The sequence below is a fragment of the Mustela lutreola genome, chromosome 7 (genome assembly GCF_030435805.1).
Source record: "Mustela lutreola isolate mMusLut2 chromosome 7, mMusLut2.pri, whole genome shotgun sequence".
In the NCBI taxonomy this organism is placed as follows: domain Eukaryota; kingdom Metazoa; phylum Chordata; class Mammalia; order Carnivora; family Mustelidae; genus Mustela; species Mustela lutreola.
Genome location: NC_081296.1, coordinates 83,027,893 through 83,099,981, shown reverse-complemented (window position 1 = coordinate 83,099,981; position 72,089 = coordinate 83,027,893). Strand labels below are relative to the sequence as shown.

At 38.0% G+C, this 72,089-nt stretch overlaps 1 long non-coding RNA gene across 1 annotated transcript; it reads left to right on the top strand.

Annotated features, from left to right (window-relative positions):
- The first annotated feature begins 23,001 nt into the window (after positions 1–23,001).
- LOC131835331 (uncharacterized) lies at positions 23,002–58,622 on the top strand. The gene is made up of 4 exons (XR_009355131.1): positions 23,002–23,160; positions 39,766–39,860; positions 49,670–49,808; positions 58,444–58,622. It is a non-coding gene; the product is annotated as an uncharacterized LOC131835331 (long non-coding RNA).
- Positions 58,623–72,089: the final 13,467 nt, after the last annotated feature.

The window sequence follows — 72,089 nt, the reverse complement described above, 5'->3', positions numbered from 1 at the left end:
AAACGGTTGACCCTCCCTGCCCCATACCCTTCAATCCCTGCTCAGTTAGGAACCATCCTTTTGGGACTCTCCTTTATCTCCTTCACTTCCCCCATTCTGATTTTCTGATTATGTTTACCTCAAAACACCTAAAATGGGCTGCACATTTTGCAAAACAGGGATTGGCCTTCAGCCAAATAGCACAGGGCTGACACGGAAATGTCATTATCAAAGGGGAACCTTGCTGGATGGTCGGCTAGGGGCTTGGCCCCAACTCTGCAGAAGAGTTTGGCCAAATCACAACTGACCAAAACCCTATGTTTTTCAACATAAACCAAGAAGCTGAGTTAGACGATCTCCCAAGAATCGTCCTTGGAAGGGACATGGCTCATCCTTAGGAAGTGTCCTCTCCTGGGACACCAACTTCTCGGGATAGTTCCAAATGAGTCAAAAACATACACACACCTGCACTAAATAAAATGCCTCTTTCCAACATCCTCTTTGTCTTTTATGTGGTGATGTCTTCTGATTTTCAACTTTTATAACCTCTATGCTATTGATTCTACTTCCTTTTCTATTACTGCGCTTTCTGACAAATCCAATAAATGCTGGTGGCCCAGGAGTGATTGGCGTGAAGAAAACTCATATCCAGCTGAATGACATAGCTGCTCTCAAGGACCCATCTTGGGCAGGAAGTCTCTAGCCATTTCCACAGGGAGCTGCTCCCTTTGGATTCTGTATCATTCATAGGACAGGAGACCCTGCCATTCACGTAAGGGCCCCTTCAGACCGCTCTTTACAAATAAGTCAGTGAGCAGTGCTTCTGATCTCTATTGCCCTCGCGGATCTTCTTCAGTCAGCATCTTTCTCTGATCCAAACACTGGCTGCATTTTATATGTTGCTGCTGGTAAGAAAATCCTGTTCTGATCACGGTGCTTTCCCTCAGAGCCGTGCTTTCTAAAAACCACGGAGCAAGTGTGCTTTGACTGAAAGCCGGCGGAAGGTTGCTGAACATCAGCATAAGCTTCGGCATTGCCCCAAAAGTTCATCAAGGAAAGAGAGGGTGTTTTCACTTTCTCCTCCTTGCTTTCTCAGCTCTCCTTACAGTGGTGACATAAATCTATCCTGAAGGAACTGAGAGTATGGTATCTCTAAAATTAATGTTAAGTTAGCTTTTTGTGAAAAGGTATGGGGTGGAACAGCAAGCGGCTTTGGGGTGTCTGTTACTTTCCTTTTGTAGCCATGAGTGTAGGATGCCTGCCATTAAACATTCTCAGAAGAGAATGCCAAATTGCTGCTGACTGCAATGCATAAACTATGTTTCATCATTTACCTTGGATCTCTTTAAGACGATAATACCCTAGCCTATAAGAGAATCGATATGTTGCATTAAAACAGGATTTGAGGGGCGCCTGGGTGGCTCAGTGGGTTAAGCCGCTGCCTTCGGCTCAGGTCATGATCTCAGGGTCCTGGGATCGAGTCCCACATCGGGCTCTCTGCTCAGCGGGGAGCCTGCTTCCTCCTCTCTCTCTCTCTGCCTGCCTCTCTGCCTGCTTGTGATTTCTCTCTGTCAAATAAATAAATAAAATCTTTAAAAAAAAAATAAAAAAAAATAAAAAAGGAAAAAAAAATAAAACAGGATTTGATGTCGCATAATACAATATGTAAAAGTGCCATGGAGAAAGATTCTCTAAAGAACAGTTCAGCCCTGAGTAGAAATGGATAATGACTGATGTAATTTCCACTCTTCTGTTTTTAAAGAAGTGACCTACCTTTCTTTCTTTCTTTCTTTCTTTCTTTCTTTCTTTCTTTCTTTCTTTCTTTTTTTCTTTCTGAAAGGCATATTTTTGACAATATTCTGTTCTATCAAAAGCTGTAAAGTATATGAGGCCATTGAGTTTAAATGCTTGTAGATTAGTCTTTAAGTAACCATAGAATATGCCTCGGAGGCAGGACAGTATGATCATAATCTCCACTGTGGAGAAATGGAAGCTCAGGATGTCAGGAGGTGCCACACTGAAGCCACAAGTGAACGTCCCCAGTACTTGTTGATAGGATAGCCTTGTCAGGCTTCCTTACTCATTTTCTTCCTCCAGTGAAAATAGCAGGGTCTCTGGCTTGGAAGCAGGTTAAAAGGAGCAGCAGCAGTTCAGGAGGAGAGGATAGAAAAAAGGGGAGGAGAGTGCCGGCGGGGTCATCTCTCTGAGAACTTTTAGATGGTGAGTCAAATGGCTTTGGACCAAGAAAACTGGGGATGTGACAGAGCTCATTGGGGAAGTTTCTAAAGGAGGCACCTTCTCAGATCCTTCTAGGTCCTTCTCTGATAGAGGCAAGTATTCAGGTTTAGAAAAAAAAAAAAAAAAAGACTTCACTGGGATTTAGGCTTGGCCACTAACTTGCTGACTTTAAGGCTTCAGATCTTTTAAAATTGTATACAAAACCATTTCCTATCCCACAAGGACTTCCTGGTGTTAGTGAATCAATGACTCAGATGTGCTTTGAGCTCTTTGGCAGGGTTCAAATATCCCAAGGTGTTACTCTGTGCAAGATTTCCTGACTCCAGTTGGTTCGACAGCAGTTACATCTAATGCCAGTGTCTCTGAGCCGGGACAGGTAGAAGACTGGGATTTCCTTTGTTCAACTACCCCATGACCGAAGGCAGTCTGGCACAGAATGGTTTTGTGGATGGGTGAGCATCTGTTCTTATTTACAACAATGTGAGAGCGTACTGCCACGCTCACTTCCTACCTCCTGGGACTTTTGTGAGGTTTATCATGATTATGCCAGCGGTGCATGAGAGAAGACAAGAGCTTTGGAGGTATAAAATATATTTAGTGTTTGCAGGGACTAACAGCGCTTTCGGTTCGCTACGTCCTTTAAAGTTCTGATTTTCGTCATCATGGCGTTCATGACAAATGTGCTTAGGAGTTGAAAGTTGGTAAGGCAAAACATCTCAAAAGTATTTTGGTGATTCTTTTTAAAAAAATTTTATTATTGACTTGTAAGTGCACAAGGAGCTTGCATATACTATTGGTAGACACAGTTTTACTGGGCTTTTTCTCAGGTAGGATGCTGTCATGTCCCTGATTGCCACTGTCTGTTCTCTCTTCGTCTGCCTGGCCTGGGGTGATGTCAGCATCCACGGCCTGAGCTGAGCTGCACACAAGACTATATGCTGTGATGTCTAGAGGTGCTGATCAAAAAGCAAACTCTTATTTTCAAACTAGAATTTGTATTTCTTCTTCTAATCTTGGAAATTTGGAGTTACACTTAAGTCCTCTCTCTTTCACATCACCAACCTCCATTTAGTTATCCTGTTCTGATATTGTGTCAATTTAACATCATAGATATCCACTTTGTCCTCTCTATCCACAGTGCCACTAATGTCTGGGATATTGTAAAATCCCCCTGTCTCCTTTACTGATTCAGTCTCACTTACTTCTAATCCCTCAGTTTACTGACAGAGTGATCTTCTAATGCAAAATTCCCATCGTGCTTAAAATCCTTCAGTAATTCCCCATTGTTTTCATGCAGGATATGCTCAGCGTCTTCTGTCCATTTGCATCTCTTATAACCTCCCAATACTCACCTAATACTCACCTGCTCCTGGTGATGCCAAAGTACTTGTATTTTAAAACAGCCACATTCTCTCACCTCTGTCCTTGGGCCAATTATTCTCTACCTCTAGACTGAATTTCCAGCCACCTTGACTTTTTTTTTGTAAGCGTAACTGGCTGTTACTTGTCCTTCAACATTCACTTTAGTTGTTTCCTGGAGAATCAGAAGATCTCAAAACTCCCTGATCTGAGCTCTAATATCTTCTCCTTTGAGCTCCCACAGGACCCTGAACTCACCTCAATTGCAAGCAACTACCCCACACTGTTGTTTGACCATACTGGCTTACACATGTCTCTCACTATTCCGTGGACTCTCAGAGTCCTGGTTTTCACTTCTGTTTTTTAAACTCTTTATCCCTGAAGCCTTGCTTCATATCTGGCCCACAGTAAGAGATCAAACCAAGAAGAAACTCAGATTCTGAGGGGTAACCTTCCTTTCCCTTTGATGGAAAGAATATTTTTGTAAAGAATTGGTGAAGAATGACAAACTTTAAGCCCATTTAATAAAGATGCATAGGGATAGGATTGTGATTTCATGTTCTGGAGGACTGAATATATCATCAAGAAGATTTCTGCAGAACCTGGATAAAGCAGATCTGGTCATCTAAGCTAAGAAGTGGAATAGGACTGTCCATAAGACAGAAAATAGGAAAATGTTTGGAGGTCCAAATAGAATGTGGCAGAGAGAGGAGTGTTCACTCAGAATTCCATCAATTTTCCCGCATTTTCCAACACCCTTGCTATTAGATATGGCCATGTCAACAGTCTGGACTAATAAAATGTGATACGTGTCACTTTCGGAATAAGGCAGTGAAAAGCCCATGCGCAAGTCCTTTTCTCTTCTGATGTCAGGGCAATTGAAGAGCTGATGCTGTACACGTTGCATCTCTAAGAAGGTAGTGTTCTATCGGTTGGGTCTATAAGACTAATGTGAGAGATAAAATGCCTTATATTAAACCTCTGAAATTTGGGAAGGTGTTTGTTATTGCATCATAATCTAGATTATCCTAATATAGAGAGGATTTAGGAAAAAAAAAATGAGGGGCACCTGGGTGGCTCAGTGGGTTAAAGCCTCTGCCTTCAGCTCAGGTCATGATCTCAGCCTGCTTCCTCCTCTCTCTCTGTCTGCCTCTCTACCTACTCGTGATCTCTGTCTGTCAAATAAATAAAATAAAATCTTTAAAAAAAAACAATGAAATCGAAAAGTCCTTCTTAAAATTAAAGGACAGTAGTTTGATGCAGGTAAGTTGATGTCTTTTTCCAAGGACATGTAGACCTGAATTCTCTTATAGAATATTGTCTCTCGAAGTGGTGATGCAACATGGGGGCTTAAGTGGGTAGGAGAAGAATAAATGAAACAAGATGGGATTGGGAAGGAGACAAACCATAAGTGACTCTTAATCTCACAAAACAAACTGAGTGTTGCTGGGGGGAGGGGGTTTGGGAGAAGGGGGTGGGATTATGGACATTGGAGAGGGTATGTGCTTTGGTGAGTGCTGTGAAGTGTGTAAACCTGGTGATTCACAGACCTGTACCCCTGGGGATAAAAATATATGTTTATAAAAAATAAAAAATTAAAAAAAAAAAGAATATTGTCTCTCAATAGTATTGAGATACTGGATCTCCCATATGTCTGCATGTCTTATGATCAGAGGAACTGATTGGTTTCTTTCTGTACTCTCTTTTTAGGGGTGTTTGTACATCAAACATCCTTGGAAAATAGAAATAGTGTCTCTCTCTGGGGCAAAGGGTAGTGTTACTTTCAGCCTTGGAAGATAATAGATAATAGTATATCACTCTTCAACAATGGATAGCAACTCTATATTATATCCAGTATAAGAGTTTCAGGTCCCCTAACCTGAGAGTTCCTCTTCTGTAATACAACCCACTGCCTGTGCCCTGTGCAGGTGTTAACCTGGCCCTCTTCACGTTGCCCTGCGGGAATTGGGGCTTGGGGACCTGTGCAAGGAAATGCTGATACTTGGGCAACTGCTATTTTGTGAGTAATAAACATCTTTGTTTATGACCCAGAATTCTCATGTCTTCTGCCAGCATCCATGAAATTATGGCAGAGTGTTGTATTATTTTGCAAGTCAGGTGAAATCTCAGACCCTTCACAATTCTTGACAAATACGAGGGAAATCAAGGTCAATTTTGGGACCGGGCTTGACTTAATGGTGGTTATTTGTAAGATTATCTTCCGGGAGAGTCAAACAGATCATGGATAAGAGAGGGACTTTTCAGGGTCCCAGAGTTGCTCAGGTCTCTATCAGAATTACAAAAGGACCCATTTCAAAGAAAGTGTTTCAAGGCTTTTGTAGGAAAATGCCTTTCATATGTGGCATATAAAGCATTAGGAAAAACATTTTAAGGGTCAATGTAGCTTCGGAGTACAACTACAGGGCTGTGAATTCTAGACAACTACAGAGCTGTGAATTCTAGACCATGATGGTATTTTCCGGGTGCCTATGGAAGTAGAAGAGGAAAAGGTACACAAAGGAAGATATCATTGTAGAAGATATTTTAACAACTCCACTTCTAGATATATTTTCTACAGAAACAATTATACAAGTGCATCAGGAGATCACAAGAATATTCACAACAGCACTTTTTGTTATAACGAAATATTGGCAATAACCCAAATGACAAGTGACAGAAGACTATATAAATAGATTACATTATAGTCCTACAATAGAATATTATTTGGCAGTAAAAATAAATCAACACAAATGAAACCTAGACCATAAAGACCAAGTTAATAAAGAATATATACATACAGCATTTTTCAATTTTTATAAAGCCCAAAACAAACAGAATTAATAATGTAGTATTTAGGGCAGTATTTTTAAAACTATTTGAGGGGCGCCTAAGTGGCTCAGTGGGTTAAAGCCTCTGCCTTCAGCTCCAGTCAGGATCCCAGAGTCCTAGGATGGAACCCTGCCTCCCATCAGGCTCTCTGCTCAGCAGGGAGCCTGCCTCCCCCACCTCCCTGCCCCGCCCCGCCTGTTTCTCTGCCTACTTGTGATCTCTTGTCTGTCAAATAAATAAATAAAATCTTAAAAAAAAAAAAAAAGCAAACTATTTGAAATTGGCCAAAGGAAGAAATCCATTTTACACTACGATCCATGGACTGCTGTAGGAAATAACTGCACACACAAACAAACATACACAAACACACATATTACTTACCCTTACCATGTCCATTGTACTGTGGTAATTTCCATTCCATTGTATTACATATCAAGAAAACCAAATTCTGGTAGTGACCCATTATTTTGATTTCATAGTCATAACCTACAGTTGGAAAACCATTGATTTAGGACTATTTCTGTGTGTCATGAAACTATAAATAAAAACTATAAAACAATAAATACAAAATACATGATTGTGGTGAATGGCAGAAAATGGAATTATGGGTGGAAGAGCCCACAGGTAGTATTGTGAGACTGATAACATTCTACTTTTAATTATGATGTTGGGTTCATGAATATTTATTTCATTATTTTTCTTAATTATATATTTACATTGCATATATTATGCACATGTATCAATTGTAACAAAATATTTTTACAAAGAGAAAGGTTAAAGTGAATGAGGGAAAGGAAGTGGGTAGAAGAGAAGGAAAGGAGACAGATTCTAAAAGGGACTAAGGATCCCAGCCTCTGAGGTGTCATGATTTGAGCCAGGATTGTTTAAATCTAGAAATCTGTGTATGCTTGTGAACTATTCCAATGTTAACCTAGGCTTCTGTCTTTGACTGCATATTGAATTGAAGATGAATAGAAAGATTCTGGAGCTAATACTTCTTGTCAGAAATCACCTTTCTCTGAAGCCAACTGGAATCCCTGGGGCCCCATCAGAACTCAAGGAAAAAGAGCACAAGAAGAGCAACAGACCAGATAGAAGACAGGGAGCTCTAAAGAGAATGTACTGGAGACAACCATTCCTGTAGCGTCTTCTAGCCTGGGCCATTTCCTTATAAGGAAAAGGAATTTGCTCTTTAACCAGAATCATACTTCTAAGACCATGCAAAATGAAAAAGAGAAGGGGCAATTAATCTACAGTTAATCAATGAAGAAAATTAGTCCTGCTAAATTGCGATTACAATATGGATTTTAGAAGCTGCAATAGTATGAATCTGCATATTAATCATATTGATTGACTCACATTCATGTTTACTCTTCAACTTTCACTCTTTCAACACTAAATGAAACAAAAAATATCTGGGTCCTTGTGAGTTGTGGGTTAAATGCAGCAGACAGACAGTTTTGCCTATTCTCTCATATTTGAGACCAGCTCAAAATGTGAGGTTTCACATCTGACTTCTTTACCATTCTACAAAATATAAAGTCTGGGTCATAGGATGTGTGAAATACCAAAGTAAAGATGCCTACCAAGGTAGTACATTTTTTCTTTTTCCTAATGAGTTTTTGCACGGATTTATTCTAACCAACTGAGCCACCCAGGCGTCCCATGCACGGATTTATTCTAAAAGCAAGGCAATTCGAATGTGCTGTTCATTGTATGCAGAAATGCTAACTGGGTAATACATTTGCAGGGTGGTGAAAGAACTTAACTGAAGCCAATCCATCACCATCTTGCTTCCCTGTTTTATTCAGAGCTTCTTATCCATGGACATGATAATAGAATGATAAACACAAATGATTCTGAAAGATAGAGCCTAAGATCTTAGTCTATTAAAATTCATTTCTTTGACATATAGGAATTCTCCTAGGCACCAGGGTAGGACTTCCAGTGATTCAAAACTTCAGATTCCTCTTGGTCTGCTCTGGTACTCTGGCAGTCACCATTTGGTATTAGAGCTACTTTGTTGGCATGGGTGTTCAGATGCAAATAATATGCAGAGTCCGTGTAGATTGAGCAAGAAAGAAAACTTTGTTGTTTATGATGAGGTGCTTAACTCAGCATGATTTAACTTGCCATTACTATTTATAATAATTGTGTGTGTATGTATGTGTGTGTGTGTGCGTGTGTGTGTGTGTGTGTTTTCCACACATCCAACAATTCTCCAGATACCAGCTGGGTGTCCTACAATTCAACTCAATTCTGACACTACCTACCAGGAGATAGTATCAAATTCTGTGGATTCTGTGGGTTAAAGGCTCAATCCCACAAGATTGCCACCCAATTCAGATGCCAATCGCAAGGCCAGGTTGTCACTTGTGCTTCTCACCAACTGGCTACAGATTGGAGGTTCTCATGACACCTCCCTTTAAGTTCAATTAATTTGCTAGAGTGGCTCATAGAATTCAGATAAACAATTGATTTACCAGATTATTAGAAAGGATATGGAGGGATATGAATCAACAGCCAGGTGAAAATGTAAATAGGATGAGGTACATAGACAGGGCTTGGAGCTTCCATGCCCTCTCCAGGGCACCGGTCTACCCAAATCTCTGCATTTGCCAACCTGGAAGCTGTCCAAACACTGTCCTTTGGGTTTTTATGGAGGTTTCATTACATAGGCATAATTGATTAAATCATTGGCCACTGCTGGTTGAACTCAATCTCTAGCCCTTCTCCTCTCCTTTCTGTTAGGGACGGGGAGGCGAAGGTGGGAGGTGGGACTGAAACTTCCAACCCTCTAATCACCTGGTGGTTCTCCCAGCAGCAAGCCCTCCCTCTCCACCCCACAACCATCCTCAGGCTGCAGGCCAAAAGGCACCTCATTAACATAACAAAAAGTAACTTTATCACTCACGTCTCTTAACGAAATTTCAGGGGTTTTAGGAGCTCTGTCAAACGTATATTTCTTATTAAAAATTACAATATCACTTTCATTGGTCCAAGTCACTTTGGCAGTTATACACTAAGAATGCTGTAACTGTACTACATCACAGTCATGGTAAACATTTCTGAATGATCTCTGCACTTTCTCCTGTCAACTCCTGTCTTTGCCTTTTATCTTTTTCATTATTACAATATAGAGGACGAGTGTCAAAAATTCCTTCTATTTGAATGAAAGCAATATTTTTGTTTTCATGAAACCCTAAAAATACTTGTCATGGAAGGAGTACATAAGGAAATCCTTAAGGTAAAATTAGAGGGAATGGAATTTCTAGAACATCTAGAATATCTAGTTTCTAGAAGACTTTACCAGAAAAGGAGAGATTGATGAATTAATTGGAACAATGGTGGTGGCAACACAATTGGCTATTAGAAAGATTTGAGATCAACCTCAGTCTCACCAGGGTGATTGTGTACATTGAGTAAACTCATATAACATTTGCTTTTACATATGTTAAATAGAAAGAAAACAGAAATTCTGGGAGATAAAAAAAAAAATCTTGGGTACCTGGGTGGCTCAGTGGTTAAAGCCTCTCTGCCTTTGGCTCAGGTCATGATCCCAGGGTCCTGGGATCGAGTCTCACATCGGGCTCTCTGCTCAGCAGGGAGCCTGCCTCCTCCTCCTCTCTCTCTCTGCCTACTTGTGATCTGTCTGTCAAATAAATAAAAATCTAAAAAAAAAAAAAATCTTAAGAGAAGTGAGTAAGCCAAAAAATATTTATTTTCAAAACCTTTAACCACCCAGTGAAAGAGAATTTAGGGGAGCAAATGGGTCATAGAATTTTAGAGTTAGAAAGCATGTTAGACATCATCCGGGTCATTTTCCTGATTTCACAGATGAGGAAATTGAAGTCCCAAAAGGTTAACTGACTGGCTCAGAGTCCAGACAGTTATTTGATGAGAGAACTTGATTTAAATCTATTGCTACTTCCCCTCTATCATACAATTTCAAGGTTTTCATAAAGATGAGATTGCTGTCTTCTGATATTGCACCTAGACCAAAAGCCACCCAAATAGAAGTTCAATTATAAGTGACACAGAAAGCATCAAGAAAGAGTATGTCCTTGTACATGATGTATAGTACAGATATTACTCATTTTAGATGAACTTGAAAGATAGGAAATAACTATAATTTATTTTTTATTTCCTGATTTCCCAATATTAAAGACTTCATAGACTTCAGAGTAGAACCCCCCAGTGGGGGGTGACATTGTAGCCAAGCTTTAACTAGATACTCTAGGCATACAGACAAACATTAAATTGATATATTTTTTTCTGAGCTTTGAGTGGAATCAGAGAATCCCTTGGAATGAAAAAATGTTTCCTATCTTCAAAGCAATAGTGAATTGATGATGTCTCAGTCCTTCAGCAGCTATGTCTAATCAGTTTGAGAGTCCTGTTGGCTTTTCCTTTGAAGGCCTGGCTGTCTCTGCTTTAGTCTCCCTGGTTTGTTTGTTAAGCTCCAAATCCTCTATTTGTTGTTTGTGTTTCTCTATACTCCTGCTTCACCATAACTACCTCACACAGTCACAAAACAAATCACTTATCACAACATGATTCCCAATTTTGCTCAAACTTTCCTCATCTTTGAATAAACTTTCCCTCTTTTACATTCATAGAATCCTTTAAAGTTCTTTTCTAAAACCTTTTCTCACAGTCTTTTCAGACTCTTCTGGTTCATAGGAATCTCCTCTACTTCACTGAGTGCTGGTTGCATATAAGAATGCTGGGGAACTTTGATAAATGTTCCCACTTAATAAAAATATCAATGTATGAAACTACCTCACTCAATTAAATCATATATTCTTGCCATTATCATGGTTTAAAAGCTTTTCAGGTGGGTCTAAGCTAGAGTCAGCACCGAAAACCACTGTCCTGGAGAATTCACAAACCGTGTCATTGATACAGATGCTTACTCATAATATAATTACAAATTCAATGTCATAATAGTATCTTCATGTGTGTAAATTTTTGGCTTTCCAAGTGGGACAAATCTCATGTGTTTTGCATATTTTGAAGCCATGTGTAACTAGGTTCTGAGATGAGCACAAGTGAAACCTGGAAAGGTAAATTCTTATTAGTAATATGGCCACAGTCTCCCCCTGTTTATTTGTTTGTTTTGGCCTTTTCTATACTTCAAAGTTTTAACTTGAGAGGTAGATTTCTTTCTTTTGAAAAGAACCTGCTTCATAATAATATTTATTTGTAGTTAGGAGTAATTCAGCTATTTTTGGTTTAGTAACTTAGCTTATCTTGTTTTATACATTTTTGTAAAATCCTGTAAAACTCATCTGCATCAAAATTATCCTGCTGCTGCTCTTAGGATTTTTTTTTTTTTCATTGTTAATTTTAATGCTAAGACACCTACTTCAGTTAGCTGTGGCCTTGGAGAAATCAACAAAATAGTGGGGAATTAGAGATAATTTATATATAGGCCCCTTACATTTACCTTTTAGCCTATCATGATCAACAAAGCAAGATACGGTACCGAATCTGAGTCCAGTCTCTCAAAAGACCTTGTGGGTCCATGACATTATGAATGTCTGCCACACCCATAGCCTCCACCTTCTGAACTACACAACAGAGGAAACATTCCTTGCATATGCTTTGCTGTACTTTATACTGCCAGATTCTTTCACTGAGCATAACCAATTAGACCAGGGATCGGTACCTGAGTTTAAGACTATGAAGACGGTAGAGGGGGATCTGATGGGAGGCTTTGGATTAGAAACTCTGTCAAATGATGCATTATCTCCTACCAAAACAGAGCACACAAATGAAACGCAAAACCTAACTAAACTAATCATATTTTGTGGGATTTTCAAACAGCAGTGGAAACAAGTGGAAAGAGAAATGGGAGCTAGAGAACTCTGCTGTGTCTTGAGAAAAGGAGACTTCTAGATTGTGGCTCTCTTCCGAGTGAGGATTCAGGTCTTCATAAGCTCTGTTTTCTAAAGCTAGACATCTTCCTGAGCTACATTTCTTCCTTGTATTCCTGTAAGATTAACTCCTGCTATCCTTGGTAACTGGAGTGTTATTGCATCCTGAAGAGAAGCAGGCAAGCTCAAGTGTCTCTGTTGGGAATGAACTGTAATTTCCCCAGTCTCGCTCCCATAAGCAAAACACCAACAATAGCTCATAATATATGCTCACAGGATTCCTTTTCAAACTCCTTTGCAAATAATCTATAATACAACTGGGGATGGAGAATATTTATCTAGAAGGATAAGATATTAGATAGGTATGCTCTAATTGTGACTTTTGCACATAATTCAGAACTATTTGAGTCCTGAAATTAAGATTTGGGACTATTCTTACAGCTACTGTTGGCTCTCCCAAAGCCTCTTTCTTGTGATAATTGCTCACACAGGGTACTTAACTATGTTCCAGGCACTGTTCCAAACATCTGTTCTCTAGTAGCTCATTTAATCACCATAATACATTTATGAGAAAGGTGCTATTGTTAATATTACCAACTCTACATTTGAGAACACTAATACCTAGGCATGTTGCGTGGGTCACATAGCTAGGAAGGAACCTATATCCGAACCAAAGTGAGTCCTTTCCTTCCTTGAGTTGTTGCACAGAGAAAACTTTATTTGAAGCAAATAAGGAGATCGTAGGGAATAACTTCTAAGGCCACGAGTCCCAGAGCAAGAGTGGATGGATTCCTTTTATTTAGTTAGGAAAACTATTTAGATAGGGAAGCCTTATCTTCATATATAGAGGCAGGCATAAGATCACGTATGCCTTCAGACAATACACTTAGACACACATGGTATAGTATGTAAATAAGGCTTGTGCTTCTTCTGGGGCAGAGATTTTAGTCTTATAATGAGGTAAAGGTAGTTGTTGGTCATTCTAGAGGTCACTCCATGGTCCCTCTGTGCAGGTGAGAGTCAGGGGTTAACCTCAAACTGGTCTGGGGGGTCTGGGATGACTGGAGGTCTTGTGAGGGCAGCCACTATTACTCAAGAGGTGGCTTCACTTTCCATTTGCCTGAATTAAGAGATAATCTGGAAAGAAGAGTTGAATTAAAAATGGACAAAGGTGGGTGAGTACAGACACGGGGGCAGTAGAAGTCAGGTCTCGGGGTCTAGCTGGTGACAGACCCAGATTCAAACCCAGGGAGTTGATGTCAGGATTCATCACCTGGTCTCTTGGCATCACGTTGCAGTGATATACATCTCCAGGATACCCTCTGTCTTTCTTCAACTAAGGAGAAATTTAATGCTATTAAACCATCTCCAACAGTTGGAATTATCACATAACTGGCAAATAGGCGCATTTTCAATCAGGAATTGAAATATTAAACCATTGAACATAGTCAACAGCCTTTTGTTTACAGAGTTTGGGTTTAAATTTCATGTTTGCTGATTAGCTACTTGGGAGTAAAGAAGGGTAGAAAATAAATCCTCAAAAGACAATGAAGAACAGAGTATTGATTATTTTTGTTTTTATTTCTACTAAAGCTTAATGTGGGCCAAAAAGACACCTCTTTGTTTTTTCTCCAGATCCCGTGGATCTATAAATGTTTTAGGATTTCTTTTCTTTTAGTGCCCGTGGTTCTTGGTCCAGCCTTTTGAAGAATGAAGAGGTCGACCAGACAAAGAGTGGTAGGCAACAAAGCAAAGTTTATTGGGCCATAGTACAAAGCTCTCGAGGAGGGAGGGGACCCCAGAGGGTTGCCACAGGAGTTTCTAAGTCTAGGGGTTTTAATGAGAATGTTGGCGGGCTGTTTAAATCTGATTAACCCTCCACACACCTGTTCCCCAATCAAGTTTTTGTCTACCTGCTCATCTACCTATCAGGTAGTTGTTCATGTGGGAAAGGGTGAAGAGCTCCTTCCAAGGTGGTGTAGAATAACAGGATGGGGTCTTTTTTCCTTTTAAAGGTAGTTTCCTCTTAGGAAGGGGCCCCTTGCCCCTGTCTGCCTTTCTTCTGACTATCTTGCACTGTAAATAAGCATTATAAATGCAACATTTCCTCCTTGGTCTGTGATTGACTGCTGTCTCTAAGTGTTGCATGAGGGCATTCCTTTCCCTCACCATGTGTTTGTAGTTAAATGAATTAAATCTCTAACTGGAGTCCTTGATCCATCCCAGTTGCAATAATGCAGGCTTCCCCCTTTTCTATCCACTGATGAGCACCCACCCAGCTCACTTTCCTACCCTGGAGGATCGGGTGAATGAAAAGTGGCAGAAGGGCAGAAAGGAAAGAGCGTGATGGAGCCCAAAACTTCTGCTTAACATTATCCACATGGGCTGTTTAATCTATATGCAGACCACCTGTTTTGTAACACCAGCTAAGGGAAAGCTATAGCCAGACTAACAGGGAAACGGAAATTCAGCCATTGCAGGCATTTGTTCTTATCTATTATTTTTACAAAGAATAATAAGAGATCCCAGCAGATAAAATCAATGCTTCCTATGGAACCCAAATTCAAAGTTTGTGTAAGTGCATTTTTTTTTTCCAGAGCCACTACTGTTGTTGTGTTGATGCCCTACATTTCCACTCCCTCCCATGCCCAGGAGGGGAATTTAGAATTTGAATAGAACTTTGAGATCATGTAGCCTCACCCTCCCTCCTGTGCCCTCCTTCTCCTAATAAGGAAAATAAACCCTCAGGAGGTTAACTGACTTGCACAAGGTCAGATGAGCTCAATTGTCTCCCAAACTCCACACGGAACTTTTTTCATTTCCAGCTTTAAATTATTTATTCAGTTTTTTGCCATTTTCACTTCATTGAAATGAACTCTCTCTTCTTGCTATTATATCCTGGAAGCTATTTATCCAACCTGATTTAATTGCATTTTCATGCAATTGTATTACATTTTGAAATTGCTATTACATTTTATATTCTCTGTGTTTTTATGCCCTAGTGCCAACTGTTAGCATCCTCTGTGTCCTGCTTTATTATTAAATTACCCCAGGTGTTTCTTAGCCTAGGTTTACTTATATTGCAACACAGAGTTAAACATACTAACATAGGCAGAATGTTTCATATCCTAACTTAGGGTCTGTGAGGGGAGGAAATAGAAAGCGATGGGTTATTGTTGTGATTATTTCAGTGTTTACCACAAAACCAATACAATAAATTAGCATCCCTGGTCTCCATCTTTCCTAATTTCCCTCCAGTCCTCTCTCATTTTTATAGGACCATTCAGAGAAGAAGCTCTCTCCTGGAACCGCCCCTGTCTTCTGAAATTAGCTTTAGGAAGTCAATGCAGACATCGAACATTAAGTAAATGAACCCCAATTTAAAAAGGATTTAAGCAAATTAGACGGAAAAGCTCAAGGGACACCAAAGGGATCTTCGTAGGTCAAAAAGCCTGAGAAATTGAAAATATTCCTGTGTTTTTTCCAGTGGGCAAATCGGTAAACATAAACCGAGGCAAAGTTTGAGAGCTTGTTAGAGTGGAAGAAGATTTTGACTCAGAAAAAACAAAACACCTTCAAAAGTAAAGAGAAATTCATTATAGCAAAAGTCGATAAAATATGTAGCCAAGAAAATGTCTCTCTTAAAAAAAAAAAATAGTTCAGTAGAATAATAGTGCTTGCCAATTATGGGGGAGATATTTTGATGCCTGCTCAGGCTTGGGCTTTATTTAGATGGACTCCAATCCAATCCACTGTCAGCTGAATTATATGCACCGTGGACTTCAAAGGCTCTGTGCTCAATGGGAACGTCCAGGATAGAGTGCTGTGAGAAATAAATGATCGTGCTGCAGTATAGGCTGCCAAGCTGCGGCGATCACTTTTCAGTCACTGGAAAAATGCGGTTGTGCAAATGGACGTCACGCTGTGATAAGGAAAGTCCAAAAATACAGTTGCAACACAGTGAGCAAACTTAATGGAGGCAAATCTCTCACTTCCCTTGGTCAGCTATGCGCTGCAGGTGGTTTTACTGATGGGCACAGTGCTGTATGTGGATGTGTAAATAGGCATGCCTTGAACACCCCTTTCTTAAATAGGTATGTCCGAGTTACAGTCACAGCAAAACTTGCAAGAACTTGGGTGAAAGTCAAATTCTCTACAGGTATTTGCTTTGGCAGTTTACCATGAGTCCTGGGCAGGGTGAGATTATCCAAGGCACTACTTGTGGCTGCTTTTGGGGGAAAGGAATCCTCCTCTGTCTTCTCCTGTGAGTCCAGGTGCTGACACTGGAGGGATAAACGCTCAAGTGTGGCAGCTTTTCTCTACACAGCATACTTTGTCAATGGTAACCTGCCTTAGAATCTCCTGGAGGTCTCTTTAGAGTGGATTGTTGGGGGCTCCTGGGTGGCTCAGTCAGTGAAGCATGGGACTCTTGGTTTTGGCTCAGGTCACGATCTCAGGGACGTGGGATCGAGCCCCAAGTCGGGCTCTGCATTCAGTGGGGAGTCTGCTTGAGATTCCCTCCCTCTCCCTTCCCCATGTCCCTTTTCTCCCTTGTGTGTTCTATCTCTCAAATAAATAAATTAGTTCATTCATTAAAGTTAAAATTCAAAAATTAATTAATTAATTAAAAAGAGGATTGTTGGGACCTGCTCCCCAACCCCCTAAACTTCTGATTCTGAATGTCTAGGATGGGCCTCAAGAATTTGCATTTCTATGACGTTGCCTGGTAATGTATACACTGCCAGCCTGGGAACCCCAGTTTGAGTGCACTGATGCATGACCCGCCTGCACCCCCCGCCCCAGATCTGGATACTTGCGTGTATGTTGCAAACAGAACTTCACCTTAAACAAGCGAAGTCACCTCTTGCCATTTGCCCAGCTTCACATATTTTGTTGATGTCAAAGCACAGGATGAGAAATGAGGTAGTGCTATTGAGCTGGTGTGGTCTTGTGTCTCCTCACTGCCCCACTTTAGAAGGTGGGAAGGGGACAAAATTGATAATTATTGGAGAGCTTTAATAAGGGAGAAACTTTTATGCGGCATTATTCTCATTGTAAGGCTAAATATTAGACTCAATGAAAGAAGTCTCTTTTTCTTTCTTTCCCCAGCTATTCTCCAGGAACCCAGCCTTTACAGAACAGCTGGTTCCTGACTTGAAATCAGTATGTTCCAGGTGACACTTGATGCAGGACAGCTAGGTTCTTGTCTCATGGAGTCAAAGTATTTACCTCTTGTACAACAGAGAGTGAGTAAAACAATTGAAGTTTATTAACAAGGATACAGGAAAAGATTTCAGGAGTGAAAGGGGTCACGATAGTGTTGCCCATGAGGGCCTTTAGGGTTGGTCTTTTATAGAAAGCTAACCAGGGAACTTAAATCATTGTAACACCTCTCCTGATAACCATTGAGCAAGGACTAGTGATAACAACTTCAGTAGCTTACTTCCTTTTTAGGGTCTGGTTATTCTTTGCATGTCTAGGGCAGGGTGGTCCTAGGGCAGGATGGTCTGGTTTGTTCCCCTATCCCTGGTTTCCCCATTCCTACAGATTTGGGGGATTTCTGTGAGCTTGATCACATAGTCCCCTATCTAACACTTCCTACCTAGCCCCACATGTCCCTTACTCACACTGACTTAAAATAATAATTTGGAGGAAAGATCCTCACCAGTAAGAGGCTGTGGCTTTTTGTGGTTTCTGGAGAGCTTCCCTTCACTGTGATGTGGGCACCGGTCTAAGACTCTCCCATTCAGAACAAATGACCACGGATAGCTTGTGAGGCAAAGAAGCAGGGGTAAGGAATCTATTCTGATGAGGCTCCTGATAGAGGAGGCTCATTGTTCCTGCAGGGGTAACAGAGACAATGTTTCCAGAGGAGTCATAGGGCTCAGGCAGTCTCTGAGATGGCAGCTGAGGAAGTCCCAGTGGCCCCAAGCACCCAGCAGTGGTGTCCTGAGCAGAACAGCTTCACCCAGAAGTTTCAGAATGCCCCCTGTGGGGAGGCCTCTGTGCCTGGTGCTGAGGCCTCCTCAATTCTTCAAGTGTCTGTTTTACCTTCAAGTGTCATCTGTTTCAATCAGACAGATTTCTCTTGCTTACAACTGGGAACCTTGACTGGTACAAGATGCAGAATATTGACTATCATATGAAGGATATGTTTTTATACATGATTACAAAGTTTAAGATAGAAGGATATGCAAAAAGATAATAACGTGTTTACTTTTCATTTTGAACATACCTTCTGGATTCTGTTTTTTTTTTTTTTTTTTTTTTATTGCCATGTAGCAAGATGTTATGTAGTAAAATGAAATTTTAAACAACATACCATATAATCATATAATGGTACCCAGTGTCCCAATGTAGGAATTCTGAGTTATTTTATCCTATGTTTTTAACTCCCTGAGGCTCTTATTAACATCCTATGAACTCAGGTTTCCTTGGAATCCTGGTGGGTCGTAACTAGAGCTGGGCCATGGTGATGCCTTTGAGGTGTACTGAACAGCCTTGTCTGTGGAACATTTGTTTTCTGATGTTGATGGAGAAAGTCTTCCTGCAAGGCAGGAAGTCAGGCTGCAGGCCTGACTCTGTCTCTCCTACAATGTGGAGGCCTCACCTCAAAGAGTGAGACTCAGTGGTACTGGTTCCAATCTGGCTGGAAAATATGATTCAAATGACATGAAGAGGGCATTCACCTGCTGGGCTTCCCTGGATCCACCACAAATCCAACAGGGCTGAACAAAAATACAATCATCAGGACAACTTCTGGATAGATGGGTGAATTCCATGCCTAGAGAATAGAGCACAAATATCAGTCATCTGTTTTGTGGCAGATACCATGAGGGGTATATGCCCCTTGTCTGTGCTGTAAGGCAATTCATACAGGAGAAAGAGTGTGGGCTTTGTAGCCATGTTGCCCTGAGTTCGAATCTTGTTCTGCCCCATCTGGGTTACTTGATTTTAGAACTTCATCTGCAAAAAAATAATACTTAGCTCATAGAGTAGTTATGCAATTTGGACATAATACATGAAAAGTTTCTAACATAGGGCCTAGAACATAGTAGGGGCTCAATAAAGAGTAACCCTTATTCCCAATACCATCCTCAAAAAAACCTCTAAAGTTCTTAACAGAGTTAATAGGGAAATAGGCTCCAGATGGTAATTTTTTTTTTTTTTTTTTATGGAACACCACTACTTTATAATACACAGGATTCATCTTTGGAGACATGACAGATAATTTTTAGAGAATTGGAAAAAAGAGTAATTGTTTAGTCTAAATATCCTATACTATTACTCTTAAAACCATCTACAGTCTCTTTTCCCAAATATATTAAATGAATTCCTGAAATTTTGAAAGATTTAACCTTGACAATATAAGTTACTCATCATGTCCTCCCCAACCAAATAATTTTTCCCATCAGTTCTAATGTGAAATGCACAAAAGATCATAAACAACTTTTTTTCTCCAAAACTGTCTACCACCAAATATTTATCAAGCCTTAATGAAACTTTTATCAGGCCTATTAATAAAGCATTTTAATCAATAATTTGACATCCATTCTTACAAGTATCATAATCTCACAAATGGGTTTGAGGTAGATGAGAAAGCCCATCTTAGAGCTCCTGATGATGTGCCCAACAGGGGAGACAGCATTGGTTCTTGCTAAGCAACCACCTCCTCAAGTGGAAATTCATCCAGGTCATCATGAGTCCTGCTATCTTTAGGATTTGTGGATTAGAATGGGAAGTTATATGGCCACATATGTAAACTTAAGCAGGAATCGATTCAGAAGACGTTAGCTTCAGATTCTGAATAGAGGCTCTGTTGATGTGGCTGTGTGTACTGGGAGTGGTGGCAGAATCCTGTTAGAAGGGTGTTAAATAGTTTTCTCAGCTTCTCGAGGAGTGTTGCTGCTTTGGGGCTCTAGCATGCATCTGCGTTGAGTAATTGATGTCTCCTTATAGCTCACAAAAAGCTTTTCCAACTCTTAAATTGCCTTATTAAGAATATGTGTCACACATTCCAGAGCAATCAGAACCCAGAAAATCTGTATTAGTTTCTTAAGACATTGACTCTTTTATCTTTAAAAAAATGTATACATAATATCTTCACTTAGTTAAAAACCAAAAATGTATATAAAAATAGAGAATCCCTCTCTCTCCTCTCCATTTTCCATCTGTTTTCCAGGTCCTACTCTAACGCACCATCATAAGTAACCACTGTGTTTGCATACAAAAACAAATACACATTCATATTATTCTTATCTCTCCTTCATTTTAACACAGGAGGTAGCACATTTTACATACTGTTCTGAACCTTGATTTTTTTCACTGAATATATCATGGAGATTTTCTTATAACATAACATACATTACATATTTTCTGTGTTAGTCTGGGTCCTGTGAGAAGTAGATGCCAAGATAGTATTCATCATGAAAAGCCTATAAGGAATGTGGGAAAAGGGTGTACGGTAGTTGTCAGATCACAGTACAAGTCTGATTCGAAGTGAAGAAGACAGAAGGAAAGTTGGATGGGTGTGTCCTTACCAGACTCGTGTAATCCAGTCTGGTAAGAATCTCAGAGAGCCCTTGGCTAGAGTCACCTATCAGAGTCTCCAGTCTCCCAGGAATGTCCCTGACGCACTGGGTTGTGATCTGGAAGCAGCCAGGGATAGCATGGACTCCTGGGAAACATCGAGATAAATTTCAGAGTGCAGCAGATGGGGCCTCAGTCAGTTATTACCCCTATAGTGAGAGGTCTGCAAGGCACTTTAATATTAGATAAGCTGTCTTTTTTTCCAGAAACCTTCCATTTACATCTTGCTCTCCAGAACTGGGTCATACAGTTTTCCCTACGTGGGAAGGAAGCTGGGGAATTGTGTAATTGAGCACACTGTTGGGGGCAGAGAATACTAAGTCACAAAATAACAGGGTACCATGAGCGAGGAACACAAGGCCAGTTGGTGTCAGTGACTGTCACACATTTAATAAAACTTTGTCAGATGAATTAATGAAGGTTTTAGGAGCCTGGTATTAGAGAGCCACAACACCTTCAGGGCTTCTTCTTGAAATAATGTACCTTATCGGCGGCCACCTCAGTCTGTGTATTTCCTCCAATGAAAGGGAGAAGAGCAAAAGCAAAACAAAACAAAGTAAAACAAAAACCCCTTTCCCCCAAAATACAATAAACTGAGTTTAAAAATTATTTATTTATTATTATTATTTTTTTAATTCTATTTATTTACTTGAGAGAGAGAGAGAGCACAGAGGAAGAGGGAGAAGCAGACCCCCGCTGAGCTGGGAGTCCAACACAGGACTTGATCCCAGAACCCTGGGATCATGACACGAGCCATAGGCAGACACTTAACCAACTGAGCACCCAGGTGCCTCTAAACTGATTTAAAACTTTAGCTTTCCCAAAGCATTTCCACTCTCACCCTCAATTTCTACATATCTAGGATTCTACATCAGACACTTTTCATTACTGTTTCCGAGAATCTTGTCTGTATTGATAAATTTAGGCAATAGATCAACATCCTTTGAATTAATAGGATAGGATAGGATAGATTTGAATCAAAACTCCCCAGAATAACCTCCAGAACCCTCTAGCCTCAATGCCCCTCACTGTTCTACTTGAGATTCTGTTCCAGCTACTCTGACTTCTTCCCATTTTGAGGGTTTTTGCATATGGCGTCCCCACTGCCAGGAATTTTTTTTTTTTTTTTTTTTTTTTTTTTTTTTTTTTTTTTTTTTTTTTTTGTGCTTCTTGGACCCAGTTCCAACCTGTGAGCGTGGTTGGGAGGCACTTCCTCACACCAATAAATGAGCGATGCTGTGTGGATGCCGACTGGGTTTGCTATAATGCAACTCAGTTCTGACACAACTGACTCAGAAATAGCAGCGATTCCACTGGTTGAGGGCTCAGTCTTTCCAAACTGCCCCACCCCCACTTCAGATGCCAGTCGCAAGCCCAGGCTGTCATCTGTGCCTCTCACTGTCCACCACAGATCAGAGATTCCAGTGGCCCCCACATTGGATTTCATTAATTTGCCAGAGCAGCTCTCAGAACACAGATAAATCATTTTACTTACTAGAACATTGGTTTATGGATTATTATAAAAGCCTATAACTTAGGAACAACCAGATGGGAGAGATGCACAGGGAAAAGTGTAGGGGAAGGGCTCAGAGTTTCCACGTCCTCTCTAGGCCGGCCACACTCCTAGTACCTCCACCTGCTCACCAGCCAGAAACTTTCTGAACCCTGCCCTGGGATTTAATAGCAGCTTCATGACATGGGCAAGAAGGATCAAGTCATTCACTATTGGCAATTGATTTAACCTCCAAACCCCCTCTCTTTCTTGCGGGTTGGGGGGTGTGACTGAAAGTTCCAACCTTCCAATCGCTCAGTTATTTCCTCAAGGTAACCCGCCTCCACCCTTAGGTGACCTTGGGACGTGTCCAGCCTAGTCATTAACATAACAAAGGCATCTTTTTCACCCTCAAACTCTCTTCTTTCTTCCTTCCTTCCTCCTTCCCTCCCTCCCTTTCTTTCTACCTTTCCCCCTCCTACTTTGTACACTTGTTAATTCCAGTTGATGGGGAAAACCCGCACTCTAAGATGGCCGACCAAACTAGCGAGGGAGTTCAGCCCCTGTCTCAAAGCCCTTCCGGGTTCTGTCCTACCCCGTTTCCGGCGTGCACGAAAAGTACCGAGTATGCGGAAGTAGAAAGATATCAATTTCCCTCCCTGCTAATGCTCAGGACTCAGACCTTCGGAGAGCAAATCCTCCGAGCCCACCGGTGTTAAATAAACAGCCGATCCGCCAAAGTCTCCCAGGCCGCTTGGTTCTTCCGCCAGGATCCAGTCCGGGTGCCGTAACACAGTAAGTACCGCGGGTGTCTTACGTAGACTTCTTAAAATTCTTTTGGAGAAAGGAAGAGACATTTTACGCATAAAAAGGTCGCAATTCAGAGAGATTTTGGCCCAACTTTCCCTATCTAGTCCGTGGCAAAGTCTTATTAAACATAGACAGTGGAACATGGTATTAAGAATATGAACTTGAAGGTAATACTCCCCAAGGTTGGATTCCCGGCTCTTCTTATTCACTGCATATCCTTAAATAAATTGGCTTCTCTAAGCCTGAGTTTCCTTCTTGAAATGAAAATAATGCTAGGGGAGCCTGGGTGACTCAGTCAGTTAAGCAACCGACAGTTGATTGCAGCTCAGGTCATGATACCAGGGTTGTGGGATGGAGCCCTGAATCCGGCTCCACATTCAGCTCAAAGTCAGCTTGTTCTCTCTCCCTTTGCTACTCCTCGTGCTTGCTTGCTCTCTCTCAAATAAATAAATAAAATCTTTTTTTTTTTTTTTTAAGTATAATGTTAATACTTCCTTATTAGGATCTTCTTCAAATACTGGCATGCAGCCTAATGCCCAGTATTAGGGATGTATTGGCTGCTCAGGAAACAGAAACTGCTATTACTGAGTATTCTGTCTCTTCAGGACAGTTGGCTCCAGGATGCCCTAACTCCCCTCAGACTGTTGTGCTGATGGTAGTGTAGATAGGACTAAGATGTTAGGAAGCAGACACAGGGGTAGTAGTGGAAACCGACTTGAAGCAGGAAAGGACCACATGTGTAAATTCATTAATTGCTGGGTCCCACTGGGTGGAGAGAACTAAGTTCCTTTTATTATAAACCCTGCTTGGGTCTTTTAACCCGCCAAAAGTGCAGAATGTGTGACACCGGGCCAGGTTTGGGGGGGTTCCACCTTGAACAGGTCTATAATAACGAATCTCCACTGTTCAAACTTGGACCACTTCCCAGGTGACAGCATTTCTGTGTAGCTGGATATTTTCAAATACTCTTGGAAAGGAGATTTCACATTTCCTTAAATAATACCAGAAACTCCTAGCAAAATACCAGTTATTTTTGAAGTGGGAGAGGTAGGTTCTTGTCTCAAGGAGTCGAAGAATGACAAAGGACAGTTAGTAAAGAGACAAAAGTTTAAATAAGGATACAGAAAACGCTGGACCCTACAGGGTCGCCACTGAGGGCATTTAAAGTCGGTCTTCAATAGAAAACTAACCTGGGAACTTAAATTCTTTTAGCATTTCTATTGGTAACACCATTGAACAGGGACTAGTGATCACACCTTCTATGGCTTACTTCCATTTTAGGGTCTGGTTATTCTTTGTTGGTCACAAGTGATTATCATAAAAAAAGACACCAACCCTGCAGGTGCAGAGCAGGATGCTCAGGTTTTCTCCCTTATCTCTTGTTTCCCAGCACCTCCACATTTTTGAGATTTCTGTGATCCTGATCACAGGGCTCACTATCTACCTCTCTCTTTCTAGCCCAGTCTGTCCCTTACTCAATTTCTACCAAGGTACCTCTGATTTCTTCATCACCTGCCTGGATTTTGTAGATCAGAATAACCTGCTGAAGATCTCTGGGTGACTTCTTACTATGGAGTTCAGGGGCATCCCTCCCTTTCCCTTTATGGAGGTCAGGCTTAAAGGTTGTAGCTGACTATTGGACGCTAGTGTTACTGAGAAAAGAATGCAGGGTTTGCAACTCATCTCCAGCGCGGCAGCAGTTGTGAGATGCACCTGTGGGCCGGTGACATTGATTTCTATGAATTGTTTTATTCTTGTCGGAATCGATCCATCAGCCAGTGGCCACCTCATCCTTGGATGTGACTTCATCATGTTTCCATCTTCTCACTTCTCTCTAGCCCTCCAGCTTGTCAGGAAGGAACAGGTTACCTTGGAGACAAGATGTTTGGAAAATGTATGAAACCACTACCTCTGATTCAGTTATTAGGTATCTTATGGGATTCTCTATGCTTAATTTATAAATCCTTTAGAAAGGATTGGTAATGAATTTCAGAATGGAGGATTTTTTTCTTTTTCTTTTTTTTTTAGAGATGGAGATACTTATATCCAAGGAAGTTTTAAAAATCTTTCTTTCTTTCTTTCTTTTTAAACAATAAGGTGAACAATTGCTTGGGTTGCCCTGAATATCCCTGTTAGTGCAAAGAAGAAAGAAATAGATGAAAGGACCTCTCAAGGTTCCTTTCAGTTCTAAGAGCTCAAAAAAAAAACAAAAAAAAAAAAGTTTACACAGTGACAGAAGCCTATGTAAGTTTAGACTGTTTTACTCTACTATTTTGCTAAATACTATAAGCCACAATTTTTTTTATATAGACAAAAGGTAAATTAAACAAAATTATGTGTTTAAGCACGTTTTACTATTTTAGTTTCTCTTTGTGGAAATACACGTATAGGACTTTGGTATGTATGTTATTAAACATGCAGATACACTTCCTCTATAGGTAGACATCATTCTTGCCACACTTCTGACCTCACAAGCTGTTCCTTTTGTCCTCACTCTCCTTCTAAGAGGTGACTTTTCCCCCCACTGCTTGTGTATTCACAACTGACAAGCAGCCATTTTCCAGAATTAGAGACTTTTCAGAGTCAAATGCTTCTGGAACCATAAATATCAGACAGTGGCTACATTCCAAGAATTTCCTGGCATGATAAAAGGAGGGTCAAGCTTTCTACTACAGACAGTGTTGTTTATACAGCCCAGGGAATGCCTAAGTTAACTCTGCTTCTGCAAGGGGTTTGACCCTGTAGGCTGTAAACTATTAACCACTGTGTTCCTTGAACCACAAGGAATAAGCACAGATCTCATTAGGGAGCTTTGTGCTTTAATTCTTGTCATTGAGTCTGCAATTGACCCTACTGGGTGTTCCATTCAGTACTTCAAAGTAAGGTCTTTAACAGCCAAGGGTGAAGGGCCTGTGCCATGATCTCCTTAAATAAGTGACTTGAGCTGAAATGCAGAGCAATAGGAACTTCTCACCTACCTTTATAATGGATACTTTGGAGGAAGCTGAAGCCCTACAATTTTCTCTATAGTCTGCATCTTTGTTCATGCCAAAGGCATTTAATCTCTTTTCAAAATTACTTTTACTGAGATGAAAAAAAAAAAAAAAAAGACTGCATCAGAAGGAGGAATTCAGTTCCATCCAATGAATTAAGGTGGTATACTTTCTGCAGACTTTACTGTTTCCCACTGCTAAAAAGAAGAGAGAGGAGGCTGCATTATTCAGGGAGCACTCTGTGTGCTTGGTGGACACTGTATAGGGCATCTTACATAATTCCCCAACAGTCTTCACAGAACATGGTTAGTTACATTCTATCTGTCCATCTTAGAGGTGGGTAAATGGAGTCCTAGGATAATTGAAAGTTGAAAGACCTAGAATTAAGTCTATTTGAGCCCACAGCCAAGGTCCTTCTACTAAACCACACTGCCACAATTAGCTTGCAGAGCTGTCTGTGTCCAAAGACCATATCCACTTTCCTCCCTCCTTTTCCTCTTGCCTCCTCTCTTTCTCCTTTTCCTTTCTTTCTTTGTCTCTATTTTGTTTACCAAATATTTCAACCACACTAAAAGATTAGAAAATGATATATCAGATATCCATGTACTGCCTAATGCCAGAGTTTATAAATGTTAATATTTTTTATATTTACTTTAGATTTTAAAAATATAATCAAAATATTACATATCTAATTAAAGGCACCTCATCTCATTCCTTGTTCATCTTTCTTATAGATGAATATTATCCTAAAGTTAGTATGAATCCTTCCAGTCCACTTTTATATTGTTAAAACATAATGTATTTATCCAGAAACTATATAAGTTTCCCTCTGGTAACCATCAGTTTTTTCTTTAGACTTAAGAGTTTGTTTTTTTGGTTGGTCTTTCTCTCTCTCTCTCTTTAACCTTTACTCTTTTGTTATGTTTCTTAAATTCCACATATAAGTGAAATCATAAGGTGTTTGTCTTTCTCTGACTTATTTTGTGTAGCAGTACACTTTCTGGCTCCATCTATGTTTTTGCAAATGGCAAGATTTCATTCTTTTTTATTGTTGAGTAATATTTTATTATATATTCTATTATATATAATATATTAATTATTATATATTATATAATAAATGTGATATATCACATTTGATATTATATATTAATTATATTATATTATTATATTATTATATATATATTATTATATTATATAATATATAATAATGTGTATATTATATCACATCTTCTTCACCCATTCATCTATCGATGGACACTTGGGCTGTTCTTTAATTGGCTATTGTAGATATTGTTGCAATAAACATAAGGGTGCATGTATCCCTTTGAATTAATGTTTTTGTATTTTTTGGATAAGTAGCCAGTAGTGGGATTACTGGATTGTAGAGTAGTTTTATTGAACATAAAAACTACTTAACATTTTTTCATAAACATGGTGTCTTTTCTCCACTTACCTGCTCATACATTTTGCTAATTTTTTTTTCTTTTGGCTTATTTACCTTTTCTTACTTATTTATGGTTCTTTAACTATTTTGGATATACTCTTTGATAAGGAAGACATAATGCAAATGTATTCTGTTTTGTTGCTTGTATTTTCACTTTGTTCATGATGTTATTTGTCATACAGAAAATTTTAATTTCAATATACTCAAACTTATCAAAACAGTGTTTTAGGTTTTCTTGTGTTTTGTTTAAGAAATAATTTTCAGGGGCACCTGGGTTGCTCAGTTGTTTAAGCCTTTGCCTTCGGCTCAGGTCATGATCTCAGGGTCCTGGGATTGAGCCCCACATCGGGCTCTGCTCAACAGAGAGCCTGCTCTCCCCACTCCCTGGCTGCCTCTCTGCCTACTTGTGATCTCTGTCTCTGTCTGTCAAATGGATAAATAAAATCTTTTTAAAAAATTTTTTTTCAATCCCAATGGTATGAGGTTATTTTAATATTTTCTTTTAAAATTTACATTTTTTCAAACCTTACCAAGGATAAAGTTTAGAGAGACCATCACTCTGACTAGAATTGTTTTTGGCTTTTTTGTTTGTTTTATATAAAGTGAGACCAGGTTCTGACTTTATTTTTTTCCACATGCCTAGCCCTCATTCTGGCACATATCATTCAAATGTTGGTCTTTTCCACAATAATTTGTACTGCCTCCTCTGTCCTACATAAAGAGAGCTGTTGCTCTGCACAACTTCAGGGGGCACCATTCATAACATATGCTATGTGAATGGCACAGCCTTAGAGCACATAGAATATAATGTAAATGCTGTCCCTTGGAGCTATGGAATGTGACAGCCCTGTATAAATATCTGATATATATGATTGCTTGTGTATTAGTTTCCCAGGGTTGCCAAAACAAATTATCACAAACTACATGGCTTAAAACAAAGAAATATATTATCTCAGTTGTGGGGGTGACCTAAACACCTAAATCAAGGTGTTGGTAGGGCCATTTTATCTCTAAGGTTCTGGAGGAGGATACTTCCTCGTTTCTCCCTAACTTTTGGTGTATGTCAGCAGTCTTGGCATTTTGTGTAGATGCATCATTGCAATTTCTGCCTCCATCATCACGTGGTATTCTCTCCTGACTGTCTCCTGTCCTCACATGACCTTCTGGTAGAAACATTGGTCATTGGCTTAGGTCCCAGCCCAGTCCAGTGTGCCCTCATTTTGACTATTTACATCTGCTGGCTATTTCCAATAAGTTTATATTCTGAAGTTCATAGGGGAGCACAGTTCAACTCTGTGTAGTTTGTTTTGCTGTAATTTCTATGTTGTTGGTTTATTTAATCTACATCTGTGCCCAAACTACCTTACCAAAGTATTGTGGCTTAATGGTAAGTCTTTACATAAGGTAGAATGAGTCCTCAGCTGTCTCTAATATTATTCTTCAAACATTTCTTGGCTTTTCTGTGTTCTTAAAAATCTATGATACCCCTTTTTGAAATTTTTGGTTGAATTTTCAGATTAATTTGGAAAGAGTTGGCCTGTTTATGATAGCATAGATAAATAGCTCCATTTATTTAGACCTATCTTCTTGAACTAATTTCCTCCATACATGTTTTCCACATTTTTTTGCTTATTTTTTCCTTTATATACCTAATGGTAATTCTTTCTTTAATGAGTGGAATATTTCTTATTAGTTGTTGCAAGTATTCAGGAATGCAGCTGTTCTTTGTGTGTTTATCTTATATCTAGTAGCATTGTTGAATTCTCTTAATAATTCTCACTATTTATCTCCAGAGTCTCTCTGATTTGCTATATAGAAAATCCTACTGCCTGTAGAGAATAATTTTGTTTTTCCTTTGAATCCTGATAATTATTTCCATTTTACCTTATCTTTCTTCAGTGCCTGGGACTTCAAGGAAGTTTCATGTAGAAATAGTGACAGCAAACATTATTTTCTTGACTCTCATACATTTTTACAAAAATATTTTGCTCCCCAGAGATTTTGTGTTGTCATAGTAATGATCATGATCAAGACTTTATGTTGTTTATCTTTAAGTTCTCCCTCCCCCAACCCTTCTCAACTATCCCAATTTACAGAATCAGTTATATTTAATTCTCTACAAACAATTTCAGAAATATAGAGCACGTTTCCAGCATTTGGTGAATTGGGAATTACATGTTGTCCTGAGTCTGTATGAAAGCCTCTGACCCTCTGTCTTTCTTTTAAAACCTTTGTTTCCTGAGACACAAACTGTTGGGAATTGATACTTGCCCAAGTCCTCTCATTCTGTCTGGTGTCCTGTTACTTTTGTCAATTCCTCCTTCAGAGGGGATGCACTAAGGTTATAGTCCTACCTTAAATCAGCATCATTTTCTGCAACCTGGATACTATTACCCATGGCACTCATTTGGCTACACATTTACTTAGTGACTAGACTAGTAATTACCAGCTATAACTTTTTCATCTGTAATATACCAGAATATTAAGAATAGTGAATCACTATGACAATAAATAGCTACGGATGAATAGCTACTGGCAGGGAAGTAGGAGTGTCAAAATCTCTGGAGAACAAAGAATAGCTTAGTAAAATGCCCCCAGACTCCCCAGTTAATTCTAATATGCTACTGACTTCTCTCATTTTGGGATCATTGACCTTGAGGTACTTATTTCCTAATTTTACCCACTGAGTCAGAGTCCTTCAGTAGAAAACCTGAATTATTCAGATAGAGCCAAGTTCTCTGTGCCTCTCTAGATGCTGTGATGGGGAACTGCAGATCATTTCCCTTTTCCCTTCACCAAGAGTATATCTAATAGAGTCCATCTCTTCTTGGATTTGGTGTGTGTTTGTTTCAAGTTTTTATTTAAATTCTAGTTAGTTGACATATAGCATAATATTGGTTTCCTATTGGTTTCAGGAGTACAATTTAGTGATTTGTCACTTACATATAACATCTAGTGCTCATCACAAGTGCCCTCCTTAATACCCATCACCCATTTAGCCCATTCCCCAACTCACCTTTCCTCCAGCAACCCTCAGCTTGTTCTCTATATTTAAGAGTCTTCTATGGCCTTCCTCCATCTCTCGCTCTCTCCCCACCCCCTTCCCTTATGTTCATCTGTTTTGTTTCTTAAATTCCACATATGAGTGAAATTATATGCAGTCAAATGCTCTAACCCTGAGCTATACCCCCAAGTGAAATCATATGGTATTTGACTTTCTCTGACTGGGTTAATTTGCTTAGCATAATACATTCTAGCTCCATCTATATCATTGCAGGTGGCAAGATTTCATCATTTTTGATGGCTGAGTAATATGCCACTTCTTTATCCATTCCCCAGTTGGTGGATGTTTGGATTCTTTCCACAGTTTAGCTGTTGTTGATAATGCTGCTACAAACTTCAGGGTGCATGTGCCCTTTTGAATCAGTATTTTTATATCCTTTGGGTAAATACCTAGTACTGCAATTGCTGGGTCATAGGGTTGTTTATCTTCAACTTTTTGAGGAAACTCCATACTCTTTTCCAGAATGGCTGCATCAGTTTGCATCCCCACCAATAGCGTAAGAGGATTCCCCTTTTTCTGCACCTTCATCCATATCTACTGTTTTCTATGTTGTTAAATTTAGCCATTCTGACAGGTGTGAGGTGTTATCTCATGGTTTTGATTTGTATTACCTTGATATGTTGATCATCTTTTCATGTGTCTGTTCATCATCTGTATGTCTTTGGAATAATGTCTATTTGTCTCTTCTGCCCGTTTCTTAACTGGATTATTTATTTTTCAGGTGTTGAGTTTGATAAATTCTTTTTAGATTTTGGATACTAACCTTTTATCATTTATGTCATTCTTCTTGTATCTTTTGAAGCATTGAAGTCCTTATGGTCAACTTTCTGCAGATATTGGCAACAGTTATAGAAATCATTTGAAAACTTTACATTTATAAAGGAACTCATTAAAAACAATGATCTGTAGTTACAAATGCTCCACCGCAAATAATGAAGAATTATTTTATATTGGTAAAATTCTTACTTAATTGTTAATCTTCATCTTATTACTTTATTATATATGAAGAGCAGCAGCTACTTTGAAAATCAATTTAGCATCTCACTTCATTTCAATGTATACATCTTGATTATATAAAATGATTTCCTATGTTTTTGCAGTTGCAAAACAATTATAACAAATCCAGTTATTATAACCTAGATACAATATTTTGATGTGTATGATTGTCTTGAATAAATTTACAGCAAGCAATATAGAAAACACTCCATTATTTAGCATGTATTCACTGATTAAAGAAAGTTTTCTCTTTTTTTATTAAGATTTTTTTTCTTTTATTCAGTGGTTTTATTTTACAGCCTGAGAGTTATACTTATTGTTTTGTGACTTTCAGTTTTCTAAAAAAGATACATCTCATTGGAATCTTAGCTAAGGAAATATAAAAAGTTAAAAGAACAGAAAGAACTGGACAAATTTGACATTTTCCAAATGACATTAAAATGTATTTCCTTTGGTTCATCTATATGAAACTGTCATAGTGATAACTGCAGGGACAGAATATCTCCATAGTTGAGAATCCTCTTGGCCTCTTGGCCTCTTCCAGAGCCAATTCTCTAGTGGGCCAGAAGTGAAACCCAAGGTAATATATTTTCTTCTAGAATCTCTTCCCTCCTAGACACATTGAGGCTAGCAAACTTTTATGTTAGTGGACTGCCACAAGGATTAGAGATCACTTATGAAAAGTCCTTGATACACAAGAAGTATTCAATCAATGGTAAGTATTGTCTTCTAACCCTTGTTAAAGAAAAGTAGTTAAGTTCCCATTTTCTTTTACCTGAAGACTAAAATCGGAGTCAAATCCATCATAACTTTGTTGAAGTATTCCTGTATCTGAGAAGTTAGGTACTAAAACAATGAGCAAAGATAGGTGAAACACAGGTTATAATCTAGCTGAAAGGAACAAAAGTCAGACATATAACAAGATAACTGACAATCCAAAAGTATCAGTGAGTGCCTAATGAACATTTGGCACATTGTAATCCTCATTAAAATAAATACCGAATGAATAAAGGAATGAGTTATGAGGAGACAGAAGGAATTTATCATGAGTTGGTACTGTGTTTTTTATTGAATAGGTCAAATTTTAAAGTAGACATAACAGGCTTGGATATACAAGGAAGAAAAGGAAAAACATTCTTCCCAGCAAGAGTAAAAAATGTTATTTCGGTTCAGGAAATTGCAAGCAGATCAATTTGACTGAATAGAACAAAGTAATTGTTTTCATGGCCTATTTATAAGAAAAGTAAAACACCTTTAAATTAATGAAAGGGACATTCTCTGAGAAGCACTTAAACTATAGTTTGAAATTCACACTTTGGGAGAAATTGATGCTAGATAAAAAATGTTTTGGCTTAACAGATCAGCCATCTTTTGGAATTTACTCAAGTAAATACACATAAAGATTGGCTAGAAAATCTGCTTTGGAATCATTGATGAAACCTGCCTATGATTACTCATTAACATTACAACTAGCTTTCAGGGCCAAGTTACAGTTACTTCAAAACCCAAGTAGATGTATTGCCTGATTCTAGTATCTCCTATGAACAAAATCTCACCTTTTCATTTAGATAAGTTCCCATATTGCCCTTCATGTTTGGTTTTAAGCCATCGTGGCTGACTGCAACCTTAGGGATCTGCCATGTTCTTCCACTGCTACTAAATCTGCCCTTGGCCAAGGTCATCCTATCTCAAAAGTAGCAGAAGCAGATTTATTTATTTATTTATTTATATTGCCATTTCTGATACAACTTTCAGGAGATGGCCAGTGTCCATGCCAAGGATGCTTTATTCCTTTCTTTCAAAGCTCGGCTCCTCAGGGTAGTATATATACTGAATTTTGTATGGTGATGGGAGAATAGTCTTCCACCTGGATCTGAGGCATGCTTTTCTTCTTGGAACCAAAGTAATACTCTTGTTGAACATCTGAACATTTTTTCACAAAGACTTTTTAGTATTTTCTTCTTTCTCTAGCTCCTGCAAGCAACTTTTCAATGACCCCCCCCCGCCAAAAAATGTATACTTCTAACAAACAAACAGACAAATGCAAGCAACACAAAACAAACCATATGTGTGGCATAGGAGCAAACAACAATTCAGACACAGTATTTTTTTCTATCCATGTGCAAAGAAAGCACCATGACCTTTCCCCTAAGAATTTCTAACCTCTTCTTCCTACTCACCTCTCAGAAGGATAAAGTATTTAGGAGTTGCTCCTGGCTTGACCATTTAAGTCCGCCTATATTAGAGATAATTCAGTTTACTTGTTTTACAGTTAGAAAAACACTTAGTACAAACACAATGCAATGGTTTATTCAAAGGACTTCGTTTTTCCAGATGTGAAGTTTATACCTCTAAAGGAGAAAAGATAAATTTTAAAATAATTGTGTTTTTTTTAACCCAGCCCTTTTCCAATCTTAAAAGTTTCCCCCCAAATTGGAATCTAAGTTTCCACTAATATACATTCTTAGATTTAGTCCAGCTACAATGTTTACTGTGAAATTTTGAGGTTTCTTCCTTGGCTTTTAAACATTAAGAATTGGGGGGATAAAAAGTCTGGGAGATAACTGCAGAGGTAATACTAAAGGTGCTAAGGACCTGAAGGAGTTAATGAAGTTTGTGGTAGAATCTCGGCAAGAATCACGGCTCTGTTGTGGTAAAATTTATTATTAAGATGTTGTTAGCCAAGAAAAGTTACAGAATGCTTCTGAGAAGTATCTGCAATAATCTTATATATATTTTTTACATATATATATATGTAAAATAGAACAAAAACCAAAACAAATGATCCGGAATTTACCACTCTGTCTCTGACAGAATCTACATTAAGGAAAATGTCTGGGCATTGAAATACCCTTTGGAATATTAAAAGGGTGCTATGTATTATTTGGTTAAATTGCCAGTATCAGGAAGAAGGATCACTAATAAGGAAATGCTCACTGCTCATTGTTCTAGTAACAATAGACTCAAATGAATAATTGCATGATAGCAGGAGATAGGGCTTCAGTTTATCATAGAAATGCTCCTAATTAGACTTGCTACACCACTGTATGTCTCATCTGAATTGCCCATGTATTATTGATAAACTTTATTGGATTATTTTACATATCATGTATTCATCTTGGTCTGATCAAGGCTCAGTTGTGTATTGCAATTTGCTAACTATGGTTGGTTAGCTGGCGCACTGGAGTTCATCAGCCCCCAGTTCTAATTCAGGACGTCACTGAGGTATGAATGGATTAGGTTATTCTGCAGCCCAGAGGTTGATCCTTTATTAGCTCTTCAGTATTTGATAATTATAATGAAGATCACAACTGCAAGATCTAATTAAGTTTGGAACTTTCCAAAATTGACTTTCTGTAGAAAATTTCATGCTGAATGAATGTGACAATCCAGAAAATTAAAGAAATAGCCTCTTGCATGACTATATTTCATTTTCCTCCTCATACATAGAAGCATAGAATCCTGGGGCTAAAAACAGGGTTGAACAACTTCCTAAATTAAGAACAATTTTGCACATGGCCAAGATTTTAATGTCTATTCCCATCCAAGAAAAGTTTGTACATAATAATGCTTCTCATGGGTATATAGCAGTTTAATTTTCCAAGTGTTTTTACTGGTGTTATCTTGCTTTATCCTCATATCATCTGAATTAGGTGGGAGGGGTGTTTATGATGTGACTTTACACTAAGCTAGTAAGATGTGGGTTCAGTTGGCAGTAAATTAACTTTTGGAGCCACCATTTCTTCCTCTGGAAAATGGGGATGAAAATACTTAACAAGGCTCTTCTGAGGATTAGAAATGGTTTCCAACAAGTCTGACCTTTTTAGTAAGTGGTCGTGGTGATTCTCCCATCTACTGGGCCTTTCTGTCTTTGAGCCAGAATTGTGTCTTAGGCTGAGAGAGTTTGTATTTCCAGGCACATATGCCCACATATGATGAACGTCTCAGCAACAGTATTTCCCCTTAGGATTAGGAGTTGCAGCAAATAATTTGGTTGTATTTTCTATCACCAATACAATTTGCAACTGAGAGAACTAAACTCCTCATCACCAGATTCCATATAAATTCTCAGATAACTGATGTGGTGGTACATTTTCCCCTTCACAGGAGGACAAATTTGCTCAGATGGTACACCATTGTTTCTAACACGTTCACTTGAAACTCGTGTGCTGTACTCTTTGCTCTTCAGCAGACCTCATCGGAACTATCCCAGGTCATATCCCGACTGTAAGGTTCATCTTTTTCCTTTTCTTCTGATTTGATTATATTCAGAAGCAGGGTGGTATGATTTAAGAAGGCCAGATTATTGGCAGTGCAGCATGCTTTGAGAGTCCAGGAAGGACTCCCTTAACACAGAGGACCTCCTGTGTGTTTAGACCTCACTCCCAGCCTTTCATCATTGATGTGAGCCAAGTCATCAGTGACTGAGTCCTTTGCAATCAACAGAAGCTTGTTATCACTCATGTCTACTTTATTCTGGTAGTTTGTGAAATTCTCTGAATGGATCAGAAAGCTGAGGAAAATTCAATCTAGTAAGATGCAGGGCAGGTGGATTTTCACTGTGTCAAGTGGTAGATCTCAGGAGAGTCTTGAGTAAAGAACCCTAGATGGGTGCTGAGGAGCACAGGTACTGGTGGGTGGAGAAGCTTGGTGTTCAAAGGGGAGGTAGGACATCACCAAAGTGCTGATGTCTATCAATATGATTTTCTTGGGCTAGATCTGCCATCAAGACTTCTCTTGACACACTTTTTATCTTGCAGGAAACTGAAATCAGTTTAGGTCATCAGCAATTTTCTGGGCTTCTGGCAAGAATAGGCATAGGCTTGCTATAGTGGAGAGGGGGGAGTTAGATTCAGTTCTCCTGGTCTCTCTACTTCCTGTATTCCAAGGCACGCACTTCACTGTTCTAAAAGAACTGGGGAGAGAGACTGCTGTTTCTCTTTAGCCTTTACACGTTCCTTTCTGCTGTTTTCCTCTCTGCCTTGGGAGCTCAGCTGTCACAGTGAAGCAGGTGCCATTCTGTCACACTGAGCAGCCCTTGTTATATCTGAGAGACACAACCACAATTCATTTTACAGCTCCACACGTTAGATAAACCTGCCCACATGTCTAATTGCATTATGTTTTGCCATTCATTTATTAAAGATATTTATGAAACTTCTATGCTGTGCCAGGCCCTGTTGTAGTATTAGAGATACATCTGTGACAGAAGTACAAATAAAAACCTTTGCCCTCAATGGCTGTGCATCCTGGCCAGTGAGGTAATGTATGCACTACAATACTGAGAGCAGGCACTTTTCATAGCCCTTTACATGCAATGGTTTATTCAGTACTTACAGGTGGATACTATTATTTGCCTCATAGTGCAGATGAGGAAGCTGAGGGAAGTGATGTGCCCAAGTCATGCTGCTAGTAAGCTATGCGGCTGGGATTTCAACCTAAGCAATAGGAAGGATAGCAAGATTGAATAGTGTTTTTTGTAATACTAAGATTTAATGGCTTCTCTGATGAAAACCTTTTTTAAAAAAATATCTTATTTGTTTATTTGAGAGAGAGAGTGCATGAGCAGAGGGAAGAGGCAGAAGCAGACTCCCCACTGAGTAGGGAGCCCGACATGGCACTCAATCCCAGGACCCTGAGATCGTGACAGTGGCCGAAAGCAGCCACTTAACTGATGGAGCCACCCAGGTGCACCTGATAAATAAACCTTTTCAGAGCAATGTAGAAACTGTGCTAGCTTCCAGTTTTCTGTTTTTGTGTCAAATATAGTAGATGTGTTGAAGTGTTAGATCTGATGTAAAACCCTAAATGCATCAGATGAAAGAGAAAGAACAGTCAAAAGTGTATGCTATGTTTTCAGCTGGATTTGGACACTGAATATTTGAGTAACACTGAGTGATTTTCCTGTAATTGGCTAAAATAAAAAAATGAGAACCAGGTAAATGGGTAGTCATCCATATTTGAAAACTTCCATGGTAACCTGCAAGACTTTATGAGCTGCTGACCAAGGAACCCAAACTCCATCATGCGATGGTTATTCTCTTAAAATAACTGGCCTGTCTGCAACCAACCTTTTGGGAATTGCAGGGCTCTGGGAAAACAGCTCTTAAAGAACCGAATATATTCTAGTATCCCTCGGGACAGACAGTAGTGCCTGAAATTTCTGCCTTTTGTCATTTTTATTGCATAAGAGGGTTTATAAAAATCAAATAATATTAGGAATAATTACAACTCTTATCTAATCTTTTAATAGTTAATTGATAGAAAATAGGAAAAACATGGAGCAGAATATGGTTGGAAGATAGATCAATTAAAAATAAGGAAGAAAATAAACTTAGAGAATTATGGTAAGAGTACTTACCTCTGAATTACATCTCCTGACAAAATTTGTCTGCTTCCCTACCAGAAGGTAGGGACCATGGGGTTGAGGCTTTCTTCTGCTCATTGCTTTGTCTCTAATGTCTAAGCAGTTTAGACATATAACAAGTGCTCAGTCTGTATTTGTTGAGACAATGGTTAAGTGAACACCAGCAGATTAAAGGAAATAATACATAATTGCTGAATAAAGTTTCAATTGACATGGTTCCGAATACTTAAGGAAGATCCCCTTTTCAGATCAAGACAGTTATAAGACTTGGTTATAATTTTATTATCTCTAATGACTATCATCTAAATGACAGGATTTTAAGCTCAGTAACAGGAAGATACTGTTTGTTTTCTTCTTTCTTAAACCACTATTGAATGAATAATAAATGAGTTGGCAGGCCAAAACAAGAGAAAAAAAGTGAACTAGGGGATAAGTAGGAAGTACTGCATTATTGTTTTAAGAGTCAGACTAGCCAATTTATCTGGTGAATAGGAAGAAAAGAATAGGGCAACATAGAAAGAAAAAGATACTACTTTAAATCTGTATTTTACTTTACTTTAAAAAAGATTTTATTTATTTGAGAGACAGAGAATGAGAGAGAGCCTGAGAGAGGTGAGGGTTGTGGGTCGGGGAGAAGCAGGGACTCTGATGTGGGACTTGATTCCAGCACTCCAGGATCAAGATCTGAGCCGATGGCAGTTGCTTAACCAACTGAGCCACCCAGGTACCCTTAAATCTATATTTTAAAATCTGACTCTTCTTGTGCTTTGGGTCCACTTCTGTACAGTGGGCTCCCAATAAATGTTTATTGACTGCTCTATTGATTTCCCATTTTCCACTACAAAATCAGCAAGTCTAACCCAAATAATGCCCCAATTTTAAATGGATTAAAAATAAACATTTATTTAATTTTTGCTATGCTGATGTTATTGAGACCACTTTTTGCTTATTGCTAGAACCAAGATGCAAATTACCGAGACTCCAGAACTCATCTATCTCTTCACCTCTCACACTTCCTCACTGCCAATTCATTTATTCCTCCTGTCAGTAAATGTTCACTACCCGTCACCACAGCATCTGGCATATGATGGGGACTCAACATATAATTCATTTATTTTTATTTTAAAAAGCACCCTCTTTGATGTGTGCAGGATAAGTTGGAAAGAGGTAAGTCAAGGGGAGTGGTTAAGTGTAATTGTCTTGAAAAACTTTGATCATACAGAATAAAACTCTTGACTTTATACCCAACCCCACCCAATATGTAAGTTTGTGACTTATGTCATAAATGTGGCATTGATTGCCACATTTTTGGATTCATGGATTCATATACTATATGCAACATAAAACACACAGAAACAGAAATAAGAAAGGATGCCATGAAAATGGGGAAAAAACCACAAAAACAAAAACAAAAAAGCAAACCCAGCTCACAATGTTTTTCTGTCATGCTCTCTTTTATAATAACTAACCAGGATCTCAAAGCATAATACTAATACCTTGGGAAGATAGGGGTATAAATCCTTATTTCAGAGAGTCTTTATAATTTTGAAACTTTCTGAATTTTTGTCAGATGTCGCTAGATGTCCATTGTTTATACCTCCTCATGCTGCTAACAAAGACCTTGTTCTAGAAATAGGGAAGGTTTCATGTTTCCATTTGCTTGAGGTTTGTTTGTGCTTGTGTTTTTGGATTACTTTAAATTTTTGTACGTTCTTGTTTTCTGCAGTAATCCTTTTAAGCCCCGTGTCATGCAGTGAGACCTGCTTTTGTTAAAATGAGATAATATGATATGGAAATCCACTTGAGTACTATGATGCTTGGGTAAGTTGAAAGCAAATAAAAATGTTCGTATCACAATGCCAACCCTTCCGTGTTGTAGAACGCTCACTCTTTCTGCAAGATTTCTTTGCCAATCTGACATGATGTGTGAACATCTGATATGCAGACCAAGAAAGGGTACAGAATAAATTTGTATATTATATAAAAGTAAAGCTCAGTCTTTTCTCTAGCTTTGGGTAAAAAAAATAGGACAATCTAGTGTTTTCTTCCCACAGCCCAGGGAATCATCATAGGAATCCCTGGAGTCTCCATGCCTACCTTTTGATGTTGTTGCCCTAGAGGGTGCCAAAAGGAAGCAGTGGAAGTGGAGATCTGAAGAAAAATACATGAGGTAAAGCAAGTGAATGTGGTGCTAATACCTTGCTCTTTCAACAATCCTTGTTGAATCAACTGAGTTTTCAGTTTTTTTAATTTCTACCACAACTCTTATTTTGGTCCATAACTTATATCTGACGTACTACAAGGCATAATTATAATTTTAGGTTATTATACTTTTTTATTTGTATTTATGTGTTTTTTCAAAATGTTACAGCATGGCATGCATTGTGAGGTATAAACAAAGAAAATCTAATCATAGCTGAAAAATTTCAGAAATAAAGTCTTTGCAGTATTATTTTAAATTAAAAAATAAAAAGAACCAAGTTAAATGCAGAAAATGTTTTCTGTTTATTTTCCAAAGATTTGTATGTTACATAGTAACAATAGTTGGCAATTTTTGCAAGGTATATGTTAGAGAATCTTAAACCTGTCTGAAATTTTAAAAATAAATATGCCCTTGATAATTTTTCTTTATATTATATATATACCTATTATATTACATGTCATATTAGATATTATGTATAACAAATGTAACATAGAATCATGTTATAGTTATAGTTTATAAATTACATATCCCTTTTTAATTTAATTTTTCTTTATTCTGTTATTTATTTTTGTCACTTCTTCAATCATAAACATCTCCACCAGAATGCCGGCAGAAGAAATAAAAAGGTGCAGCCAAGCAATTTAATTCTGTCTTACAAGAGCAATAACAAAAATCAGTGTTTATGTCTGACTTTTAGCTTACTAAATGTTTTCACATTTTTTTTTAAGATTTTATTTATTTATTTGATAGGCGGAGATCACAAATAGAGAGGCAGGCAGAGAGAGAGGAGGAAGCAGGCTCCCCGCTGAGCAGAGAGCCCAATGTGGGGCTTGATCCCAGGACCCTGAGATCATGACCTGAGCCGAAGGCAGAGGCTTTAACCCACTGAGCCACCCAGGTGTTCCCACATTTATCTTTTTACTTGATTCTGCCAACATTCTTAAAGTAGATATTAATATTATTAGTAGTAGTATGTCCCCATTTTATAGATGAGGAAGTTAACTGTGGAGTGACTGGCTCAAGGGCTTTCTGTCCAACAAGTATAAGAGCTAGGACTTGAGATCTCACAACTGTTTCTTTTTTTTTTCTTGAATAATATTCTGTTATCTTTGTGTATCCAATTATACAATGCATTATAATGCAGTTCTAGTAGGGGCTATAAGGGGAAGAAAGGTTAGACCTTTCAAAATCCTTTAAATATGAGACATACCAAATTAAAAAGAAATAATGTACAGAAAATAATAGACATCAATATATCAACTGTCAATTTAAGTAAATTATTAATATTTTGCAAAATTCACTTCACTTTTCCATCATTAAATACATCTGTTAATACTATAGAATATTAATGTCTCATGTTTTTGGTTTCATTCCTTTTTTCTTCTTATTCCTTAATTATTCTGAAGTATAATAGATTATTTCCAATTGTTTTATATCTTTTAATGTCTTTCATAATAACTATATTATTTGGGTTTAAAAACTTATGTATATAAGTCTGTGTGTTGAGGGCGGGAGCATTATGCCATATGTTTTAATTGGCAACTTGTTTTTTCTTCATTTTGACATCATGGTGTAAGGATTTAATTCATTCATTACACTCTTGTTCAATATTTCATTGCATGAATAAGCCACATCACATTTCCTAATTGAGACAGCTTGGGTGTTTGTGCTTTTTTCTGTCACAAACATTGCTACAGTAAATACCCTTAGTATGTCTCCTTTTCCATGCACTTGAGAGACTTTAAGGTAGATGTAAGAAGAGTAAGTTCTGGGTTTTAAGGTATGTGCACCAATACCCTTCCAAGGAATTCCTAATTGTTTACCAACATGGTGGTATCAATTTGCACTCTTACCAAAATTTTCATATTCCAATGTGCTTATTTTCATAGTATTACTAGGCTATTCATTTTGTCAACCAAATGGGTATGAAATAGTGTTTTCATTGTTGAACATTTATGTCCTTGCTTTTAGTGAAGTTGAAAAATTTCAAGTATTTTATCAACAAGTCATGCTTCTTTTGCTTGTGTTTCCTGATATCTTTGCCCTTTCTGATACTTTGTTTCTACTGTGTTACTTGTCTTTTCCTTATTGATTCATGGTCGTTTTATATATTCTGAATTCTAATCTGTTTTTAGCGGTAAGGATTATAAATACCTTCTAATTTGTGGTTTGTCTTTTATTTTATTTTTATTCTTTGTTTAGAAAATACTTCTACTCCCTAAGTTTTTGCACAGAAAACTTTAAATCCTATGATCTCATTTGAAATGGCCTCTACTTTTTTCATTATGATGAGATTCCACTTAACACCAAAGATTTAAAATTTTAAAAACAAATGACTGGAAAGAAGCCAATTTGAAAAGGCTACATACTATATAATTCCAACTATATGACATTCTGGAAAAAGCAAAACTATGGAGACAGTAAAAACATTAGGGGTTGCCAGGGGCTTAGGGGGGGGGGAGGGAGGATGAATAGAGGGAACACGGGATTTTTAGGTCAGTGAAATTCTTCTGTGTGGTACTGCAATGCTTGATAAATGACATTATACATTTATCAAAACTCATAGAACATACAAACACAAGCAGTAAGTTACAATGTCAACTACGGACTTTAATTAAAAATGTATCCTTATTGGTTCAACAATGATAACAAATGCATCACATTGATGCATGATGTTAACAATAGGGGAAAACAAATTGGAGGATCAGGGAGTATACTGGAACTCTGTGCACTTTCTGCTCATTTTTTTCTGTAACATAAAACTTCTCTAAAAAAAATAAAAGTCTATTAATTTAAAGGAATGCATTCTCTGACAATGAATACTTCTTTTCCTCATATGAAAGTGATTAGAACCCTGAAGGAAGTATTAGAAAAGATATGGTTTTGGGGCACTTGGACAGCTTGGTGGGTGAAGCATCCAACTCTTGATTTCAGCTCAAGTCATGATCTTGGGGTCATGAGATTGAGCCCCATGTTGGACTGCATGCTCAGCGGGGAATCTGCTTGAGATTCTCTTCACCATCTCCCTGTGCTGCCCCCCTCCACCACTTTCTCTCTCTTTCTTCCTCTCTAAACTAAATAAATAAATAAAATCTTAAAAAAAGAAAAAGAACTGGTTTTGTAAGTCAGGGATAAATTATCTGGTGATGAGGGGGGTACCCAGGTCTTGATAGGTATATGCTTGTTGTCCTGCTGTAATTATTAATATCATCTACTATCGTTCTCAAAAACTGTCCCATTTAGACAATAAATTATATAACCATCTTGACCCCCTACAAGCTTGGCTCTCAAATATGAGAGATACAGATTTCTTTGACTAAAATCGGTTGGAAGGTGGTTTATAGATGTCTTCCAAGTTTCCCTCATTCTTGGTGTAAGAAGCTTACTTTTCAGTATGATGATTACCTCTGGCTCTGTGCTCAGGAATGACAGTTATAATTAATAACTGGGGAAAAATCATAGTTTATGCTAGAAGACAAGTGTGTTGTCAGTAGAGGTGTGTGTTAGAAAGCAGCAGGTCTGACTCGCTGGGGAAACAGAATTGAAATATTTCTTCTTGATGTGAAGCCATTGAGAATTGCCATTCTCAATTCTGCTTCGCTCTTTACCTTGCTCTGCTAGCTCCTGTACAGGGCCAAGGGTACCTGGGCTTGAGTTCAGTTGTACGATGTGGTCTAAGATAAGACACACAATCTTTTGGGGCCTCAAGCTTTCTCATTTGGAAAGTAAGACACTTGAGTCAGATAATCATTTTCTTTTAGTTCTAAACTTGTATGATTATGTGTTCTACAATTTTTAGGTGTGCTGCTGAAGCCAAGAGTAGTGAGAGATAAGTCTAGAAAAGTAAATGAGGCAAAAAAAGTAGAGGTTATGAGAAGTTTAGAGTTGGGTCTTGTACTTCCAGGTGTGACAGGGCTGCTGGCATCAACCAAACATTCCCACTGAGAATAACTAGAAAATCAGATACAATACAATAAATAATTGTTTGAAGGAGGCGGTGAGAACCAGCTGGTATTTGAGGGACATGATTAGGGAGAGAAGGGAATAGCATCTTATACTTCATTTGTCCCTTCTGGAGATCAGCTGATTGTCGCTGTGAGTTCTGTGCTTGAGAATCTGGGGCAGCTCTTACTAAGAGACACAGGAGCTGGCAAAGCTTTGGCAGTCATGTGGGGCTGGAGAGACAAAGCTCAGATTTCAGGGCTGTTAGAACAGCCAGGACTTGAAGGTCCAAGTTCCTGAAGTAAAGAAAAGCACAGAGAAGTAAGCCTGACTCTCAGTTTTTTGTTGTTTGTTTTTGGAACATGTTAAAATCTCAAAAAGAAACACACACACACATGCGCGAGTGAAAGATTTATTTATTTGAGAGAAAGAAAGCAGGGGGACAGGCAGCGGTAGAGGGAGAGAGAGAATCTCAAGCAGACTCCCCACTAAGTGTGAAGCCTGACTCAGAGCCAGATCTCCTGACCCTGAGGTCATGACCTGAGCCAAAATCAAGTGTTGGATGCTTAACTGACTGAGCCACCCAGGTGCCCCAGGAACTTGCTAAATTCTTAAGTTCTTAGAACTTAAGAAATAAAGCAAAAATGTACTGACAGCTAATGTGGAGTTGTTGGCATCTTCATAGCCTCAAGGAGAAGGAAGAAAATAGGGTTTAGGATATGTTGAAGAAGGGCCCTAATCCCAGGCTTTCAGTCAGGATCTCTCGGAGGCTATACTCCAGAACAGTGGGGGCAGAGGGAAGAGAGTAAATTGAAGCTTACTAAGATTGAAATTCAGTCTCAGCTCAGCTCAGTTGTGGATTAGATGAAGGCATTTTTTTTTTTTTTCTCTCACTGAGTGGGGAAGATGACAGAGGATACTATCTTAAGACTGTACACATTTTCATACAGGATAGATAATATTCAGTAAAAGCATTTATGCACATATACACACAAAAAACAGGTCCAGTATTTTTTTTTAAAAGATTTTTATTTATTTATTTGACACAGAGAGAGATCACAAATAGGCAGAGAGGCAGGCAGAGAGAGAGGAAGGGAAGCAGGCTCCCCACTGAGCAGAGAGCCCGATGCTAGGCTCGATCCCAGGACCCCAGGATCATGACCCAAGCCGAAGGCAGAGGCTCAAGCCACTGAGCCACCCAGGCGCCCCCAGGTCTGGTATTTTAAAAAACATAATACGAAGTGGTGTATAGGACATAAACCTTCATTTAGAGCCCCTGATAAAAGCAGCATATAGACAGGAACAAGAGAAGGTGGGGGTTGCTGTGAGGACATTTACCCACATCTCTATAAAGAACAATTACATCAGTTTGGGCACTTTGTATTGTAACTGACAGAAACCCTATTTCTAACAGCCTGAAACAACCAAAATAATTTATTGGCTTATTAGCTGTAAAATCCATAGATGATGGGGCTAGGTTTCTGGATTTGTTTTTGGGGTTCAACTCTGTCATCAAAGACAGTTTTACTTTTGGAGTGTCAGCTGTAAATCTTCCCTCAGAGCAGCAAAATGGCTTCAGTAATTCCAGACTTCACATACGCACAATTCTTTAGAAGAAAGGATATGGCTGTGGACTAGTAGTTTTCTCAGAATTGTGAGAAACGTTCTAGAGATAAAGCCTCCAGGAAACATTTTTCTCAGAACAAACTGGCATAGATTGGGTTCAGTGTCAATTACCGGACATATACCTGTGACCAATAACTCTGACAGATGACTTAGGAAGGTTCTAATTGGTCTAAAACAACCACAGCCCCCTCGTAAAGCAGAACACTACACATCCCAACAGCAGGGTAGGAGGTGTTGGGGAAGCATAGTCAACAGCTGCTATGGAAGTTTTGAATAAATATGTGCGCGGTGAAAGAAACATGCAACTATTTAAAAAAAAAAAAAAAAGGCTGGGGCACCTGGGTGGCTCAGTTGGTTGAGTGTCTGCCTGCTGCTCAGGGCTCAGGTCATGATCTCCACGGTCCTGGGATCAGTCCCATGCTGGGCTCTCCACTCAGCGGGGAGCCTGCTTCTGCTGCTGCTTCCTCTGCCCCACCCCCTCTCCTCCCACCTTGTGCTCTTTCTCTCAAATAAATAAATAAGGTCTTTAAAGAAAAAAGCCTAGAAAAAAGAGAAAATATATAATTATTGCAGGTAAAGGACCGTTCCAGAAGAACATGTGTTATAAAAAAGAAGAACATTTTCTACAGGAAATGTTGGGAACTGTCAGATTTAAGGTGATTAAATACACAAAGGAAAAGAATAAGAAGATAGTGTAAATTAAAAGAGGATATTGCTAAGCCAATTTATAAAAAGACCTTCAGTAAAAATAGCTACATTATGGGATTAATTTATAAATTAGAAATAGAGCAGTAGAGAATCAACATGGGTACCAATCAAACCAATAACATGGGGAGATTCTTAGGAAAATGAGCAAAATAGAGCAGAGAAGATGAAGAAATGATGTCCAAAAGAGGCTGTAATATATATGAAGCCAGAAATTGGAGATTATATGTGTCAATAATTGGTGTTTCCTGAAGTAGAGAATAATGGAAGAAAATGGTCTATTTTCAAAGATGTAATAGAAAACTCCCCTGAAATGAAAGAAAATATGATCCTATACATCAAAAATGTGTCCCTCTGTACTAGGAAAAACTGTTGTCAAAAAACATGTAAACACACATCCTGGGAAAGATAATTGGATATCAAACCCCTTCCCCTACCAAAAAAAAAAAAAAAAAAAAAAAAAAAGCCTTTGTTTTAAATTCAGAAAATGGAAATCTCCCTCAAGGATAAATAATCAATCTGACCCATAGATTTAAGGTTATTCTACCAAAAGTCTGAAGTTTGCCTGAATGGGTTTGTGCACACGTATGTGTGTACACGCTGATTTTTACATGGAACTTGACAAGGAATTTAAAATTTATACCAAAGCACAAAGGGTAAATAATAACCAAACCCTCCTGAAGAAGAACAAGATGGAAGAGACTTGACTTCCAGAGCTACAATTATCTAGAATAATTGTGACCATATGACACTGGCACAGGAGGAAGAGATATATAACATAGTAGATGATCCCTAAACATAGCAACTTATATAATGAAAGGATTTATGACAGAGTTGGACTGCAGGTCAGTGATGAGGAATGGACTTTTCAGTCTATGCTAGGATGGACTTCTGAACTGTGCTAGGATGATTGGTTAGACATGGGTTCCCTCTCTCGCTGTCTCTCTTTCTCTCTCTGCCCAATAAAATCTTAAAAAGAAAAAAGAAATAAGAAGAAATTACAATATCTTAGGTAAAGGAGTTCTTAAGACATAAAAAGAGGGTACAACATACAGGGAAAAACTTGGATAAATTTGACTCATGTAAAACCAGGGACTGCTGTTTATCAAAAGATGCCTTAAAGATGGTGTTGGCAAAGGTTTACAGTAATCAGAACTCTTCAGCATTGCTGGTGGAAATATAAATTTGTACAGCCATCTTGGAAAACAGTTTGTATTATCTCATAAATAATGCCAGCTACCCTGCTTCCTTGATACGCCCTAGAGAAAATGATGTACCTCAGCCCCAGGACATGATATAAGAATGTTTGCAGCAACACATTTTCTAGAAGTTAAAGCAAATGGACACACAGACACTGGAAATACCAAATACCGCTCAGGTAGATAATGGATGAATTCTTTGTGGATGCACTCCATGAATGCTAGAAACCTGTGTGAAGAAACTGCCTCTACTATAAGAACATGGAAAAAAATCTCAGGAACATAATTTTGAGGGGAACAAAGCAAATCATGGCAGGATACATAGGATATGATTCTATTTGTATGCAAAGCAAAGGTTGAATCAATTTCTCCGAAATTACTGAGCTGGAAAAAATAGTGGCAGAATCAATGAATAAATATAGGAGTTGCATCGTTGAAAAATCAAAACCAAACCATATACTAGATAAAGCTGTCTAAAGTAATCAAAAAACAAAACAGAAGAAACACAAATATATATACAATTAAAAATATATCTGTTTTTGGTTGCTGCTTTTCCAAATTACCACAGGTTTTTTTGTTTGTTTTCTCTCTCTCTGTGTCTCTCTTTTTAAAGATTTATTTCTTTATTTGACAGAAGCAGCAGAGGGAGAGGGAAAAGCAGACTCCCCACTGAGCAAGGAGTCTGTTGCAGGACTGGATCCCAGGACCTTGGGATCATCACCTGAGTTGAAGGCAGCTGTTTAATCAGCTGAGCCACCCAGGTGTCCCAAATTACCACAAAGTAGCTTAAAACAACACAAACTTATTATCTCAAAATTCTGTAGGTCAGAAGTGTAGGTGGGCTTAGATGATCATCAGGTTCCTCTGGCCCAGGGATGAAAGGGATGAATGAAGGTGTCAACCTGAGCTCTCATTCTGAGATGCTGGGGAAGAGTCTGCTTTCGTAGTTCATTTAAGCACTGGCAAAGTTTAATCACTTCCTTGTGATTGTAGGGCTGAGGTTACTGCTTCCTTGCTGGCTTCCAGTGAGGAGCCTCTCTCAGCTCCTTCAAACCAGCAGCTGTGTGTCAAATCCTTCTCATACTTCTAATCTTGCCCATGTTTTTCATGCCACATTCATTCTGCCATATTTTCTGACTCCAGTCAGAGAAAGTTCTGTGCTTTTAAGGGTTTCTGTGCTCTGATTGTGTCCCCCAGGATAATCCAAGAAATTCTTCCCTTCTCAAGGTCTATAGCCTTATCCTATCTGCAAGTACCATAACATATTAAAAAATTGGGGGCTTAGGGCATGGGCACTGGGCAAGGGGTCAGAGAGACTGAGCATTCATCTGCATACTATAAAAAAAATAAGGAAAGAGAAATAACCCCTGATGCAGAAAAACACAACATATATTATAAAGCATGGATCTATGCAAATAAGTGTGAAAACCTACCGAAACAGACAATTTTGTAAGAAAACATAATTTACTAAATTTGTCATGAAAAGAGGCAGGCAAAAAATCTCTCCATGGGAGGGAACTAAGACTATCAAATTTCCTACAAAAGCACCAGTCCAAATGTTTCACAGTTGATTTTTTCAAAACTTCACGAAATAGATGATATCCAGTGTCATCTACATGGTCCGAGAAAATTGAGAAAAGGGTATGCCAGCTATTATTTATTGGTATCCAGCCTCTTATCTGACCATCTGTATTCTCTTCTGTATTTCGAGGATCTGGAAGCAGGGCTCTTTCTAGCAGGGTTCTGGTTAATTCTGCCAGCTGGAGGCACTAATGTAAGATTAGGAAGGGGGAAGAATGGAGAAGCCAAGTTCTCCTTCTGGCAGTGGTGGCCTGTCCAGGGCTGGTGTGAGCGGGCTCCTGAGTAGCTGTGAAGGGGGTGGTAGTGGTCCAAAGGCAGCAGTGGCCACAACGACTACGTGGTTACTTTTTCCAACCTGCAGCTGCTTCTTGTAGGTCCTGATCTCAGGGTGAGATCTTGCTCTTCCAGCCCTACCAAACATCTTGAGACTGGACTTCTATTTCAACTCCCTCTCTGCTGGAAATATCCTGAATGCTTCCCATGCTTCTTACTGGAATCTGACGGATACAGAAGGTAAGCATTTGAGTTGTTTTTATAAAGCTGCTCAAATTGATCCCATAATCTGACAAACACAGCATAAAAAGGAAATGTCAAACTGATCTTATTAATGAATGTCAGTGCAAAACTTCTAAATAAAATGTTATATCAAATATTAAAATAAAAACAGAGTTTAATGAATACTTCTATAAGTAATAAATCATGAATAACTGGGGCTCATCTCAAAGTCATTTGTCATATCAATATGTCAAAAGAGGACAAGGGAATGAAATAACAGGTGTAAATTTTCCAAAGAGGGAGACAAATTTGTTTTTCATGGTAATGTACTTATATAGCCCCAAAGAATCAGCTGAAAAGCTATTAGACACAATATGAATATTTAATAAAGTGCCTGGTTACAAAATTAATCTATAAAATAATTAGCTTTTGGTTTTAAAAACAGTAACTGATACGAAAGAAAATATCTTCGTTACAAAAGCAAGGAAAAAAATAAAGCCAGAGAAAAGCTTTTGAAAATGCGCAAACCTGCATGAAGAGAACTTTAGAACGCTGACCAGGGCGTAGAAAGAGGACTGAAGGGGCTTCTGGGTGGCTCAGTCATTAAGCATCTGCCTTCTACTCCCTTGGGTCATGATTCCAGGGTTCCTGGGATGGAGACCTGCCTCGGAGTGGGGGCGGAGGGGTGGGTACCCGCTCAGTGGGGAGCCTGCTTCTCCCTCTCCCTCTGCTGCTCCCTCTACTTGTGTTCCCTCTCTCTCTCTCTCTCTCAAATAAATAAAGAAAACAAAACAAAACAAAAAAAAAAGCAGACTGAAGACATGAAAAGAGGCATCTTATATTTTGGTTAGTAAGCTTCACGCTGCAGAGATAGCAATCCTTTGTAAAAAAATCTGCTAAAACCATATATACATTCTCATCAAAATACTGGAATGTTTAATTTTAATTTTTTAACTTTTTGATTTTGACAAAATAATTCTAAAATACAAATTTGGGTGAATATAAATTTGGGTGAATACTGAGAACAAAAAAGAAATGTGGGGGTCTAATGGTATCCAAGAATAAAATGTACCATGAATGCAACATTAATTAAAACAGTATGGCATTGATGCAGGAATAAAGCTGATGACCATGAACCAGAGCAGGAAGTTCAAAATAAACTCATGTACCTAGGAGAGTCAGCCTGTGATACAGATGACTTTTCAAATCTTTGAAAGTATGCACTTCTTAATATATACTAATAGGATAATTAGCTCACTTGAATGACACAAATTTAAATGAGTCCTGATTCCCTCTTCTCTCATTATATCAAAATAAATTCCAAATTAGTTTAAAAAAAGTAATGTGTAAGTGAAAATTACAAATATTAGAAGGGCATATGAGTAAATTTGTTTTTATACTTTGAATGAAGAGAAAGCTCTTTTAATAATAAACCCAGCAACTATAAAGAAAAATAACTGATATATTTTGAGTGTAAGTATTAAAAAATTTTTCTGTTAAGTAAGATTAATGGATGGATGGATGGATGAGTAGAGTCAAATGACAAATTTATTTCACAGATTAAAAAATAGTTATAGTTAAAATAACTATATATAATAACTAAATAATATTATAAATAATAACTTATATTATATATTATATTTAATATATTATATAATAACTAAATAAATATTATATGTAACGAAAATAACTAAATATAAATAACTATTAAAAATAGTTATAAAATGTATCAAGCAGAAGGATTGAATCTTTCAACAGACAGAAAAGCTCATTAAAATCAATGTGAAAAAGATTAACTGACAATCTAACAGAAAAATGGTCAAAGGATATGAATAGTCAAAGGGAAAAATATAAATGGTTAATAACTTTAGGAATAGTACTAAAGTTAAAATAGTCCTAAAGTTAATTAATTATTCAAAATTAATGTAATGCAGGGGCGCCTGGGTGACTCAGTGGGTTAAAGTCTCTGCCTTCTGCTCAGGTCACGATCTCAGGGTCCTGGGATCCAGCCCCGCATTGGGCTCTCTGCTCAGCAGGGAGCCTGCTTCCTCCTCTCTCTCTGCCTGCCTCTCTGCCTACTTGTGATCTCTGTCTGTCAAATAAATAAATAAATAATCTAAAAAATTTAATGAAATTCAATTGGAAACAATAAAACACACTTAATCATTAATCACATTAGGGAAAATGAAACAAGTCTATAATCCCATTGTTGGTAAATAGAATACAGTGACTAATACACTTGGTGTAAGTATAAAATGGTACAATGTTTTTGGAGGTAAATAGGCAGTTTTGATACACACCTTAAATTCATATATCCCATAAAGGAACAATGGAGATTTCCCTGCGTATTTCATTTATATATTAAACACATAATCTATTGAACACTTACTATGTGCTGTTCTCTGTGTTCACTACCAGGGATACAGCAGTGATCAAGAAAGTCTTTGTCCGTAAGTTATCTGCTAGCCAAAATGTAACATTGCTTGTAGTGATTTCAAACAAACAAACAAACAAACAAACTTGATGTTAGGAGAATTTTTGTGTGTTGGTAATCCATACAACATGATACCATGAAATTATTAAAGAGAATGAGATAAACATGAATGTACTTTTGGGAAAGTTCTTGAACAATCGTGAAGTGGAAAAACAAGTCACATTAAGTATGCATAATATAGTGTTACCCCAAAGTTTGTCAAGATACACACACACACACACACACACACTCATGTGCCTATAAAATAAAACATCCAGAAGAATACATAATTCACTCAGGAGATCATCACTGGGAAGCTGCATGGGAAAAGAAGGAGATGTCAGACTATTACTCTTAATTTCATAGAATTCTAAATGGCTTATTTCTTCTCATAATCATATATTAATTTTTAATAATTAAAAAACTCCATCTCAGATGTTTTTAGAAAGAAGTCTCTCAAAAGTTCATTTACATTGATTCCCAGAGCATATTGGGATCTGTTGGCGGACTTCACATTTCCACTTCCTCCCATGGGAATGGGTTCCTGCTTAATTAAGTGACCCAGCCTGCAGCGAAGGTATTGGCAACACCATTTGGAACACCTAGATGTATCCCAGGAGTTCCATTCCTTAACTGGGAGGTCGTCCATCAAATAGAGAATTGACTTCATTTTTGAAGTGCAACCCCTTCGCCTTATAACATTGTTGACTAAGTTTCCCCTCACCATTGTGGAGTCCTCACACTAGAAGTCATCACTGCTGTTGGTTGGTGTTTGAAGATACCAAGGGGAAGAGCTATCGTTTATTTCATAATCTGAAAGTGATCATAAGGTGTTCATTTTAATAGTCTTCCCTTTATATTTATTGCCTAGGCCAAACAGGAAACAATCTGTAGGCCTGACACTTGGTTTTGCAAATACACCTTTCCTGGCAATGATGATGGTCCCAAGGCAGCAGTGGCATGGGCATCTTAAAATAAAACATCTTTCTTACGTAGAAGAGGTTTACAATTCTCTAAAGGTTTTGTCATGGCATTTAAGTAGGCTGATATTCTACAGAGTAGTCATACCTGCACATTTGATGGATTATATTTTAGGAACAATGATTGTTTTCAGTGTGGGGAAAAGCCTCCACAGACGGATTGATACTGGGCTCCGTGCTGGGTCTTATGCATTAATCATGAAGTATCATGCTTATGCAAATGTGTAGACTCCCAATTAGGCAGAGAGCACAGAGCCCTGGGAATAATGTTATGGGCTATTGGGCCTTTGAAATACACTCCTTGGCCAAATTTTCAAAAGCAAAGCAGATTTGAGATGCCTTTTTACTCTTGAAAACAGGTGTACAATTGTCTTCTTAGTGCTTATTTCATGCCTTCGACCTTAAAATAAAGCTTTCTCCCAGTTGGCATGATTTTCCCTCATTGCTCAACAGAAGCAGTGGAAATTCTGAATCACTGACAAGAAAATAAAATGTTCATTCAAAATCTATACGTGCTAAGAATATTGAGGATACATCAATATTTGGGGTTTTGGGTCACACATTTTGAATGTTTCATGTATTCAGTTTTCCTCTGGCAAGCTCTGCCATCTCTTATATTTTCTGTGATTAATCAAAATATTCAGGTTTCTATGTTGTAAATCCTCTGCACATGATGCAAATATCATGAAGAGAAAACACAAATGCTGGGAGACAGACTTTTGCTTTTATGTATTACTTCTCATTTTCAAAACTTTACTTTGTTAACTTGAAACTGCTGATGTCTTACCCTGGCTCTTATTATCATAAGACACTTGTTGGATCCACTCCAGTATCTGGCGAGGATGTAGTGGTGGGTGGGAATGAGGGAGAATAAGAAGAAAGTTTGGAGAAGTTTTTGCTCTCCTTCATTTAAATCTCTCTTTCTAAGGTGGTCATTTTGAGTTTGGTTATGTCTACTTGCTATTATTCAGATGAGGCATATAGACTGGCAAATCGAATGTTGCTACATAAGGAAATTTCGTAGGTTAGGAGAAAGGATGAAAAGATGTTTTTGTAGTCGTATATACAGTAATCCTTGCCTCTAACTATCTATTTAACAAAAGCTTCAGACACATGTTTGAACATTTGTTATTCAACTGGGAATCAATTGAATAAGAAACCAGTTGAAGGAAATCCCTGCTGCTTTCATCAACAATATCTAGGACACAGCTGATTGATAAGTCATTTACTATATAAGTCTTGCTTCCCATACAGCACTCACTCATGGCTTGAGTGGGGTGGAGGACTGGCAGGGATGGAGAGAAAGAAGGAGAGGGGAAGAAGAGAGGGAGGGAGGAAGACTATAGGCTTAAGGGAGAAAGAGAGAGCTGGAGACCTTCTTTATAATATTTGAAAGTTGAAGATAATGTCTGGAAAACCCTCCTTCGTGGGAAGAAAGGACTTCCTGACTTTTAAAAATGGTGTTAATCTACTGTGCTGTTTTTTCAGAATGCTCCTGGCTATGTGAGTAGCACTTCCAATTAGATCTCGTTGAAAAGTTTGTACAGAAGTCTGTAACCCTCCAAATGCAATTTATTACATTAGGCGATTCAACAAAAGATTGGCTTTTCTTAGCCCAAGCCATAAATGGCATTGGCAAGTTAGTCCAGTCAATCTTTTTCAACATAGCTTCTTAATCCTGGCAACAAAATCATCCTTCTTTCTTCTCTTTCTCATTGTCTCTTTCTTTTTCACACACCACACACACATGCATACACGATTTTAATGATTAAACATTTTAAGTAACTACTGCTCCTCACTTTATGAGCACTGTAGGGAAAAAAATGCCTCTGTGTAATCCTGTCAGTGGAGAAACTCATTTCTAAATACATTATTAAAAAACCAGGCCCACCGAGGGGACTTTGTAGGGCATGTCGTATGTTTCCTGTGACTTTTGAGTAGCTGTGGAAAGGGAGGTGTGCCCATTTGACCCAAGCAGGACCTGCTCTATAATTGAGGCCCTCCCTTCATCTCCAAATTTGGAAAGTTTCACTCTCCCCACTGGTGGTGTCCTCTGTGAAATCAGAAGCCTACAAAGAGAAAGATCAAAGAGTGAGAGAAAGGCCATGGTACATCGTTGCAGGAAAACATCTGATTTCTGTTGCACTTAGGTTTATTTAGGTGTTCTCTGTTTCCATAGTGAAAAACAAAGCAGCAACTGGAGAAAAAAGGCAATAGAAAATTATGATGTCAAGCTGGAATTTGTTGAATGGAAATTAATGAAACTTAATGATGCTCCCGAGTTTTCTCTTCTACAAGAAGGTTATAAAAGGGCTTTTTGTGTCCGTGTATTGCCTTGCTTGCTTCACTTTGTGTTGTTACTTTGGTTTTTGTGTTTACTGTGCAAGAGAAGTATTTTTTCCCACCATGGTCTGGAACAAAGGGCAGAGTAGTGCTTGGTGATGACAAGTATCATCATATCCTTAAGAAAAAAAAAGGAACATCATATCCTTAAGAAAATAATCTGGTACTATAATCTGGTAAAATGGAACTCTTTCAGACAGGATAGCCTTGGTCAGTAGAAGGTGGTGATCTTTCCTCACAGAAATGCAGAGAAATAAGAAAGGACAGACTTCAACTTCCTAGGGCGTCCCACCACCCAATACCAGCCATCCCTTACATTGAATAGGTCTTCCAACCCTGTTTATTTATTTATTTATTTATTTATTTTTTTTTTTTTTTTAAAGATTTTATTTATTTACTTGAGAGAGAGACAGTGAGAGAGAGCATGAACGAGGAGAAGGTCAGAGAGAGAAGCAGACTCCCCATGGAGCTGGGAGCCCGATGCGGGACTCGATCCCGGGACTCCAGGATCATGACCTGAGCCGAAGGCAGTCGTCCAACCAACTGAGCCACCCAGGCGTCCCTCCAACCCTGTTTATAACTGAGCCCAAGAAAAATATCTCAGCATGACTCTGCCAGTTAATTGCCACCAAATTTGTTCCATCCTTAATATAATTTTGTCATCTCTCAGTTAGCTACAGTAAGCTGTTCTGTAATAATAGTTTGCACTACTCTCCCCCATTCTATTTAGACTTTACTTCTAGTTAGAACAAATAGCAGTTTTCGAAGTGTTATGTGGGGGCTCTTGGAAGAGCCCCAAGACCCTGTCAGGAGGTCCTCATGGTCAGAGCTATGATTTTGTAATGTTATTTGTCTTTTCTACTCTTATCCTCATATATATGTGCAGTAGAGTTTTCCAAAAGCAATATGAAGTGTTCCATAGATTTTTAAAATTGATTTTAATGAGTTCATTGATAATTTTAATTAATTAATTAATTTAAAAGATTAGAAGCAGATATTAGATTCCAGCTATCTTTTATTAACAGACATTAAAGAGATTAAGAAATTTGCAAAAATGTAAAACAGTGCCTATCTTCTTATTAATTTTTAAGTAATATTTTGGAAAATATAGTGATATTTCATAAAATATGTTTATATTAACATGTGGTAGGTTTATTATTATTTTAGGCTATTTGTAAATACATGCTTTTAGATTTTTTTGAGTTTTAAGAAAATGTCTTTAGGATCCTCCATAATTTTTAAGAAATTTAGGGAATCCAGAGGCCAAAACATTTGGGAATCCTTAGCTTACAAAGTGAGCAGAGCAGAGTCAAGGTAGGAAGTGATGCCTTTATCTTTAGCATCTCAAAGTCCTTATAAATTAAGTACAGCTGGGCCTTGTTTATAATAATCAAGTGTATTAATATTAATATTCACAATGAAGATAAATTGTGGTAAAATTCAAATTTAAAGCAGCTTTGATGAGTTTTTTAAGTGCACTGTGACTAGTTTTCAAAACTATAAGTGCATTTTCAACTTTTTAAAAAAGATTTTATTTATTTGAAAGAGACAAAGACGGAGTGCATGTGAGAGAAAGAGGAGTAGGGGAAGGAGAAACAGACCTCTGGCTGAGCAGAGAGCCTGATGCAGGACTTGATTCCAGGACCCCAGAATCATGACCTGAGCCAAAAGCAGACGTTTAAGTGACTGAGCCACCTGGGCACCCTCAATTTTCAGCTTCTAAGAACATATGTAGTGCAGCCTGATGAACATATTGGCCCTTATTCTAGGTGAATTAAAGTAACACTCTTTGGGTATGAGAAAAATAGCAGTGATTTAATTGGGCTTTAAAGACAATGAAGGTGAAAAATCTGTATTTGGTCTTTTTTTACAAAAACTATAAAACCAAAGTAAGATATAGGGAAAATGAAAATGTGACTGGCTCTAGAAGAAAGAGATCAATATCCTTTTCAGAACCAATTTATTTTCACGTGAGTTTTGTTTTGTTTTGTTTTAAGGTAGAAATAAGAAGAGCAAAGAATCATCCAAGGACAAACTAGATTACTCTGCCAGATTTGCCACAGAGTGTTGCTATTTGAGATATTATTTAAAAAAATTAGAGCAGGGAAACTGGATTAAAATTGGTTTGGGGAGAATCAAGGGAATCAAGAATTGAGAGAGAGAAAAGCAGAGTTGACTTTGGGGACCCACAGAGAGAGCTGTTTTGCTTGAAATTAACAAATGGGTTTGGCTCTAGCAAGGAAAGTCTGAACTTGAACTATACAAAAGCCGAAAACACTAACTGTCCTCAGAGAAAAATAAGAAAAACAGTCCAGGACAAGTTAACAAATTGCATCTAGTTAGTAATAAGAGCATATGTTGACTGGGGGCGTGTGTGTATATGTGTGTGTGTGTGTGTGTGTGTGTGTGTGTTTGGTACTGGTGTCAGGTTTCAGAGTTTGCTGCACACACTCTCACACACTCTTGATGACAGGGAGCCCGCTGTGTTTATGGGCCCTGAAAATGGTCCATTCTAAGGAGGAAACCAAAAAGCCCAGAGGTATGTGGTTTTTGAGCAAGTCTGTCCTTTGCAGAAGGAGAAACATACATCTACTTCTCTGATTTCTGGAGTGTGCTTTCCTGTACCCAGAAGTCCACAGTCACTGCTAAGAGTCCTGTTCCTGATAGCTAGTTAAAGTGCCATGTTTTCAGTAATGGCTACCAATTCTGACATTTGATTTTTAGCAGTTTGGATCAGTTGACATTTGACTGGCTCTTGAGTTTACTATCAGACGATGGGCTTTTGCTTCTCTTCAGTTGTAAGATTTGCTGAATTAATTTTTATCAAAATTTTCAAAATTTTTATTAAATTTTTCAGAAACAATACATCAGGCCCCTCTCCCTGGAAGACAAGCTGGAAGAACAAGAGGACAACAACCCAAGGGTCGTCATAAAACTGTACAACCCCAACACCAGGGGAAAATAGTATATTAAGTTCCTGGTATTGCCTCATGGCCTGTTTATTTCTTAGATTTGACTTTTCTTTTCTTTTTATAAAATTCTTTCTCAACATTTTTTTTTTCTTTTTACACACTTACCATTTCAACTAGATTCTTAGTACAACATATTCCATAGTAACTTTTTAACTTGAAAATTTTCACACATACTTTTTTCTTTTTCCTTTTTCTTTATATCTATATCTGTATAAAGATATATAGAGATGTAAGCTTCAATGTAGTCCTTTTCTCCTTATTCATATATATATATATATATATATATATATATATATATATGTATATATATATATATGTTTTAATTTCCCTGTATCTCTGGGAAGTAGTGTTCTTTAACAAAGAGAACAAAATACACCCAGGAAGAACTCAAAATGTTATCATCCTTAGCCAAGAAAAGGACAAGGAAGATCTTTCCTCAATTTAGAGCTCTTTATAGAGTTTGTCATTAACTGAACACAAAAGGTTAGAATGAAAAATTTTAGTCATCTTCATCATAGATGTGGCCAAAGTCTCTACTTAAATTTTCCACTTAAAATATGTCATATCTATGCATGCCTAAATTGGAGCTACTTAAAATCAAACTACCTAATAGTACTGAAACTTTTTATATGATTAAACCACATGATGGAAAAGATAAAGCACCCATCTTCCTGCTCACACTGTAGGGGGCCAAGAAATGATTTTCCAAGTTGTAGCATCTAAACTATGTGTAATTCCTAGGTTATTCAGAGATCTTAGTCCCTTAAAGCTCAAACATATAAATGTACACATGTAAACATACAACCTGCTGAATGCTGCTCAAAAAATATGGGAGGGGCGCCTGGATGGCTCAGTGGGTCAAACCTCTGCCTGTGGCTCAGGTCATGATCTCAGGGTCCTGGAATTGAGCCCTGCATCGGGCTCTCTGCTTGGTGGGGAGCCTGCTTCCTCCTCTCTCTCTCTGACTGCCTCTCTGCCTACTCGTGATTTCTCTGTCAAATAAACAAATAAAATCTTAAAAAAAATTTGGGAAAGAGTTAAATGTAGAAAATACATGTTACAAGTAGAAGTTAAACTGAAGAGATTGAACTAATAGACCCCTTAAGCAGTTGTGAGGAAGCAGGCTGCAAAAAACATACCACCAGAATTAAAAAGGAAAACAGGGATGAGAGAAGTAAGCTGTGGGAAAACAAGCTAGGACTGAAAACGGTTAACACAACACACACACACACACACACACAGAAAACAGGCCCTGGTTTTAGTAGCTTTACAAAAATTTCTGAAGGAAATTTAAGGTTTCTTTGAATATTGATGGGCCTAGGAAGTTCATATCTGGTAAGGAATGCTAACAAGTGTTCTCTGTAGCTACAGTGAGTGGTCAGACACCCCTTATAGAAAGTTTTTTTTTTCTCTCTCTCTCTCTCTCTCACACACACACATACACACACAGTAAATCTGGTGATTGGCCCCCTGCAAAAGATATACAAAATCACCTTAATTTTCTTTCCAACTTTGAAGCTATGAGCATTAGGGACCTTTGGGTAGTTTCCTTGCTTGAGATTGTATGTCTACTTTCCTTTTATTTAAGTAGTTGCATTGGATTCAAGGTTGGTTCTGGGTTCTTGCGTATGTTCTGAGATTAGGGTCTTAACTATATTAAGAATGAATAATACTCCAGAAAACTTTCAGAATGAGAAATGATTTTAAGGATATTTAAGAATGTAGAACAGAGAAAGAATGTCTTAGGGAAGTGGTGAAATAGGTTGAGATTGTTTGAATTAAAATGTAGGACTCATATCCTAATAAAACAAAGGTCTTCCTTCATAGCTGAGGTGGTGAACATTATTGTCTGAACATAGCTTTCTGTAGGGTCCAACGTAGAAACTGACTCCAGATCTTCTAAATCAGAGGATCTTAAAATGTTTTGTGCTGTCAATCTCTTGGGCCGTCTGGTGAAGCCTGTGGACTATTCCTCTGAATAATGTTTTTACAAAGGCAGCCAACTATATTAAAATAGAAATCCAGGTTCAGAATATATCTACATTATATTCATGCATATCCATGCATAACCATACATGGATATAACACATTTATATCCACAATATATCCATATTATATCCACATTATGGGTATATTCTAAAGATGGAGCCAACAGACTCTCTTGATGAACTGGATCTGGCCTGAGAGAAAAAGTTAAAAAATGACTCTATGTTGTTGGCAGAACAAATGAGAGTGTGGAATGTCCACACTTAAACTGTCTTCAGTCTAGTAAAACTAAAACCCCTTGACACTTAAATGCAGGGGAAGGAACAGAGGCCTACTGCTTCGGATAATTTTTTCTCATTATTAAGACATCCACTAAATTGGTGATGGTCACTGAGGCTTCTTCTTTTTTTTTTTTCCTTCCTCCAGATTAAATTTGTGAAAGAAAACCAATGAGAAATGATTGTTTAAAAGTGCATCTTTCGATGCAATATGATTTATTTGTTCTATATTTTCCTTAATTGGCCATTAACTAGTTATTAAATATTTTTCATGCTAAAATAATGTCAGTTTCTTATATGGTTGCCACTCAGTTCCATGTAAAGGTCTACTCATAGCTAGCACTGCCTTGATGCTTGATAAAGTGTAAATAATGCCAAGAAGATAATGGAGAAAGTATCACAAGCACTTACTGTGAGCTCAGCAAGTTCAGGGTATTGTTGACATTAACAGTCCAACATTATTTAGAACTCGGGGGCTCAGGGGTGGCTCAGTGGGTTAAGCCTCTGCCTTTGGCTGGGGTCGTGATCCCAGAGTCCTGGGATTGGGCCCACATTGGGCTCTCTGCTCAGCGGGGAGCCGGCTTCCCCCTCTCTCTCTGCCTGCTGTTCTGCCTACTTGTGATCTGTCTGCCAAATAAATAAATAAAATCTTAAAAAAGAAAAAAGAACTCATCATATTTGGCTTTTATTCTGAGTATATCTGATCATTGTTTCATGTGTTATTCTTTGGAGTAGTTAATGAAATGCATGAGGTGAACTTTCATCAGGGAACAAGGAACTGCGAAGTGTCAGCCTCACAGCCCTCCCCATAGGGGTCAGCAGAAGGCGAGTTAATGAGTGGCCCTGCTCAGTACACAATAATTGAACCTTGGGTTAAGCACGTGGCTGGGGCTTAGATTCCTGGGTCTAATTGTCTTAAATGACTGAAGAATAGGAAACAGGGAGCTTACTATGTTTGCTTTGAAATGTTCCTTCCTTTACCTTTGAAACTGCTGGTTTTATGGTCCAGATCATTCTAAAAACCCTGCTCTCTGTGACTATTTATGGCTGTCAATAAGGAGAGAAAGGAGTAGGAACATAAAGGATGAAGTTTAAACTTCATGCCAATTTATAATGATGCCAATTTATAATGTTCTGGGTCCTTTTTTTTTTTTTTCTTTTTAAAGTATGTTTCTTTTTCTTCAGTGTGGGGTCTTGAGCTTCAGGTTTTGGAGTTGGTAAATTCTATTTTTCCGACAATAAATGTGAATCTCCTAGATTAACATGTTTCAGAGAAAACAAAGTTATAAAAAGCATGTGTGTTTGGTAAGGGGAATTGTGGACTTGGAAGTGGAGACGACAGGAAATCTTTGGGATGGAGGAAATGGATGAAGAGAGAAATAAATGGGGAAAGCATCAAGCTCCCTCTGCTTTACCTGTACAATTTTCAAAACCTTGGAACTAAAGTGAAGAAAACCACAGAGAACAATTAATTCCATCTTCACTGTGTATAATGTGTAATTTGCTCTTTCAGTTAAGGATATGTAACACCAATGACCAACTGTAGGCAAAAGTATAAAGTAAGTGAGATTATTTTTAAAAACTTACCATTCCTTTTTCATTGGTCTTTAGTCTCCGTTTGGGTCAGTCCTATTAGTGCACCTAGTAGGTACAGGTACCCTCATTCCAGACTCCTAGGAATTTTCCATGTGCGCATGTTGTGTCTTCTCTGACCTCCTTAAAATACACTTGTTCAGTGTCCCAGACTTTCAGAGCCAAAAATGTGATGAGAGTTAATTAAATATTGTAAAAAAAAATCTCTAAATCTTTAATTAACAAAATAATAGTTTCTGGGTAATATCTGAGCTTTTAACTCATTCTAGATAGTAATTTCATTTTAACAAGATACTCTTACACCTTACCTAAAATAAATAGAATGGCTATTTTAGACTATAAGAGAATAGTGAGAAGGAGATCTATGTATATGATGGTTCTTTCAGTTCCTTTTAAACTTGACCTTTAGGTGACCACCTGTTCAGACCAGGAAAACATGTAGGTCAACAGCAGAAAGACTATAGCTTATAATCATACAGATACAGACTACAATGTATCTCCAGAACTTCTATCATCAAAATGATAAAATAATTAGTAAATACCAATCATTGGTAAATATCATCGGTGAAGGAAGTAAAAGGAGTTTGGTATTATTTATGCTGGGAGAAATTTGGTTAATATTTTTAGGAACTGAATCTGAAATTGTAGATTCCCTAGGCATTCCATTTCATAAGATTCAAAGAAATAGGCTGTACCTTTAGTAGAAGAAACTTAATTTAAGACCCAAGGAAAACATTATGCCATCTCTAGAACCTACATTTAAAGGATTTTTAATTTCTCTGCTGAGCTTTATGACCACATTAGATACTTCTCTTGATTGGCTAAGTTTGCTTATCAACCCAATGACATGTTTGTTTCCTAATACTAAGACTTGGAATCTGTGAAGCTTCCCAGCATTGTCCCTCTCCTCACACAACCTGAGGCAGCAAAACAGGGTGGTTCTTTCTTGGTTGTGAGCTCCCTCAAGGAATATCAAGAATTTACTGAAATCTCTGCCTAATTGCAGAGAATAAATTCTCATGCTGCTCTTTTGCAAATATTTCAAATTATTTGTCTAACAGTAAATTAGATCTGACATGTTAATTGGTTTAGGGAGCCATGCATGATGTTTGCTCATTTGCGACTAATTTCTAATACATTAGTATTTTTGAAAAAAAGTAGATCAACTTGGAGAAAACTGGGTCTGGAGTTCAATCACCCTGCAACTTCTATTATCAGAGAGATCACACACACTAAAATTAATGTGAAAGGTGTATAAGTGGCTCATTCCAGGCCTGGCTGATGACTCATATGACTGTAAACACATAATTCCACTTCATCTTTCCTGGGGTTTTTCCTTCAGTAAAATAGATCTAATAATACCACATACCAGCCTCATAAGGAAATTGGCAGAATTAATGAGATAATAAAAATCGTGGGAAATAGTTGTTGAAAGGACCTCAGGGTCCTTTACACTCCCTCCTGCTGAGTGGGAACATCTGACCTATCCAAATCCCCAAATCCATTCTTTCAATGTTCTTGAGCAGACTTAATCACTTAGGCTGGAGAAGCTGCTTCCGTTCCCCCTCAAGTCCTCCTCAGATTTATCAACTTGGTGATTGAATCATTTATCACAAAGTTGAACCTAAATCTCCTTTTTGGTGGCAGATGATAGATAATTCTGTGACTTTTTCAGAGAACATGGCAAATGGCGGCATGATCCAGAAACTCCATGGACTCATTTGGAAATAGTACATCTTGCAGTTGTGTGTTCTTGTTTTTTTGTTTGTTTTTTTCCTCAGACTCCTTTTCCTTAAGGTTGGTTTCTGGTGAATGATAGAGAAGCTGGATACATCAAAAGACAGTCTTACAATGAATACAACTTATTCTTCATACAAGTCACTATCAGTGATAAACAGAGACATTTGGTAGCTTCATGAGATTTTTTTAGCCAGTTATGTATTTTTAAAAATACATTTTTAGCATAGAACTATAAATAAACCAGAATGTCATGTAGCTAAGCAAACTTTTGGCACTTAGGAACCACTTTAAGAGGTTCACAAACGGGTGCCTGGGTGGCTCAGTGGGTTAAGCCTCTGCCTTTGGCTCAGGTCATGATCTCAGGGTCCTGGAATCGAGTTCCGCATTGGGCTCTCTGCTTGGCAGGGAGCCTGCTTCCTCCTCTCTCTCTCTGCCTGCCTCTCTAACTACTTGTTGTCGCTCTCTGTCAAATAAATAAAATAAAAAATCTTAAAAAAAAAAAGAGGTTCATAATCTCAGGCCATTAAAAAAATATGTGAACATTGTATATATAAAATATACATAAATTATATATATATAATGTATATAAATAAATATAATAAGACATATATAGAACATATATAAAACATTCTATATATCATATATAATGATTATGTAATGCTTTTATATAAAATGATTTTTAAAAAATTTTATTTATCAATTTGATAGAGAATAAGCAGGAGGAGCAGCAGAAGGAGACAGAGAAGCAGACTTTTCACTGATAGAGAGCCCAACCTCAGGACTCTGGGATCATGACCCGAGCTGAAGGCAGACATTTAACCAATTGAGCCACCTAGGCACTCCTATATATAATCAGCAAAAGAGCAAAGGCAAATTATATATTAACCTTATCTTTATAATTCCATACTGTGGGTTCAATGAGGGAGCTAGGGAGAAAGGATTTCTTAAGATTTCTAAATTATAGCTGGGGAAATTGAAAAATAGACCAGAGCCACAAAAAATGGGCTATAGAACTTGTACAATGAAAGACATTAGTTGCTTTTGCTGGTTGGATATATGTATTGTATACAAAATTTTAGGATAACAAGTAAGAGATATTTAAAAATTCATCTTTAGTTGATTTGAATTGTTCTTGGTCATTGGTGTTCTATTTTGTGTAGTCTAATTAATTCTTACTGCTTGAGTCTGCACCCTGGGGTGATTTTAAATAAGCAAATACGCAAAGAGTTTTCATTTGCATGGTGATGTTGACTCATTGAGTAATTTTGTAGTCTAACTTCCTTATTTTCAGCCAGGATTAATTTCTTCTCTTTCTTTACAAACACCACACACACATACACACACACAATTATACACTTATCTTACTAAAATTTTTAAATGCATTTCTATGAAAGATTATGATATTTTTAGGAAACTGCAATTTTAAGCTATAAATACTAATTATGTTAATTATAAATATTAAATTTTAAATTATATAAATAAATAATCATAGGAATATAGGTGGTTTTTTCCCCCCTGCTCTTTAGCATTTAGGAAATATAGCCTTGAAAATTCTAATAGCCATTTGATTTTAGGTTGCAATTTTACAAATTCTGCTTCCCTCCAAAATAGTATTTTTAGAAAATAACTATCAACCCCGACCCCATGTCTAAATAGATAATTTTAAATATCCAATGTGTCAACTACATGGTAAACTTCTGTATCTCTATCTTCATACACTTTCCTTCAAAAACCTCTCTCTCCTCTTATTGTAGACTGAGAACTCAAGCAGGCAAATCTCTTTTGGGTTTATCCTGACATGGTGATTTGACCCTAGAAGCAGGGAAAACAAGAACTGATGCAATCTGTTTTTGCCTCTTTACCTAAACAATAGGTAATAATAGGTTTTATATCCTCAAATTTCCAGGAAAAGAAAAGAAAGAATAGCACTTAAAAAAAAAAAAGAAAAGGTAAGACAGGAAAGCATGAGCAATGAGTGACGGAAGTTTGAAGTAATGAAATTGGAGTCTTCCAAGTGTCAAGTATATTTGAATGTTATTCTGTTTTATTCCAACATCTCTTTAATATCAAATAATCATAATTTCCAGGGAGAAAATGAAGAGATGGAAGCGATGCCACCTTCTAACAAGTAAGGCAGGGAGAGTTGAAACTGCAAGAGAGGATAGGGTTGGATTATGAAGTTGGAAGGTTGGATGGGTCATGCTGCAGACGCCCAAGAACCTGCAGAAGTCAAGGATGGAAAAAAGCCAAGTCAGCCTGAGGGAGTTGACCAAAACCCATCGAACTGTTCACTCTCAGGGGTGAGCACAAGGCAAGTATGGACTCTAATGAACAATAGACCTGAGCCATCCTGCCAGAGGCCTGATGATGCTATCCATGTACTTTGGGGACCTGTGTGATACTAGAGTTTCCCTCCACCTTTGTCTCATGTCAGTAAGATACCAGCTGACACCAGATATGTTCTGCTATCATCTTGGGAAAGGAAGTAGGGAATGAGGAGGTCACCTGTGACATTAAGCTTTTTTCTTTTGTTTTTTTTTTCAAGAAAGACAATACTATCTGACAGGACTTCTTTGATTACTGAATCAAACTAAGCCTAAACTTCTACTAAATACATAGTTTTGCCTATTAACCAGAGGATGTTGTCCTGAAGGGAGCTATAAACACAATCAAGGCAATATATCTTCTGTGCATATCTAACACAGTATAATAAATTTTATAACACTGCTATATGCAGTGGAGATTAAATGAAAAGGAGAAATTCTCCTATTCTTTACCAGAATATGACTGCAATCATTTTCTTTCCATGCATTTTGGAAAGCTAGTCCTTCACTGAGAGGGATGTTATTCTGTGTGGTGGGATGGTGGGAACCTGCATACATTCTATTCTGAATGACGAAAGTTTGAAATTCTTGTCCACTATCTGCAATCTGTTTGGTTCTTCATACATGAGAGTTTTAAAAACACACCCCTCTCCAAGTCTGAACACTTTGAGTTACAGGGTCCCTAGGCCATAGTAATGTTTAGGCAGTGTTGAGAAACTCTGGTCGGGTCCCCTAGGAAGGATCCTGTGAGCCACCTGCGCAGCACTGTTCTGAATCTGGGAGAGTTGCACAACCTTTAGCACGCTGAATGGCTGCCAACTTTGTTCTGCACACTTAAGAAAGGTAGACTTTCAAAAGAGTAAATGTTTTTCCATCCTTTAACATCTATTTAAAGTTTTCTTTGCTGTGCTAATGATTTGGAGTCTGATAGAAAGCACTGGAGTTCTTTGCCATGTTCTTGCCCCTATCTATTAAGTCCTACCTCCTGCTCAAAAGGCAAGTGCAATTTAGGTGAATGAAGATGACTTGAGGAAATGTTTATCTCTGACCCATAGTTCTTCCAAGCAGTACAGACAACATCTTCTTGGGTCCATTAGATAAAGGAAAGCTGATGGTTTCTGGTATTAATTGTATGTGTCTGGTAATTGGTATTTATTTTTATACATGGTGGGCCACTTATAAAATGATGAACCCAGTGTTCAGAAAGTAAGAGGAAAAATTAGGATCCTAACCTGGGATTCAGAAGGATTTATCTAGGCTCTGAAGCTACCCTCCACTCAAAGAAACTTTTCTTCAAATTCAGGGGCACTACAATTTATTAATTTGAATTTAACACTGAGTTACAAGTGTTAAGTTCCTTTTTTGGATGGTGAACTTTGAACTTCCTCTTAAAGTACTGGTTTTGTAATGGAGATTTTGCCACTGATCTAACTCTGTGACTTTGGATTTGTTTAACTTTGACATAGCAGTAAGAACACTCTAGCAACCCCTTGTGCATTCAAATAGCCTTGCCTAAAAAGCTGAACCAACAAATCTTTAACAGTTACAAGAGTAATGTGTATTGAGAGGCAGTTACTGGATAAAAATTGGGTTCAAGATGATTTTCAATCGAGCTGATTCAAACAAAACCAGAGAAGTGTCATAAAAATATAATTTCACACACAAGGAGCACATTCAGAGGCTGATGCTGCAATATTAATGGACACTCTCCCCCTTCCTATTTCCATCAAAATTCTTAGCTATAGAGACTAAAATGAGAGATTGCTATTGTATTTTGAAGGCTGGATGAGGATTTTAGGAGTAGCAGCTTAGAAAAGACAACAGCTTCACGTAGTCAAAATATTAAAACTTGTCTCCTGTCATTGGGCTTCAGAATTATAAATGACTAAACGTCTAGGAAATCTAGTGAAATATATATGAAAAAACTCGGAAGAAAAATTTTTTGAAACAATATCAGAGAAAGATCTCAGAGTTGTATATATTTAGCAAAAAAATAAAAACTCAACCCTAGAAACTTTTCCATATATATTGGATTTATTATATTTCTCCAAAGCAATTTGAAAAGCACTGAATTATATTCCCTTTAAGCTTCCAAAAAAATAAAAACACCATAAGTAATAAAAGCAGAAAAGTTGACTCTGAAATTCATTTTCGTATAGATTTATAGGAAAACTGCTTTGATGTCTTTTCCATTCCCCTGCCAGTTTAAAAAAAAAAAGAAAGAAAGAAAGAAAGAAAGAAAGAAAGAAAGAAAGAAAGAAAGAAAGAAAAGGGAACATCTATTAAGTTTAACATAAAAAAACCCACTCTTCAAACCTCATTTATCTTTGATGAGCCCTGGGCAGAGTGCCATAATAACACTATGCACATTATAAGAATTCTATAATCATTCAGTCTTTTCCCTTTCTTTTATAATCAGCTGAGTGTTGTTATTGGCCCTCCCTCTAACTGAGTTAGCGAGACTGGGCTGACATTTGACGCAGTGCAGGTTGCTGTACACAAAAGGGAGTTGAAAGGGGATTTTAGCAGTCTCCAGGAGGAAATCCTCATTTCACTTTCAACACATACGAATTCAGGATGCTTTCTTCAGTATGTTAGGACCTAATGTTTTAATTAAGTGGGACCTCTCAGGGGTCTGGGTGGTCCTACCCATGCTAAGCAGAATCTGCCAATGCCCCTGGCATTGATGGGGAAACAGATCCCCCGGCCTTTTCTGAATGCTTGGTGTATGTGAATTGGTCAGACCTCACAGATGTAAGTCCTGGCTGAATCCTGGCTCTGCTTGCTTCCTCTAGGCATAGGAAAGCACATACAGGGAGGGTTTGAGTTGATAAGTTGGAGTGTATTCATGTTTCAAACCAAGTAGGACACTCAAAGTGAATGGAGCTGGCACATCCAAACTTGTGTTCTCTCTCTCTTTTATCACTCTTTCTAGCCATTAGAATGAGAATATTTTCATTAACTGAAAATTCTGGTTTTCAGGGAGCTAGTCAAAAAGTATTTCTGGTTCTGCATTTTTATGATAATTTAAAAAATGTAAAATAAAAATGAAATAATCTATTTTCTGAGGAGCAAAATGTCCGATATGTTTGGTGAAGTTAGAGTTGATCGAGTCTGAAGTCTAATTTTTTATTTAGCAATTGTGTTTACTGGAGGAGGTTCAGGTAAAGATAACATAGTTTTTTAACTTATTTTTAAAAAATGAACATATAATGTATTATTTGCCCCAGGGGTACAGGTCTGTGAATCGTCAGACTTACACTTCACAGCACTCACCATCACACATACCTCCCCAATGTCCATAACTCAACCACCCTCTACCCCCCACCCCGCTACCCCCAGTTTGTTTTGTAAGATTAAGAGTCTCTTATGGTTTGTCTCCCTCCTGATCCCATTTTCTTTCATTGTTTCCTTCCCTATCCTGCAGGACCCCACATTGCCTCTCAAATTCCTCATATAAGGGAGATCATATGATAATTGCCTTTCTCTGATTGACTTATTTTGCCCAGCATAAGACCCTCTACTTCCATCCCTGTCATTGTAATGGCAAGATTTCATTTCTTTTGATGGCTGCATAGTATTCCATTGTGTGTGTGTGTGTGTGTGTGTGTATATATATATATATATATGTATATATATATATATATATATATACCACTTCTTTATCCTTTCATCTCTTGATGGCCACTTAGGTTCCATTCATAGTTTGGCTGTTGTGGACATTGCTGCTATAAACATTCGGGTACATGTGCCCCTTCAGATCACTACATTTGTATCTTTAGGGTAAATACCCAGTAGTGTGATTGCTGGGTCATTGGGTGGCTCTATTTTTAACTTTTTGAGGAACCTCCATGCTGTTTTCTAGAGTGGCTACACCAGCTTGCATCCCCACCAACAGTGTAGGAGGGTTCCCCTTTCTCTGCATCCTCATCAACATCTGTGGTTTCCAGACTTGTTAATTTTAGCCATTCTGACTGGTGTGAGGTGGTATCTCATTGTGGTCTTGATTTGTATTTCCCTGATGCCGAGTGATGTGGAGCGCTTTTTCAAGTGTCTGTTAGCCATCTGGATGTATTTTTTGCAGAAATGTCTGTTCATGTCCTTTGACCATTACTTGATTGGATTCTTTGTTCTTTGGGTGCTGAGTTTGAGAAGTTTTTTAATAGATTTTGGATATTAGCTCTTTATCTGATGTGTCATTTGCAAATATCTTCTCCCATTCTATCAGTTGTCTTTTGTTTTTGTTGACCCTTTCCTTTGCTGTGCAAAAGCTTTTGATCTTGATGAAGTCCCAATAGTTCATTTTTGCCCTTGCTTCCCTTGTCTTTGGTGATGTTTCTAGGAAGGAGTGGCTGTGGCTGTGGTCCAAGAGGTTGCTGCCTGTGTTCTCCTCAAGGATTTTGATGGATTCCTTTCTCAGATTGAGGTCCTTCATCCATTTTGAGTCTATTTTTGTGTGTGGTGTAAGGAAATGGTCCAGTTTCACTGCTCTGCATGTGGCTGTCTAATTTTCCCAGCACCATTTGTTGAAGAGACTTTCTTTTTTCCATTGGACATTCTTTTCTGCTTTGTCAAAGATTAGTTGACCATAGAGGTGAGGGTCTATTTCTGGACTCTCTAGTCTGTTCCACTGATCTATATGTCTGTTTCTGTGCAGTACCACATTGTCTTGATGATGACAGCTTTGTAATAGAGCTTAAAGTCTGGAATTGTGAGGTCACCAACTTTGGCTTTCTTTTTCTACATTCCTCTGGCTATTTGAGGTCTTTACTGGTTCCACATAAATTTTAGGATTACTGGTTCCATTTCTTTGAAAAAAAAAAATGGATGGCATTTTGATAGGGATTGCACTAAATGTGTTGATTGCTTTAGGTAGCATAGACATTTTCACAATATTTGTTCTTCCAATCCATGAGCATGGAACATTTTTCCATTTTATTGTGTTTTTCTCAATTTCTTTCTTGAGTACTTTATAGTTTTCTGAGTATAGATTCTTTGCCTCTTTGGTTAGGTTTATTCCTAGGTATCTTATGGTTTTGGGTGCAGCTGTAAATGGGATTGACTCCTTAATTTCTCTTTCTTCTGTCTTGCTGTTGGTGTAAGGAAATGCAAGTGATTTCTGTGCATTGATTTTATATCCTGATACTTTACTGAATTCCTATACAAGTTCTAGCAGATTTGGAGTGGAGTCTTTCGGGTTTTCCACATAAAGTATCATATCATCCGCAAAGCGTAAGAGTTTGACTTCTTCTTTGCCAATTTGGATGCCTTTAATTTCTTTTTGTTTGATTTCTGAAGCTAGGACTTCTAGTACTATGTCGAATAGCAGTGGAGACAATGGACAGCCCTGCCATGTTCCTGACCTTAGCAGAAAAGCTCTCTCAGTTTTTTTCCATTGAGAGTGATATTTGCTGTGGGTTTTTCATAGATGGCTTTGATGATATTGAGGTATGTGCTCTCTATCCCTACACTTTGAAGAGTTTTGATCAAGAAAGGATGCTGAACTTTATGAAATGCTTTTTTAGCATGTATTAAGAGTATCATATGGTTCTTGTTCTTTCTTTTATGAATGCATTGTATCACATTGATTGATTTGCAGATGTTGAACCA